This window comes from Homarus americanus, unplaced genomic scaffold (genome assembly GCF_018991925.1).
Source record: "Homarus americanus isolate GMGI-L3 unplaced genomic scaffold, GMGI_Hamer_2.0 scaffold37032, whole genome shotgun sequence".
Lineage (NCBI taxonomy): Eukaryota > Metazoa > Arthropoda > Malacostraca > Decapoda > Nephropidae > Homarus > Homarus americanus.
Window position 1 is genome coordinate 9,639,587 of NW_024731852.1, and position 72,089 is coordinate 9,711,675.

The 72,089-nt window shown below is 39.5% G+C and overlaps 1 protein-coding gene across 1 annotated transcript; it reads left to right on the forward strand.

Annotated features, from left to right (window-relative positions):
* The first annotated feature begins 589 nt into the window (after positions 1-589).
* LOC121868045 (UPF0764 protein C16orf89 homolog) lies at positions 590-21,431 on the forward strand. The gene is made up of 8 exons (XM_042368306.1): positions 590-1,169; positions 5,444-5,545; positions 7,902-8,078; positions 10,443-10,597; positions 12,941-13,112; positions 17,621-17,773; positions 18,183-18,414; positions 19,869-21,431. Exons 1-8 carry the CDS (start codon positions 872-874, stop codon positions 20,206-20,208), a joined length of 1,629 nt encoding a protein of 542 aa, XP_042224240.1. The 5' UTR covers positions 590-871; the 3' UTR covers positions 20,209-21,431.
* Positions 21,432-72,089: the final 50,658 nt, after the last annotated feature.

A 72,089-nucleotide genomic window follows, 5' to 3' on the forward strand; every position in this document is an offset into this window, starting at 1 on the left:
AAGCCTCACCTAACCTAACCCCTAGCCGACCCCCGATAGGCCTAGCTTAAACTAACCTAAATTTTTCAGTAGTTAAAAACTTTGGATAGAATGGTCGTCAGCAATAAACTTAAAATAATCGTAGGAGCACAAAAGATAACATACTTCCATCACGGCCATTGTGAGACTGGTCAATGATTCAATGTCCTCAATGAAATTACCCCTTCCTTTAAAAAAAATTATTGGTCGAAAAAAATTTGCGTGATGATATCGATTCATCATTGGTCGCATGCGCCGTTAACATCTCTTCGCAGATGAAGACTGAAAACTATGTAAAATCAATTAAATTCAATGGTGTCGCTATTATCCATTTCCGCCAGGTATATATATGGTTCCAAATGCTCAGAATAGTGAGATATAAATGTTTCAATAGTTTATAAATTTCGGGCGCACTATGTCCTAAAGTAAAATAATACATTATCATAATCATATTCGTTATTTTTATTCTTATATACATTTATCAATCCCTGTGCAAAACAATAGGAATTTATGGGGAAATAAAATTTTAACAACTTATTTAGGTCATCTACGTTGAATGGACTGTTTGGCTAAATTGTCTATGTACTTACTAAACCAGTGTGAACTTTGGTGAAGATTTTACTGAATTATCATCTAATTCTCCATCAATCACTTCCAGCATCTGGTGAAACAAGGACAAATAACGCAACCTGCTTAAAGTTATGAACCCAAATTTTACGTAAAGGAAAACTCCTGCACGTCGTTACCATGAAGAACAAAGTTTTAGAAAGTTAAAGTGCTGCAAGTACCCAGGGAGTGGCTGGAGGAGGGCTCTCTTTGTGACTATGTGACTGTTATATTCATTTCGTTGAGGATGGCGCAGTTTACATTTATTTTTCAAGCAACACTAAGTATGATATTGTTGCCAGGATGGGATAAAACGGGTGTCATTGGAGGACAAATTCGTCAAGACGGGGCTGAGAAGAGTGCCAGTGAACCGAGACTCTCTGCACCAAGACCAAATGGCAGTGGCAGGCTACAACAACAGACGAGCTCAGATACCCAGCTGGTGACACAAGTGTTAGCAGCCCTTGACAACACCATTGGATATTATGAAAAGAATTACCCCCTTCTTAATTTTGATGGCATATTTGGTGCTAAAGTTGTAGAAGGTCAGTAAAATTTACAGTCGAATTCAAGGAAAATTAATATCTAATAGAATAACCATTTTAAACATTTGAAGTGTATTCTAGGCGGTTTTTAACGTACTTTGAATGATTTTGATCTTAGCTAACCTAAACTAATCTAACCTAGCCTAGCATAGTATTTCATTTTGCATTTTGTTAAAATAACTAAACGGTACTGGTCAAATTTGACATGGCTATCTCGGTCCGACTTATTACCCAAATGTAGCCGCAATGAAGTCAAATAATGGTCCTACATGAATAAATCGGACTGCCAATCACTTCTCGACTAGTACTTGATGTCACAAAGTAAAAAAAAATTGGAAAACTTAATTTAAACTGAGTTAATAGATCGCGTGCTTGTACCGAGGGAGCGAGTAATTACCCAAATGAACCTAAATGTACCCAAATGTAGTCGCAATGAAGTCAAATGATGGTCCTACAAGCGTAAATCGGGCTGTGAATCACTTCTCGATTATTATTTGGTGTCATAAAGTCACAAAAATTTGGTAAACTTAATTTAATGTGAGTTGTGTTAGGTTAGGTACATGCACTCGATCTATTAACTCGATTAAATTAAGTTTACCAATTTTTTGTGACTTCGTGACACCAAATACTAGTCGAGAAGTGATTGGCAGTCCGATTTATTCTTGTAGGACCATCATTTGACTTCATTGCGGCTACATTTGGGTAGATTTGGGTCATTAGTCGGACCCTGGCTATCTTGTTTTGTTGGTATTATTGCAGTTACAACCAATATGCCTCTCGATTTGATCAATGTGTCACTTATTATTCAATTGCGAAAGTAAAAGTAGAATCTAGAGGACAGCTCTCAATGAGATCTATTAATTTTTTAAGTCAGAAACCTTTGGCTGCATATCGGTTGAAAAGGTGAATTTGTAGTTTTGACCAACCACGGAATTTTTATTACAAATTTGCTTTTTTCTTGATAGTTCAGACAATTCTAAGACATTTTTCTTCTAAGAAGTTTCCCTCGCAAATGACCTAAAAATTACCTAACCTAACCTCCAGAACCTAGCCTAACCTTAGAATTATCTAAACTATCGGAAAAACACATTTCTAATAAAAATTCAGGGGTTGGTTGAAACTACAAATTGACCATTCATTCTAGGTTTGGTTAAGTTGATTTTTGAGTTGAGCAATGTGTTTTTCCGATGGTTTTCTATGCATTTAAAAAAAATTATGTTGATTTTTGTTGGAAATCACCTTTTTGGTAATGGGGTGATATCTCAAAAATGAGTGATTTCCGACAAAAAATAATATAAAAATCGAATAAAACACATCAAATCCATCAGAAAAACACATTGCTCAACTCGAGCAAATGCAAATTTACCGTTTTGTCATTACTGTTATAACAAAGTGCGTTAATGCTTGACGAGAGTGGTCTTACCTTTCAAGGTACCTTACAAAATTTTTAAATGGAGAATTAAAACGTTCTTACCAAGAGAAACATACAAAACTGAAGAAGGAATGTGTTTTACATTACTTCACTTTTAAGATACTGTACTGTACAGTATTTGACACTTTTCCGTGTGTGGAAGGAGAGGAACTACCGGTATGAACCTTACATTTGCCAGCTATGTTTATACTTATCTTTTTTTCTGATTGGTCAATGGTTCCTTGCAGCCATATTGATCTTCCTGAAGATTTATTTTTAATTTACTAATAATGGTGATCAAATAACACCTCAGTAGTTATTGAGGACACACCTGTCACCGAATTTTCATGTAAAATGAATTTAAAACACCACAATTTCACTGTGTTTTACAGTTAACACTGTCATATTTGGGCAAATTTGTTAAAATGGGACTATTTCTAAATTAAACCTAATGTAACCTTACTCGATAAGAACACACAAGCAACCAAAGTGCTGTTACCAGATGGCACCAACCTAACCAAAGAAACCTACCTAACTTTCTAGCTGGGGAGCTTTGCCCCCCAGATCCCCAGGCATATTAACCCTTTGGCTGCGGGAGGTTACCCTAAGCCAAATAAAATCGTTTGGCAATAGCCAGAATAAAATGGCAGGTGCGGCGAACGCAGCAAAAGTGTTAATCGAGATAGGTTTTAACCCTACAGTAGCTGCAGGAGTTACCCTAAGCTGAATAATATCATCTGGCGGTAGCCAGAATAAAATGGTTAGTGCGGGAAATGTAGCGAAAGGGTTAAATAGAAAGAGCATAGTTTGATATAGTGTAAGTTTAAATTTTTTTGTGGACGTGAGAGTATGCTCGGGCTGAGTTGCTCGGTTGTTGCACTGAAACAAACAAAGAGTGGACGACAACATTGAGCATGGTTCAAGCCGCCATACTGTTTCACCGCCTGAAAGATGAAGTAGTGTGGGCCTAGGGGCCTAATTAGCTATCAAACCAAGCATTTGCCCAAGAAATGAATATCGTATCGAAACTCAGCCATGAAAATTTAGTATGAAAAGATCCATCAAGATGAATTACGCTGGGGTGGGTATGTACAAAACATTTAGCCAGCTACTTTTTTTCCTTAATTTTATCATCCAACACAGTCACTCAAACAGCATAATCAGATTACAGTACTGGGTAATGGTGGAATAGATGGTTAGCTCAAGAAGGACTTTATGGAAATGCAAAAAAATTTCAGGGAGTGTTGTTTTGATGATACAATATTTCAGTCATTGAATACTGTACATTAAAAACATCTTACTGGTAATTTCCATCCTCTAAAGTTTATGCTTCACTTCATGGCTTTAGTCATTAAAATAGAAGGCCTCATTTTCTTAGATTTTGGGGGCTATTTTGAGAAAGATTTTGATACAGTGCCCTCTGGACCTCTCTTTCTGAAATGCCTAGATCCACCCTTGCACCCTCACAACTTAATGGACAAGAGGTGCCCCTTTGGTTACCAGCGACCCTTGAGACAGGAAGTGAGTGCTGTATCTATTTGATGTGATGTCACACTCAGTGATCTTGATAATAGCCATGAATGTTCCATCATTTGTTCTGAGTGTTTTAAAGGCCCCACACAATAGGAGGAAGAATTTGATAATGAAGGCGATACACCCGATAATCTTGATTGTGAGATTTGTGAACATGGATATGCCGCACACCAATTACTGTGAGTGTTTTTTTATTGAGCCAACACAACAGGAGGAGGAATCTGACATTTATGTCACATTGTACTGTACTTTATAAATGTTGTTATGATAAATACATACCGTATCCTTAGAAGTATGTACAGTACAGGTATTGTTTCCCACAAAAAAATTGCTTTAAAATGTATATTTTTTACCAACAATTTATTTACAAGAGGTTTTTCATGAATGTATCCCTGTTGTAAATCAAAGGACGCCTGTATTTTTATTGAGTAATAGAAGTGAACAGCATACTGTAGTAGAAAATAATTCTTGGTTGAATTGGTTAGAGACGATGATTGAGGGATCAAAATTATGAGTTGCTTTATGCCTGAAAATGGTGGATTTATTGTACTGTACTGTACAGTATTGTACTACAAGGAAACGATTTCAGCAAGGAATATCGTGAACTTGCCATTTACAAATATTATTTGTAAAAACTCAGAGTACTGTACTGTATAATGCCACAAAATATTTGTGTGATGAAAATTACACCATCCTCATTTCCCCCCTTCTCCCTTCCACACATACACACTCCCCACCCTCATTTTCAGTTTTAACTCAAATAAATCACTTCCCTAATACAATACTGTCTTCCATGCATTGCTCCAAAGAATTTTGTACACATATGAGTACAGCTACTGTATGTCATATTTTGATTCTTTACCCTGTCAGTACTCTTAATTCACATGGGTGTTAATATTTTCTAATGCCTTCATATTTTTTTTATCCATATTTGAAAGATAATAATGTCTTCTAAAAATGTTGGAACAATTCTTCCTTCATGTAGCTAGGTACAATCCATACCTCATTCTTTTTAGAGAGCCGGGCATGTCTAATCATTATCCTGGTGTATAGGTTCCCCTCTCAGCTGAATAAAATCATCTGGCATTAGCCAAATAAAGTATTAAAAGTATCATCCCCTTAGTGAAAGGTATTAAATTTTTTCTTAAACCCTAATTTTCTATTGCTAACTTTGTAATACTGTACCAGTGCAGTATACTACACTATACAGTACAGTACTGTACTGTATGTAGATTCATCCATCAGTGTGATATAAATGGAACTAAATTTCCATATGAATTTGATCAATATTAGTAGATACATTCTGCCTACAGTACTATTCTTTTAACAGGTCAGCTGAATCTTGTGGTTGCTGAGTACAATAAAGGTTTCCTTACTGGCATTATGGACGACATTATGAAGAATGACATCTCACGAATGGCAGCTAAGGCAGGTATGAAGGATCAATTGCTTTGATGTAATTTGTGATGTAATAGAAGTACAGGTATACCTTGCAATCAAATGGGTTAGGTTCCAATTCGTTAGGTGAATTTACGGATCACAAATTGACAAACATATGGGAAAAATAGGGTTCGGTTTCCCAATGACTAAAATACAGCATGCCCTTAAAATTCACAGGGTTGGAGTCTCAAAATGGCCGTGAATCGCCAAATCTGCGAATATCATTTGCTGACCACGGGAGGGAGGGGTTACATTTTTAACTGTGTGTGTGCATGCGTGCGCAAAACATACAAATAGATAATAATGGGGAAATCCTCTCACAAATAATCAGAAACAAGAAGAACAAAATGTATCGAAATGTAGATAAAATGCGAGAGTCTACCCTCAAGTCAACTCTGTACAGTACTTTGTTATTAAAGTTGAGTTGGATGGGTTGCCATATGGCAATTTTTTTCTTGTAAAAATTTCTGTCTAGAATGAATGGCTCCCTGTCCCGTCCGCGAAATTCCGGCAAGTTTAAAACTACCCGCAAACATTCTTGGGTACATCCAGCATGTTATCCGTGAATCATCGAGGACCGGAAATTGTCAGGGCATGCTGTATCCCAATATCTTAACCCAAAACACAAAATCGATTTACAAAAAAGAACAAAATCTACCCAACTAAAGATATACAGTATAGTACACAACTTCTCAAATTTACTACAAAACACATGAAATTACTACCTAACACATTAAAAAAATTAATAAAATACTATTTAACTTTGGCATATTACCCTATGGGAGGGCATAACACATGTGATCTACGCAGAATGCGTGGGAGGTTCTGACCATCCTTGGTGATTGCCAGGCTCAGCAGTTAAACGTGTCATATCGCCCAGAGGATGATGGAAGAACATGTTCTTTGTCCATAAAATAATTTATACTCTTACCAGCAAATTTGAGAAATAAATAAAAATACTGTAATAATATAAATAAAAGAAAAGAAAAAATGCCATTGACAATCTTGTTACTGTGCACAAGACAGCAGAGCCGTGAGGGTGAGGAAATGCTGCTCACTCCCTCCCTCACTCTGTGCTTGCTCCCACACATGTAATAAATGTTTAATCCCTTTATGTTTTTTGACCTTTTGATAATTATATGAAGATTATGTGTGCGTGTGCATGTAACAGAATGAAAAAAAAAATTGAAAGAAAATTACAAAAAGATTATCTACTCTAAAATGCTAATTGAAAAATAACAATAATGCAACCCACAGGGGAGGAGGATATTACTGACACCACACTCCCCACCACCCCCTCCTGGCTGCCTCACACAATCTGTACACATTTTTCACGGTTAAAAACATGAAGAAAATTACATATGTTTACCCCGTTCTGTGATAGTCCTATGTACGTAAAAAATTTTTATTTCCTTCATGTTTTTGACCTTATGATATTTATTTTCAGATACTTATGTTTACATTCTGTATGTAGGATTCTGTGTGCATATAAATGAATGAAAAAAAAATTAAAGAAGAAGAAAGCTATGTGTACAGTATGGCCATTCCAGCTGAGTCTCAGGGCATGCCGTTTGAGTTTTTTCTCGGACCGAAATTCATTTAAGCGAGGTAAGCTTTCATTTCTTAAAATAGTGGTGTCAATTTAGGAAATTCGTTTAAGCAAATTTTTGTATCATGAACGTTCATATCTCGAGGTGTACCTGCACTGTACAGTACAGTGTTTTACATCTTAGTCAGTACAGTAATTTGAGGCTCTTCACTGTAAAACCAATACTATGCCTATTTTTGGCTTAAGTAATACAGTATCACAAGTCCTTTGAAACACATCACTGCCAAACACTTGGTTGCTCCATGCACATGCCTCTTGAGTAAGTGACTGCATGTTTACTTCATAATCAGAAGGGGTAACTGGGCTCCATCCTAATTTTTTAACCTTAACATGTGGTATAATGATGTACTCCTGGTTATTATGGTTACAATGCTCATAAATGTTTATCCAGTTTTTTAAGAGATTTCTCTTTCTGTTTTCATACCAGTATTTATGCCTTAAAGAGAACTCATGGATCTCTATACTGTACTCTACTTGGAGAGACTTTTCTTGTCATATCAATAAGATAATGGAAATCAGAGTCCATTTAGGAGGTGTGTTGTTTGACAACATCCATGTCCCAGAGAACACAGCTCTATTTCTTTGTGTTGTGTCAATTACTAATACTGTACTCGTACTGCATTGCAGAAGAGTTTTTATACGGAATACAGTATTAACATCTTTATGTATGGTTGGAATATTGTACATTTATTGCTTTCTAAGTAAAATTTTATTAAAAACTTATTTGTTAACATTACAGGACGTGTTGTGAAACTGGCTACTCCACATCTACATGAAAAAGATCCAGAATACATGAAACGGTTGTGGAAGATGTTTCAGCTGTCATGGGATATTGGACATTCTCATCGCACTGTTGACATGTCTCTACTTTGGTCAAGCAATGTACGACATCTTGGCCAAACTGAAACATTTAATGGTAAGTTATAATATCAGTGTTACAGTTGTAAGTTGGTTTATAAAAATTTTATCCAATGTGCCAGATAAAAGTAACAAACTTTATACTTGCAACACCATGTAGCTATGATAAATTATCATTACAACTGTATGAAGTAATGTGTGTCAAGGGCACTGTTCAACAAATCTATTTCAATTACAGGTACCCGCTATTTATAATAGAGTATTCCTACCTTTTTTTTTTACGGGTATTAGCCTACCCATGAACAGGTCACTGACCCACACCGGGGCTTGGGAGGCAAAAATACAATAATAATAATAATAATAAATAAAAATTATACTGTACTAAAAATAAAATAATAATAATAATAATACAGGTTGTACCTCTCTAGTCCGGCATTCTGTGGTCTGGAAACTCCCGTGGTCCGGAACGATTTCAGTTTGTCCAATAGGTAGATAGGCAGCTTTTTTTTTTTTTTTTTTTTTTTTTTTTTTTTTTTTTTTTTTTTTTACTTATCTGAATTATTATTATTATTACAGGAGTATTAAATTTTTGCCCCTCAGGCCCCAATGTGGGTCAGTGACCTATGCCCGGGTGGGCTAATCCCCGTAAAAAAAAAACAAAGCCGCGGGAAATTAAGGTTTGTTTACATCCGGCAGTTCGGCTGCTCTCTCTCTCTCTCTCTGCTTGTCTATACAGAGTACAACATTTAACCCTTCAATATATATGAGCAGTAAATAAGTGTTGCTTTCATATTCTTATGTAGAGTAATGACGATATGTTTTCACATGTGCGCACTTACATACGCGCAGTCTCACTTTTTTTTTTTACCATTAATGGTTAGCTACTTATATTGTTCCATTTATTAACATTAAATAACATTACAGGTACTTCAAACAACCATATTAATTTTTTTACATTAATTTTACTACAGCTACAATCAGGGTCTTATTTTCTTCAGTTTTATATGTAGAACCAATCAGTCACTGGTTTTGTAAGCTTTAACATAAACAATGCCGGCAGCCGTCTCGTCTCCTCGTAATATTCCACGTATTATTAATAAATTGTATTGTTAATTTTGCACACAAACATTAATTCAATAAAAACAAATTCAGAAACATTAATTAAAATATATATGAACAGTAAATAAGTGTTGCTTTCATATTCTTATGTAAAGTAATGACGATATGTTTTCACGTGTTGCGCACTTACATACGCGATCTCTCTTTTTTCTTTACCATTATCGTTAGCTACTTCTATTGTTCCATTTATTAACATTAAATAACATTACTTAAAACAACCATATTAATTTTACTACAGCTACAACCAAGGTCTTATTTTCTTCAGTTTTATATGTAGAACCAGTCAATCACTGGTTTTGTAATCAACGAAAACAATGCTGTGTCATTTCCTCGTGTGTTTTAATATTCTACGTATTATTAATGAATTGTATTGCTCATTTTGCACACAAACATTAATTCAATAAAAAGACATTCAGTAATAAACAATAATGAATCTTTTGTACATAAGAGAAATGACGCTGTTTACACGATTATGCACGTCGTCTGCACGTTGGCGGGCTGTTCAAACCCGTCGAAATTCAAGTTTCCGCCTTCAAAATTTTTATTTTTATTTTTTTGTGTGTGTTCCAATAAAATACGTTGAATTAAAAACTCGCGAAATTTGAAAAGCTACTATACGAAATTTAACCCTTCAATATGTCTTCAAAGAGACCATGATGCAGAGAAAGTGGTGCTAGTGCTTCCAAGCATAAGCACAAGTCCCTATCTATCCAGGAAAAGGGTGAATTTCCATGGTCCGGCACCGGTCAGGTCCCGAGGTTGCCGGACTAGAGAGGTACAACCTGTAATAGAGAACCATAAATAAAAAAAGAAAAGAAAAAAGATTAAGAGTGAGAAGTGACAAACAGAATGTATGTTGTGTTTCAGTAGTAAGAGAAACAATTGAGACCTCCAATTGTGTGTAAATGAGGCAGAAAGTCAGATCAGCAACCTGGGACTTGGTCACAATATTTGTGATGCCATATGGCAGCAGGGTCTACATAACATAAATAATATAGGCATGTGAAAAGTATATTCAATGTGCAGTCTGTGAAGAAAATTATACATACAATATTTTTCAATACCTTTATACTGTATTAATGGTAGTATTTATAAAGTTTGCTCAGTTGAGCTTCTTTTGAATTAAATTACCCATTTAACATATGTAAAGGGTTTTATCTTTGTAAGTTTGTTTTACAGTATAAAGTGCATTCTTCCATGTAGAAAGTAAGTTGACAAGCAATTATTTTTTAACGAGTGGTATTATTCCTTGTTATTCTCTTAACTGTATTCTGAAACTAAGATTTTTTTTAATGTTTATTAGAACTGGAGAGTGATCATTGCATGGCTGAACTATTAGAACCAGCTAATGGGGTGATGTGCTGGATGACAGAGAGTTGCCAAAGAATGATGACCAAACCTGGGAGACAGAAATATACCTTAAACCATCAAATACTTTACACAATGGTTGCAGAAATGGTAATTATGAAATCAGTTATTTGCATGTAGATAATTTTTTCTTCAAAAAACATGAATGATTAATTTTTAAGTTGTACCTGTACTGTATTCATTATGTAGGAGTATGGAAGTTTAAATTTGTATTCATTTATTTTGTATTATTATTTGTTTATTTAATTATACAGTACAGTACTTCATAAAAGGTCACAAATTCTTGTACTGTTCTTGATAGTATCAGTGTCTTGTACTGCATTAGATAAGGTAATGACAGTTTCAAAATTTTTTACTTAATACTGTACAGTACAGTCCTAATGTGCTAGCTGTACTCTACTGTATAGTGCAGTATTGTAAAATTGCAGACAGACAATACCACTCAAAGGATTACGTAGAAAAACTTATACAATAAGTGTTAATTTTCCCCCCTGGCTCATCAGTGAATGACTTGAGTCATTGTAACATACAATATGTTTGTGAGTATATTGGTAATGTTTATTTATATGTCCAGCTCTCGTTCTACATTACTTCAATGGACTACAATCACCAAACTTCATGTGATTGATTATCTAATGTCACCTCAGTCAATAATAGGTAACTACTGTACGGTATGTCTTTGATAAATTGAAGTCAATTACCATACCTCATGTGCATGATCATCAAGTGACATTAATTCCCCTTTCAAAAATAGATTATTGTGAACGAGTTTTGGGGAAACATGGGTCACAACAAGCCATAATCACCAGATATCATGTGTGCATGATTATCTGAAGATGTTTTGCTATCTCTCAAAAACAATGTCACAGCCACCTACTTTTTTAGGAAGTGTAGGTCATGTTAATGTTTTACCTCCAACTATGGTTATACAGTAATGTAACTTACCTGGTACAGTACTACAATTACCTGATTTCATGTGAATGATCAGCCAGTAACATGTGGTCACCTCCTTGAAAGATGACACATTATGAAACAAATGCACCTGGTGGTGAGCTTCATTGTCTTGAGATAGCTCTTGTTCATTTATAATTACCCACTACTTAAGGATATCTTATCGTAATTTGCAGTATTATCAATCCTTCTTAGATTAACTGTTCTTAAACTCGTGCTCTTTTATACATTTTTTAAGACTACGTGTACAATACGGTATATTGAATGAAGGGCTGGATGCTATGGATCATAAATCTTACACTAGACTCTGTGGTACAACAAATTACAGTTAAAAAAATCAAAATGAAAACTTCATAACTAGGGTGCTTTTACTAAGCCATTTGAGGCAAAAATTCCTCCATCTCTTTCTTAGCTGGTTTGGAATTTTGAATCTTGTAGGTCACTGTTTGAATGACATACTGGTAACACTATAAGGATTGAAATAGGATATCCCATTTTACTGATGAAAGCATGAAACAAGTAACCAGGAATCCCTCCCTATATGTTTCTTTATTTGCAGGAAAAATTAAGGATTGATGTGTGTAACTCACTAACTCTTGAAGCAACAACTGGTTTAGGGCAAGAGTTTGCTTCAAGATCCTTTTAATTTGACTGAACAAGTGGCTGTTTAAACCATTTGCACTTTTAGTATTTTAGTGGACAATGTCTTTGCTTCAGAATGTATAAAACTCTCAGGACAAGATAGGCTCTGCCAGGGGTGTTTACTTGAGTGATCTTGCAGTTCGCATGTCTTTTATCCTCAATCATGAAATTAAATATCATGCCACAATCCTTTGTTTAAGCTTCATTGAAAATGAATCAGTGGTGTAACAAAGTAAAATGAAGATAACAGCAACCCCTTGAGTGTTAGTTTGTTTGAAGAAATGAAATTGAAAGGATGTAAAGTTGCAGCATCAGTAAGTCATTATTATTTTTGGTTAAAATGAAAGAACGTGTAAGGAGGATGTATATTGTACAGCAGCATCTGTTTTATTAATCAGGATGAATTTTTTCATTAATCTTTTGTAAGAATATTTGCAGTATACTAAAATACAGCTAGTCTAAAGATTTGAAATTCTCTTCACAAGGATGGATGTTACCCTTTTGCTTGAGGGATTTAGGACAATGAATAATAGTCTGCCACCTTTAATAGGTAGTTCTGAATTCATGGATAATTGTTGATACAGTTGCATACCTGGTACTGTACTCTCATTGTTTTCCAGCAGTCAGTTACGAGCAGTCAGTTAACCTAAATATTATGACCTCTCAAGAGTCAGTAGGATCACATGAAGAACCATGTATATCTGTATAAGGATGTGGAATACATAACTGCACAGTAGCATACCTTTACTAGTTTTATCTTCCACCAAAGAAAAATGTGAACCTTTCATTTGGATTTTAGGTGCATTCCAATTAAGTGGGATATCCTTTGACTATTTTTAGAGTGGATGTGGAAGTCGTTTAGAGCAGTGGTTGGTAAAACACAAACGAAGTGAAAGTGTGGAACAACTCCAAGGAGAACTGTGCTCCAATCTCTACTCTGAGGCTCATTCACTAGCTGCTGCCATGTTAAATGACAATAATCTTAAGTTCAGGGACCTTTTGCTGGAAATGGGTGAGTGTCATTTGTTTTATTCTATGCTGATATCTTAACCATGCATAAATAGGCCTTAATAATTTTCAAATACTTTATTGATATAACTCAGTTTCTTACTCCAACATTACTAACTTTGGAAAGTGGAAAAAGATAGAAAAACTCAGTGGAAAAAAGATGAAGATGCTTGTTGTATTGTATGCATACTAATTAGAATTATTTGTAGAAGAGTAGAGTGATATAGATAACAAAAGAGAGCTCAATCATTTTAGCAACATTAACAACATGGTGCACTCTAGTGACCAGTTTTAATTTGTGCTCAGGCTTGTATTGTTTGGAAAAGGTAAAGACACTCGACTTTAATGACATTCAAACAGAGTACAGTAATCTTCCTGTTAGCCAGAATCTTTTATCCCCAGAACTTTCCATTAGTTGGGGAAAAAATTGAGTACGTACAGTATTCTGAGAAATTATGAGAAAAATCTCTCCGTTCTGGGCATTCAAATGAATTTCCGAGGGATTTCATTATGCATCGACACATGCCAAGTGCATTGGTGGGTAACATTTATAATCTAATAAATAACTGAGCTCTCACTGGTTCATAACAAACACACATGAAATACACTAAGTGGACATGGTTATTTCCATGGTTTAGCTGTCATCCAACAGATGGCCATTAAAAAGATGCTAGGCACTTCTTAGTGATTAATTAGAAGTAATTAATATAAATATTACAGAATATTCAGTGTATTCCTGTGGTTCTCCAATATTCACAGGTCACATAACTACACTTCAAATACACAGCAAAGACAGGGTAATGTGCAACAGATGCAAAACACTTACTGTAGGTCTTATTTCACTGGCTCACAGTTTTGCTCACTTTACACACTAGTTACAGATAATTAAAGTTTTCAACATACAGGTATACTCAAACAATTTTGAAGGCCCCAGTTATCTCTTGGTATAATTATCTTATTGCTACACATACAGGTTTATGAATATTTTATATCTTAAGGCTAACATATACTTTGACGTCATCTAACTTTGTTTTCTCATATATGAGTATGGGAGAAAACCTTAGCACGGATGACTCGTAAAAATATGAAGTTTTATGTATGATTAACCGTGTAGGCATTAATAGAATACTGTATAGGTACTACTGCGACCATGACAGTGGCATGAACTAAGTCACAACAGTACTCAATTTCCCTCCACACATTTTTTAACATCTTGGCAGGTTATGGAGGTCACCGCTGCTGTGATGCACTATTTCAGTTGAATAATGTCCTGCACCTTTGTGGAGTACACTATAGACTTCACGTAATCCCAAAGAAAATAATCGAACATGGTAAGGTCAGGTGATCTCGGTGGCCAAGAAACGGGTCTGTGTGCACACGAATTTATGCACAGTTGAATGTGGAATTTGCAGTTAAGTACTGGCACAGCAGATGGATTTCCTTGGGATTCTGTGGAAGGCAGCATGTAAACATTCAACATCCTCCTTAAATAGAAAGGGATACTTGTGTATACATACGAGGTCTGTCCGGAAAGTATGCAGCCATTTACTATTAAAAAAAATATTGCTTACCTAGGACAATGGCGCCTTAGTCCCCTTCAAAGTACTCCCCTTGGGACCTCACACACTTCTCCCAGCGTCCCTTCCACTTTTCAAAACAGTCTGCAAAGTCCTCTTTCTGGATCTTCATCAGCTGCCTCGTTGCATTCTCCTTAATCTCGTCCACGGTCTGAAATCTCCTCCCTTTCAACAGCGATTTTAGCTTTAAGAAAAGCCAAAAGTCGCAGGGAGCCAAATCTGGGCTGTAGGGGGGCTGAGAGACCTGGGTGATGCATTGTTTTGCCAAAAAACCCTGCACAAGACATGAAGAATGGGCAGGCGCATTTTCATGATGAAGCTGCCAGTCACCACTTGCCCACAGCTGCGGTCGTTTTCTTCTTACTGCATCCCTCAGCCGGCGAAGAACTTCGATATAGTACTCCTTCGTTATTGTTTGGTCATTGTAAATGCGATGATCACACAGTACCCACGCTCACTCAACGGCGTCTGCCGGTCAACTGAGTTGTCCCACGGGAGTGTGGCTGTTCATGCATGCGCAGTATGATCCTCTCTGAGTGGCCGCGCGACCAGTTCTCACAATATTCACAATGGCTGGATACTTTCCGGACAGACCTCGTATATGCATGTACTAACTGTATTTTACATACAATATATGAGGTGGCTTGAGATGTGTTTATTACACCATTATGCTTATTACATATTTCAGTATTGCTAAACTTCAGTTCCATTTTTTAAAAAGATAATATAATATTGTAGGGTAATTCAGTCTACTGAGAGACCCAAAGATTTGTATTAGTGAGGGTTCAGTATATTTTTAATGCAAACCCACCAGATATTACTTAAATGTTTAGGTATAAGAAAATCCATATACCATACTACATTGGTTATTGGAATGTGTTGTTCATTTTAGACACATAGTTACAGCCACACCAAATGTATGTAAGTTACACACACAATTATTTCCTCTAAGCACATTTTATTAAAAAACAAACATTAATATATTTCGTAAATTTCTACAGTGCAGTAGACCCTTGCCATTTGCGAGTTTGCGATTCGCGATTTCAACGATTCGCGGTAAGCACATGGTGGCTATGGTGGTTAGCTTGCAAGCCTTTTCCCGCAGCACAACGAGTCACCCCACGCAGCATCTCGTGTTGTACTATCAAAACTTTAGTGTTTCTGTGTGAAATGGCCCCTAAAAGACTGCTTTGTGTCAGTGCTAGTGGAGTGAAATGTAAAAGGTAGAAGTCAGTGATGACCCTGACAAAGAAAGTTTATATTTAGATAAGTTAAAAGAGGGGATGAGTGCTGTCATGGCTGGTCAGTTGTTTGGTATAGGTATACAGGAGTGCACTAAGGTAGTATAAGTTGCTATTTGCGGTTTTGCCAATTCGCGCCATTTCTTAGAACCTATCCCTCGCAAATGGCAAGGGTCGACTACTGTATTTCCAAAACAAACACAATTGATAATGAGATATTCAAATGCAAATCTATACACTACATACAGTATTGGTAACTGGCAGTATCATTATGGAACGGGTCCAATGAATTTAAAAATGAACATAGCAATTCCTGTTGTCTCAATATGGTTGTCAAAATTCTTCATCTATTGTCATAATGTCTCACAAAATAGTAAAGCTACTCTTTGGAGTGAGTATATATGTATTTGTTCATTTTAGATATGCAGCTGCACTGGGCTTACCCAAAGTAACACACACTGATAGTCCCTGTATTTACAAAAAAGGAAAAATAAAATGCCTAAAATGACTCTCCTTCTCCACCCTTATAAAAATATTTTTTATGACAGAAGATTCACCATTTTTTTTGGAGGATGAGTGTCATTAATGATGAATAGAAACATAACCCCCCTTCTTCTTCCGTTAATTCTTAAGGTGAATATTCCCCATGATAAATCAATGGGACCCACTGTAATTGGTTTAGTTCCACTTTACCGAAGATAAAGTTGTTATATGTAATAGTGATGTAGTACAGTGACCCCTCGTTTAACGAACGCCTCGGTTAACGAAATTTCGGTTAACGAACTGCCTTCCATAAGGATCTTCAATTCGGTTAACGAACAAAAATTCGGTTAACGAATTTCTTACGAACCGACCTCAACATGTTTTCGCTTGCACTGACCGGGCAACCAGCTTTAGTATCAGTCCGCCGATACATTAATCGGTTCTAGGGCTTAAATTCCTTACTATTTTAGTAAATATCAAGAAGTTTTACTATTCAATAATTTTAAAAGTTTAAAATTAACTTTTTTAGTCATTTTAACAATTATTGAACATAATTGAAGGTAAAGAAACTAGTTTCTGGCGTGCCATCAAGCCTGTTAACACACCAGACAGGCGTTAGTCTCTCTCTGTTTTCAGTGGAGGTAACATCTTGCTTGAGACTCTCTTCAACTAAACACTTTTTTTCTGTGTTTCCAAGCAAATTATTGGTCATTTTGAAATATATTTTACATATTGACAATATATAATGCAGTGCAGTGTTGATTTAAAGAAAATAATCTTGAAATACACCAAGAGAACTAAAATTTTATGGATGAAATGGTGCCATGGGGTGACTTCTCTTCCACCCCAATGCCTTTTCTTCTTCCTTCTCCTCCACCCCCATTCTAATTCCCATCATCATCATCATCATCCAGGAGCCTTCTACATACACACCTCAAAGTAAGTGAACTTTTCTACCATTTTTGTTGAATTTAGGAAATTTTCGGTGAGCTGGAACCAATTACCCAAAAACCCATTGAAACAATGGTTTCGGTTAACGAACTTTTCGGTTAACGAACGACCTTCTGGAATGGATTGAGTTCGTTAACCGAGGGGTCACTGTAGATTAAATTCTTTGTATTTTATATATAATATCCAATACTGTACATTTTTTTTCAGATTCCTTTGACATTATTTCATACTGGTAACTGAATTTTTAAAAAAAATTTCAGAATTTGTTTGTGGCATGTTGGGCTATGTGGAATTTTTAAAACGAGACTGGCTAATGGCTATATTTGAGTGGCAAAGTGAATCTGGTTGCTTCACTGCCACGAAACCTCATCTTACTGTCGGCCGAAAGTTGCTGATAGAGGAAATGCTCTCAGGTAATTTTTTCTTTGTCATTCATATTTTTCCTCTCTCTCATGCTTCAGAATTTACCCAAAGATTTATAAATATCTGTTATTAGGGTAGTTTGAATACAGTACCAAGAATATTGTGCCAAAATTTATAAGTTGTAAGATGATAGACACAATTTGTTCAAGTGAACTTAAATTTTTTTTAAATATTTCTATACCTGTACTATGGGGTATAATGAAAATTAAGTTTTTTACCCAATATCTCCTTAATTTTTCTTTTCTGTTTGATAATTTATGAAAAAATCCACTGCACACAAAAGTGGGAGAAGAGTAAAGATACTGTTTTAGATAAATAAGTATAGTATATCAAGTAAAATATTTAATACAGTACTGTACTGCTTATTGATAGTACTGTACTACACATGTTCTTCCACAGATGGATGTCTCTCACATCTGACAGCAGTTGCAGCAGCAGCGTTGTCGGTTCATCTACATTATTTGCTGTATCCTGGACAGGGGACAGCAAAAATCAAGGCAGTTGGTGCAAACATTTCTCCACCCTCCTTGGTGATGCAGCCTCCAGTTGGGTCTTTCCCACTGGATACTGGGCCTGGTGTCTTCCTGAATCAGGTTTTATATAGGGAAGATGTTCCTGTAGGATTAAATAGGTAAGATATTACAGTATTATGTGATCATTCCTTCACCTTAATAAAGATATAATGGAGCTATTGAAATTCAAAAATTTAATTGATTAAATTTTTTGCACACTGTGTGACTTCCAGAGCTTCGTGTTCTTGCCTTTGTCTTATTCCAACTGCCTAATACTGTATAGGTTTTCAGGGGGCACCCTGTTCTTCAACCCTTCCTCACATATGTATAGTATACAGTACAGTGGAGTCGCAATAATGCTTGGGTTACATGGCAGAAGATGTCATGAATTATCAAATTGCAAACTACTGTATAGTTTAATTGATTTGAATGGAAATAATTAGTTAGGTTCCGGAGGCCAAAAAATATGCATAAACTGTTCCAAAACTGCTTTAATAAACATGAAGTATCATACATAATACAGTACCTCAAAAAATACCATACATAGAGTAATATTGTACAAAAATATTGCACTAAAGGTAGTTCTATATTACATAAACATCTCTTTCCCTTCTCATAATCATCCTCTGGGTTACATTAATACGTCAACATCAAGACAGCCATGGGCACGGGCTGGCTGGCTGGTCAGCTATTAGTGCTACATAAATAAATCACCAGGAATTTAACATGACACATAACCCATTTGGGATTTAGTGTAATTTTGGGGAGGGGAAAATTTATTATTTTATGATAATGTTTTATTAACCCCGCACAAAATGAACCAGAATACGTAATACAGTATGTAAATTATGCTGAAATTGCAAACTGTCTTTTTAACAAGGTCACAGGGGTAATGGAGCCTTCTGGAGCAGAGTAAGGAATTTTCCACTCAGTCCAGTTAACCCACCCACCTTACCTCCCATCTCTCCTATACAGAATTCAATTCCCATGCTTAATTTTTCTTATTTTATAATACTGTATTATATTATATTTTCTTTATTTCTAAGCCACTTTGAGCATTGAAATGATATTCTGTTATTCCATTTCCACAAGTTTTATGGTTCCTTCTGAAATAAACACGCTTGGCTGCAAATTGTGAATATTTGAGCTCCAAATTTAAAAATAAGTTAGTAATAGTGGTGCCCACGAATTTGAGAACGTAAATTTGTAATTTGCAAATTATCGCAACTTCACTGTATATAAACATGTACAGAACTATAATTATACCCTCTTATGTACTTTTGTAATGTACAGTATATTGCTCACTGTACCTGTAACTGAATTTGTAGGTTTTACCGAGAAAAAAATTAGCACTGAAGCTCTTCAGGAAATGCATAAATAATATTGAGATGAAAATTCAAAGATTAAATTTTCCTCAAGAAAGTACAGTATACCTGTAGTACAGTACTGTATAATATTGCATTTATTATCTAACCATTCTCATCTTTTTTCTTTTTCTTTTTTCTTTTTTTTTTTACAGTACAGTATAGTTTTTTGTATAATTTTGTCACTGAATATGATTATGAATCTTTAGGGTGGCTGAACAAGACAAGTCATTGGAAGATAAAGCTGATGTTGTCTTAAAACATTTAGAAACCGTGAAGAAGAAAGAGTCCGTAACACAATCTGTGATAACACAACTGTCCAGCAGACCAGGAGATGTAACCAGGCACAGTAAGTTGGCCATTCCTGAGCAAGCTGTTCCACTGGCTCAACACTTATCATCTACTGCATCAGGAACAACTGTCCATTCCTCAATGGGTCCATTCTATTTTGTGATAGCGAGTATAGCAATGGTTATGCTAGTAATGCTTAGATATGTTCATGCCAAAAGAAGAGCTCATTCCATGTTTAGAAACAGATTCAGACTTTAAATATTAGAAAGTTTTTTAGCGGATTTGATAAAGAATGTTATTTTGTAACAGACAATTTTGATACTTTTGCACAAATATTTACTTTATTAGATTTCTGAATATTTAAAACAGAGTAACAGTTTTGAAAGGGAAATATTATTTGCAGGGTATCTGTAATTACTTAATAACAGTTACTCGTTTTTGACCCAACCAATAGCTAACACATTGATTCCTCAAAGGTCTTCCAATCATAACATGTGTTCCTTACCAATATTAAGGTCTCAGAAGACAACCTTCCCCAGCCATATAACTTATTTTGATTTATGTCCCCAAAAATGTATTTATTTATTTAATTTTTTTGTCTTCTTGTGGTAATTTTAAAGGTACAGGGGGTTCCCTGGTTATGAACGGTTTCAATTCCTGAGGATGTTCTTACCGGTAAGTCGAAAATGTACCTAAATCGAAACACATGCTATGTGCATACTGTAATTACAGAACAATGTTTAAAATCCAACTACAGTATATCATAGCCAAAGTCCTTATACTATACATCTAAGATCACTTATTTTAAGAGAAAAGAAGAAATAAAATTACAAAATACAGGTACAGTAAATGAAAGAAAAATATAAGTCATCAGGTAAATATACTGGAAATTTAAAGTTTAACTCATCGCTCAATCTAGTAACATACCTTCTCCCTTGCTTTATGTTAATTTCTCCAGTTTCTCTTTTCTTTGAATAATTTTTACAATTAGTTATTGAATAATTGTTCGTAAGTCAGACGTTTGTTAGTCGGGGACACAAACACATCCCGACACAAACACACCATGGTATACTAACAGATACTCATGGTCATTGACACTTGTTTAACTATTGCAAGGTTTTCAATGAAAATGCAGCATCTACTAAGTGATAATGCATTCATATTCCAGAAATTGTTAGAAAAGGGCTTTATCTTTTTTCCTTTGTCGGTGATAGTAGAGCAGGGTTTAGTAGACTGTAGCTGTGATTTATTTATTTTTTTAAGTAACCCTTCTTACATTTTCCTGTCAGTTCAGCTTTCCTTATTATGGTCAATGACAGATGACCGTCCACTATTGTTTACCTCAGTGCCTGACTCATCGCTCAATCTAGTAACATACCTTCTCCCTTGCTTTATATTAATTTCTCCAGTTTCTCATTTCTTTGAATAATTTTTACAATTATTTATTGAGTAATTGTTTATACCTGCATATATATATATATATATATATATATATATATATATATATATATATATATATATATATATATATATATATATATATATATATATATATATATATATATATATATATATATATATACATACATACATACATACATACACAGTGGTCCCTTGGTTAACGAGCGCAATCCGTTCCAGCAGGTTGCTCGTTAACCGAAAATCTCGTTAACCGAAACCATTGTTTCAATGGGTGTTTGGGTAATTGGTTCCAGCTCACCGAAAATTGCCTAAATTCAACAAAAAAGGTATAAAATTACACTTACTTTGAGGTGTGTATGTAGAAGGCTCCTGGATGATAATGCTGATGTGAATTTGAAGTGGGAGGTGGAGGAGGAGAAGGGAGAAGAGAAGGAAGTGGAGGTGGAGGAGAAGCATTTTACTGCTTCTTGGAAGGTGAGTCACCTTCCATGAAAATGTCAGAAACCTCTGGACTGACAGATTCTCCACCATAAACATCCTCTCTCCTTCTTGAAGTGGAAGGCTGAGGGCTAGCATCATCCTCTCTCCTTGAAGTGGAAGGCTGAGGGCTAGCATCATCCTCTCCTTCTTGAAGTGGAAGGCTGAGGGCTAGCATCATCCTCTCTCCTTCTTGAAGTGGAAGGCTGATGGATAGCATCTTGTTCCCTCTGCCTTTTACTGAAGAAAGTGTCAATTGTGGTCTGTGGGGCATCTCTCCTCATCATTAACTTATGTTTAAAGAAGGAGACCATTGTGTCCTCAACATGACACAAAGTTAGTTCAGATTTTTCCATGTCTGGGTGCTTTGAAGCCAGTTCCCTGAACTTCTCCCAGTGGTAAATCACATTTTTCAACTCTGAAGTTGACATATGGTCATCATTTTCCATTTCCTCCTCACTATTGTCAGCCTCTAACATCTCATCCAGTTGCTTCAAGTCATCAGGAGTAAGTTCCTCCTCATGAGACATCACAAGCTCTTTGACATCATCCTCTTCCACTTCAAGGCCCAATGACTGACCAATGGACACAATCTTCTGGTCCAACTCTGTGTCATCCTGAAATCCCTCAAAATCATGGACTACTGATGGCCACAGTGCTTTCCATGAAGAATTGAGGGATCTAGTTTTTGCCATGATGACACAATCAATTTTACAGCCTCCAGGATGTTGAATTGTGTTTTCCAGAACTGTTTCAGTGTTAGTTCAGGATCATTGGAAGTTGCCTGATGACACCTCCTAAACATTTTCTTCATGTACAACTTCTTGAAGTTGCTGATCACATTCTGTTCCATTGGCTGTATGATTGATGTAGTGTTGGGAGGCAAAAACAACACTTTCACAAAGTCAAATTGATACTCCAAAGTTCTGGCAAGTTCAGGGTCATGACCAGGAGCATTATCCATGAGGAGAAGGGCCTTTAAAGGGAGTTTATTGGTGGTTAGGTAGCTCTTGATAGAAGGGCAAAACACCTCAACAACCCATTCATTAAAGAGCTGTCTTGTCACCTATGCCTTACGGTTGGACTTCCAATAAACTCCAAGCTTTGCTTTTACCACTTTCTGTTGCTTGAACACCCTGGGGTTTTCAGAGTGGTAGACAAGCATAGGCTTCAGTCGGAAATCCCCTGAAGCATTGGCACCAAGCAATAGAGTGAGACGGTCTTTCATGGGTTTATGCCCAGGTAAAGAGGCTTCATCTCTGGTGATGAACGTTCTTTTGGGCATCTTTTTCCAGAACAGCCCAGTTTCGTCCACATTGAACACTTGCTGTGGAAGATAATTTTCTTCTTCCATCAGTTCTTTAAATTCCACTAAAAACTTTGCTGCCCCTTCCTTATCAGCACTAGCAGCCTCACCATGCCTAACAACACTGAAAATGTCACTTCTTTTCTTAAATTTTTCGAACCAGCCCTTGCTGGCCCGAAAATCTTCAAATTCTGTGCCTGAAGAACCAGGTTGATCTGCCTTTAAATGTTCATAAATCTCCCTGGGTCTTTCACAAATGAAATCACCAGAAACTGAATCACCTTTCATCTGTTTTTCCCTAATCCAGATGATAAGTAACCTCTCAGTTTCTGCAATTTGGGATCTACTTTTAAACACTCTTGTAGATTTGTCTCTCACTTTCACTTCTTTAAATTTGTCTTTCTGTGCAAGAATTGTCGATACAGTTGATGTCGAAATGCCATATTCTTTGCATAGCGCATTTGTTCTACTGCTGTAAGAAGAGGGGGAGATGGGCTATTTATAGTCCGTCTTTGTGTCTAAAGTGACCAGTACCCTAATGCACCATAAATAATTCATTTAACATTTATTTTTTGTACATATATTTTGTTGTATATATATATATATATATATATATATATATATATATATATATATATATATATATACAGTGACCCCTCGTTTAACGAACACCTCGGTTAACGTAATTTCGATTAACGAACTGCCTTCCATAAGGATCTTCAATTCGGTTAACGAAAAAAAATATTATATATACAGTATTTATAAATATATATGATATATATATATATATATATATATATATATATATATATATATATATATATATATATATATATATATATATATATAATTGATACTCTATCTGGTACACACCTAGTTAATACATATTGCAGTATCAGTAAATCCAGTTATGTAAATCCAATACAGTACTCATTTATGCATTTACAGACACTTCTGAAATTCAGGAGGAACAACATAAGATAGTCATAGTACTGTATACTGGACATTGAATAGTGAACTTATATAACATTCATTATTTGTGTCTTGCAAGTTATACTGTAATCACTGTGACACTGGTAATAATGTTGGTTTCACTCTGTAGATTATATATTCATACCTGCCCTTATTTTTATTTTGATGTTTTAAATTTAATGCTTAAAAAAAATACTATATGCCGTATCTTTAGATTATAATCATGTGAAAAGAATTGTGAATGTTCACTAACAAGAATTTAACCCTCTGAGTACTGTACAGTACTATGAACAACTTTAAGAATTTTGTTCCGGCATATGCCATATGATTTTACTCAGCTGAGGAGAACCCTTAGTAATCACTGGGTTAAGTCTATTTGATAAAGCAGTGCCCCAGGAAGATGAGGGGTTTTCACTCAGATATGTGGATTATGTTACTTTTTAGTCAACCTATAAAATGTATTGTAGTTAACTTCTTTCAACACTATCATCATTTTCAAAATACTAATACACCTGCATGGTATATCTTACTGTGTATCTATTCCACTCACAGCCATGTGTGCTAGTTTCTCAGAAGTGGCAGGTACTGTATACTGATGCATTACTTCTTGAATAAAATATAAAAATGGTCTGAAACTAAGGCTCACATCACTGTTATTGGTCATTATATATTTTATGTTTTTATATATAGTAAGCATAATTATATAACACATATATAAACATTTAACTAGAATAATAAATTATTATATGAATCTCTTTCTCATAAATTATATTTATAAGGATCAGGTGTTGGGTGCTGTGTGACAAATTGGGTAATGATATTTACTTAATACAGTACTGTGCACACAGTACTAGATTTATGGTAATTTGGAATTCTTTATAGTATTTGTACAAACATGTTTAGATTTTTTAATATGAAAAACTATTAAGTGCTATACATTGAAATAATATTATGTAGTGTTTGCTGCATGTTCCCATCTATTTGTTAATACATACTGTATCTTGCCTTTTTTCCTTATGTGAAAAATTATCTTTATTCCATGCCACTCCTACAAAGGAAGATATAGATATGGCTAGCAATGTGAACAGAATTTCGCAGTGAAATTTAACCAAATTTGGCATGTAAACTTAACAACAAAATCTCCAAAAATTTTATATGCAGTACCTTTCATCATTATTATCAGTAGTTCTGGCCCATCAGACCTGCTGCAATGATGGCAGGGGATTTAGCCACCTTAGAAAAAAATAGTCTCATTGTTATCCAGTCTGTTAAGTTTGTTACTGGAAACTGTTAATACTGTAGCAATGTAAGTTTGGAAAATGTTCCACATATTTTTATTGAAATTAATTATTTTTAATAGGGTGAGATTATCATAAATCTGTCTCTGACTGATTGTGATAAACCTTGATAGGATGATAATAAGACTGCACAAATTGTTTTTAAGATAGTATAGATTCCTAAATGCTTAATGAACTTACTGCAGATTGAATGATTTAGGCCAATAACACTTTAGTTTTTCTCCCAGAAGCAATGATACATATATTGAAAGAATTATGACCCATCTCATTTATTAACTTTGAAAACCGATGCAAACATCCTAATAAATGAGTCACCACTTTATAGAAAATTATTTCAGAGCACTATCCTGACTAGTGGGAATGGAAACTTGAAGGTGGATTCTTTGTTGTGTTTGACTTTTTTCTAGTAGGTTGTGTAGAGGGGAAGTCTGGGATGAATATATATACAGGGAGTCCCCGGGGTACGAACGGATTCCGTTCCTGAGGACGTTCATAAGTCAGAACACATGCTATATGCATACCGCACTTACAAAACAATGTTTAAAATCCCACTACAGTATATCATAGCCTAAGTCCTTATATACATCTAAAATCACTTAATTCAAGACAAAAAAAGATATAGAATGACAAAATACAGTAAAAAAAAAGTAAAAATTAAGTCGTCAGGTAAATAAAATATACAGGTACTGTAAATTTCAAATTTAACCTTGTTTGTATCAGCGGGCATTCGTAAGTCGGATGTTCGTAAGTTGGGGACCTCTTGTATAAATAATGGTTGCCTCTGGTGTAATGAGGATGGCCGGCCCAAGGGCCACCTTGGTGTGAATTTGTCGCCAACACAACAACCACTCCCTGAGTTAACGAGCTGCATGACCCAGTGTCAGGGAATAGTCCGAGAAGACCGGACAACTCCACAACTGCACTGGCTAACCATTACCTCGGAATACTATCCGCAAATCGATTAACATCCAGGTTCCCAATTACTGCTGGGTAGACAGAGGCAAATGGCGTAAAGAAACTTACCCCTAGTTTCACCATGCCCGGGGGATGAACCCGGGTCCGCTCGCTTGCGAGGTGAGCGTGCTGACCATTACACCAAGGTCACCATGCCTCCTGTATAGTACATTACTGTATATACAGGTATCCCATGATATATAAATGGGTAGGTTAAAAAAAATTAAGTGAATTTTCATATCTTGAATAACAGAACAAATGGGGAAAAATAGGGTTCAGTTCCTCAATGACAAAATACCCCAATGTCATACCCACAACACAAAATCGGTTTACAAACATGAAAAACCTACCTGACTAATGATAACACATGAATAAAATACTGTCCAGATGAAAATATTCGGCTAAAGCTATTAAGGAAAAGCTACATCAAAGTTTAACAAAGCCATCAATGGTGCCATTTGCATAGGTGCTGGCTGCTTCACACATGGCCTTCCTCAAGCGTCACTATAGCAATGCAGCTTGGCCGTCTCTGTCGACCCTTAGCAACACTCCCCTCGGCGCTCTTATACAAAGAAATGTTTATTCCCTTCATGTTTTTGACCTGATAGTTTTTTCTTTTACCTTTTTTACAAAATAATGTATGTAGATTTGTGTGTGCATGTAACTGGATGAAAAAGAACATGGAAGATATGTTTATGTACCCAAAATTTTGAGTTGAAAAATAACTATAACATAACTCCTACATCAGCCTGGAAGGGAGAGCGCTAAGGGGATATGGCTGCCCCTACCGAGTCCTGGGGGCGTGCGATTTGAGTTTTTGCTGGACCCAAATTCGTTTAAGCAGGGGAAGCCTTTATAACAAGAAAAAGAGGTTGTAATTCATGGCAAGAACTACTGATTCCTTAGTTTGAGTTCTTTACTGAAGAGAAAATTTAATCCTGTCTTTAAGGACCTCTCTGGGAGGAATTGAGTGCTTCCGAGCTGCAGTGTTTGTTTGGTAAATTACATGTACCTTTATTAGGCTAAGTTGGAAGCATAATTATTTCATGATACTGTATAGTCCTAGCCAACCTGTGTTGAGATTCACTCAGGCCTCAACCCTTACATTTGATGAGTATAACACTTGTGTTAAATTGCTTTAGGATCAATCCTTTATATTTTGCTGTATTTCTTATGAGGCTGAATGAACCTGCTCCTCCTCATGGAGTCAAAATTTGAATATCCTCACTAAATTAAAAATAGCAATGACAGGTTTGGATATTGTAGCTTAAGAGAAGTTTTCTATTCACCTCGTAGTTATAAGTAAGGTGATGTTAATATGAAAGAGATTGATGGCCCACTTAACTTGGGTAATTTTTTGTTACCTTGTTAAGTAAGAATTCTTGTAAACTATTTAAGCCTTTGTTTAACAGTTAATAATAGGAATTGGTTTGAGATTAAAGTCAATATACATGTGTGATATATAATTAAAATTGATTATAACTTAATAGCATAATTAATTAGAATTTCCTGATGTGTGGCTTTAAAGGAAGATACTGTACTTAGAGTACACTGTATAGTGTTACAAGTCATTTTTATTTCATTATGAGTTGCATGCAAAGCTGGTCAGTAATACCAGGCTCAAAATTAAATCTTCTCCCATTGCAAGGGTTTGACATTGCTTGCTATGAGAGTATTGTGTCAAAGCTTAATAATCTGCTACAGATGAGAATTGGGCCCAGTCAATTTTACTGTACAGCACTGTATACAGTACAGTACTGTACGTATTTATAACGGTAGTGTATATGAAAAAACTTGTCTTAAAAAGCAAGGAATTACATGCCCAGTATTGTACTGTAATTAATGTATTATACCAGTCTGTGTATTGTTGAGATTATATATTTCTGTTGTTCGTATGAAATGTTCCATCCTTTATAGTGACAATTTTTTTTTTCTTACTGTAAGTTTTATATAATCATCACACAGCTTAAATATTACATTCAGGGCATTTTATTTATTATATATTTGTTTTATTTTGAGTCACAAAATGTTATATGTTTGTTATGTCTTATCAATGATGTCACTCAAAATTACCATGAACACCAAATGGCATACTGTATGTTACATTGTGTGAAGGAGCAAGTTCTGCATTATCACCTGAAATTAGATATGTGTATATTTCTACTTGTTGCAGCCTTTAGTCTTGCACCTCTCACCCCTTTTGGGGGTTCTGTTCCCCTTGACTCACGCAACACAGGTAAGAAAGGAGTAAAGAAAATATTTACCTAGTAGATAAATGATTAATCATTACTCATCATATTAGTTTTATTTGGAAATCTAGTTAACATGAGAAATATTGATAACAATTATTATTTTATATAAACTAAATATCATATTTAGAAATAACTAAATATTAGTATTTGATTTTATCAATGATGCTTTACTTTAAACCTTTGCCTTATTATTAGCACCATTGTCCAGCATTTGCCAGGTAGACTCCTTTTGCCACATTACAGTCTGTCATTCATTCAGTTACTTTTACCTGTTGATATGTAATCTAAAGAAACAAAACCATTTACTGAGCCAGGCATACAGTGTACTATACATGTACTGAACTTTTAATATGTAACATACTTTTCTTATCTATTCTGTATACCTGGAGAGATAGAGTGATTAATTATTAATTAGTGTAATGATAGTCCTTTCACTATGTTTCTGGTGGTTCATTAGTATGTCACTATATTTATTATATTTTATTTTTTAATCTCTAGTTTTATTGAGTACTATACAGTACAGTCTACAGGGGATCCCTGGGTTATGAATGGGTTCCGTTCCTGAGGACGTTCGTATGTCGGATTTGTACGTAAGTCGGAACGCATGTTATATGCTTACCGTACGTACAGAACAATGTTTAAAATCCCACTATATCATAGCCTAAGTCCTTATATACATCTAAAATCACTTAATTTAAGACAAAAGAAGAAATAGAATGACAAAATACATTAAATAAAAGTAAAAAATTAAGTCATCAGGTAAATAAAATACAGTACAGTACTGTAAATTTTAAGTTTAACCTCATTCGTATCAGCGGGGGTTCGTAAGTCGGGAACCTCCTGTAGTACTTAGGTAGTATTACAGTGAATCAGTTGTGATTAATTTGAAGCAGAGTATATTAGTGTATTATGAGTTATTTGACAAAGCTTTTTATTAACCTTGTCCTGCTTTTAGGCATCATGATACAGTATAGAATACCTGTGTACATAATTTTGTTTTTTAATTTTCAGTATACCTATGCAATAAACTGTAGTTATCTACAGTATATACACTATACTGTACTTTATATATACAGTATATATATATATATATATATATATATATATATATATATATATATATATATATATATATATATATATATATATATATATATGAATAATTGTTATGAATATAAAACTGTACAGTGTATGTATATATATATATATATATATATATATATATATATATATATATATATATATATATATATATATATATATATATATATATATATATGAATAATTGTTGTACCCCACTTAACGCGGTCAATTGAACCCAGAGGGTCCCGCGTTAAGTGAAATCCGCGTTAAAAGAACAACAGAACATATGGGATTAATTCCAATAGAAACCAGCCCGACCCCCAAACTCCACTTTTTGACGACACATAACTATGTTGTAGTAAAAATTCTATCTTAACTTTATGATGGTATGAAAAAACAAGTAATATAGAAGAGGTTAGGTTAGGAAAGATAAAGGTTAACATAGGAAAAATGAAGGTTAAGTTAGAGAAACTAAAAGTTAGATGTAACACTTACGGTTGTAGAAGAGATGGGTCGGCATACGGGGATGGAGGCTGGTTCCGAGGCAGAGGGCAGATTACTGGCCCTCAGGTGAATCACCATTACTAGGTGAATCACCATCACTGTCACTTACAGTTGTCAGGGCTTCCCTGACAAATCCCTCAAAGTCAACTTCACTTTCACTATCACTGGCTTGGGCTGGCTGTGGTGGGTTGCGGGCGAAGAACTCGGTTATGCTTTGCTGGTGGCTGGCGTTGATGTTGTCATGATACACCGTGATGTACGGCTCCATAGCCTGCACCAGTCGGGTATGGAAGACTTCATAGCGTTCATCGTCATTGTCGCGGGAAAGGACGGACTTAATTTTTTCTGCAAACTCTATGGCACACTTAATATCACTATGACTTAAACTAGGTTCTTCGGAGAATGACGCACCTTCTTCCTCCTCTTCACTGGCGTGTTCTTCCAACATCTCGTCGGCAGTCACTTCAGGATCTTTGATCACCTCCAGGATGTCTTCGTTGGTGGTCTCGGAGAAGCCTTCAGCTGTAATATTGAGCGCAGCTTCTCTGGCAAGGTCCACTGCTACTGCAACAGTCTGAACCTGACCAGTCACAGGTTCACTCCTCCTCTCACCTGGTATGCCATGCAACACATGTCTCCATGCGTGACGAATCGTAGCAATAGTCAGCAGATCCCATGCCTCCACCAAGAAGTCTACAGCTTGTTTAACGTTAAACTTCTTCCAAAATTGTTTGACGAGAAGTTCTTGAGTCACCGCCTCTTGTTCCTTGTCCTCGTCGCTTTTGCTCTCGCTGTCGGTGTCACCCAGCTTACGCAACTCATCCTTGGTGTTGGTAGAGTCGTTCAGGAGCTTGAACTTCTTTGCAGAGTACGCAGCTTTCACATTGCAGATCAACTCCTGGTCCATGGGCTGGATTAATGACGTAGTGTTGGGAGGAAGGAAGACCACTTTTACGTTGGGGTGACGATCCATAAGTAGGGGCGAGTGTCCAGGTGCGTTGTCAAGGAGCAACAAAATATTGAATGGAACATTCTGTTGCTCGCAGAATTTCTTCACGTCAGGAACAAAACAGTTGTCAAACCAGAAGAGGGACAGAGAAGAGGACATCCACGCCTTACGTGCGGTTAGCCAGTGGACATTAAGCTTGTTCATGTCCATATTCTTGTAGGCGTGCGGCTTGCGGGCTGTGTGAATCACCGATAACTTTGGTTTACAGGTACCGGAGGCATTGGTGGTAAACAGGACGGTGATGCGTTCCTTCTGCAACTTCCGACCCCTTACCTTGCTGGCAGACTGGACAAAGAAGGTCTTGGAAGGTAACTTTTTCCAGAAAAGACCAGATTCGTCCATGTTAAACACCTGGTCGTCACTGTACTGTCCTTCCTCCATAATCTCACCTAAGAACGGAGGAAAATCTCTAGCCGCCACACGGTCAGCACTCGCTTCCTCACCACCAATGTTGATGTTGGTGATCTTGTTCCTCTTCTTAAACCTATGCAGCCAACCAGAGGAAGCATTGAAGGGTTTGGGCTCTGCAATTCCCAGCTTACGTGACACTGCTGCGTATAGCTCACGTGCGTACTCCTGCACTGAGCGCGTGTCCACCGCCATGTTGCGTCGCGCCTGACGAACCAAATAACTCGCCAGCAAATTTTCCACTTTTGCCAGCACCCTGTTCTGGCAATACCTGATAGATGAAGCACCTGCAGACTTTGTGATTTTCATGTGCTCTTTGATCTTGGCTGCATCCTTCTTGATCGTGCGAATCGTAGATTCGTTGACGCCATGCTGGCGCGCGAGATCAACTTGCCGTCTTCCTTTCTCCAAATCTTGAACAATTTGGTACTTCACCTCGTAGCTTAATGAACGTCGTGTCTTCTTTGGCTTAGTGCCGCTGGGTCCAGGTAAGGAAAGGTCTCTCTCTGGGGGCGGTGGTGGTCCGGCGGAAGCCATTTTACGGAACAATGGATGCGCGTTTACACGGGGTGGCCTTGAGGGATGAAACTGCCGCGGCTAGGTCAAGCATCGTCTCTCCTCCCTCCCTCCCTCCCTCCCCGGGGTGGTCACGTCATAATACTTTAAGCCAATTACAGCTAGCAGCAGAGGGGGTAGGGATGCATGGCCAATCACAGTCCGATACGTCATATGACGTCAGTGATAACGCAACAAAGACACACACTGCGCAACCTTACCGCGCGGCTTGCCCAAGCGGAGGGAGGAGGAGGGAGAGGCAGGCAGGCGGGCAGGCGGGTGGCGCGTGGGCAAAATCTAAAAATAGCATCTCGAGCCGGACACTCACCGCGTATATGTGGAAAAAATCCGTGTTAAGTGAAAGTTCAGCTCTGGCAAGGCACCGCGTATATGCAAAACGCGTTAAGTGAAACCGCGTTAGGCGGGGTAATACTGTATATATATATATATATATATATATATATATATATATATATATATATATATATATATATATATATATATATATATATATATATATATATATATATATATATATATATATACTGTACAGTTTTGTATTCCGGAACAATTATTCATCTGAAAATATCATGATAATATTTATACAGAAGAATTGTGAATAAAAGAGTATAGATATTAAATGATGTGTCATTGTGATAATTTGTGATCATTAGCATTATTGAAAATGCAAATAAATACCATTAGATTGTTTTCATGTCAATAATAAGTTATACTGGTTCTGTTATTGTACAGTACTTCATGTGGTTTGATGTGATAATGAATAAAGGCTGTGCTTTTTCATCCCCCCTTTTTTCTCAATCATCCTCATTTATTGAAAACTGTACATTTGTTTACAAAGGGGCCATTTTTTCTTAACAATGTATCCAGCTTTCACTATAAATAATTTACTGTTATGCAGTGAGCACACAAATAATCACAGCGGCTGGGGACATAATCTCTGCATAATCAATTTTTGTGGATAATCAATCTCATGCAGCGACCAACAAAAAGTCTTGAGATCAAACTGCAATATGTAAATTATAATTTACACATTATATCTTAAAGAGCTCATCAACCTTCACTCGAAAGTAGTTATGAAACCACTCGTATAAAATTTGTTGCTTTATCCAGGGCGTCTTACTTGTTTTGTTGTTCATAGGAAGTACTTTTATGTTTTTTAATTACACAGAAACAAAGATGAAGCAAAAGATACAGCAGCATTCATGCAAGACCTTAGTTCTTTTCTATTCCCCATGCTGATGACTGTCTCCAGCTTCCATCCAAGTTAGCAAGTTGTGCCAATAGAGAGCAGTTTCAGTAGCATTATACACATGCTTAGGGGAAATTTTTGGTATTTTTCTGACCTCTGGATGTCCTTGAGGTAAACAACTTGTGCTATTTCATTGACAGATGCTTTCTTTCCTGGCAATGCATACCTGCATTGTCTATAAATACCGGTACTGTGTCATTGAAAATCTGTAAAACGATTTTACCGAGTGTATAGCTGTTTACTTAGTCGACAAGAACTAAAAAATCTCTAACACATGACATTGACTGGAATTCCATGCCCTTAGTCTGGTGAGAGGACCCATGAGAAACTAAAAAAAAAAAAATAGTAATCCAAACTAATCCTTTTCCTTTTATCCCCTTCACCACTGATCAGCTCGTTAACTGCCTGGGCAATCTGTCACGTCTTTTACTTATTGTTTTCTTTTATCCTCTTCACCAAATGCTCTGCTCGTTAGCCGCTTGGGCAATCGGTCACGTCTCTGTTACGCACTGTTGGTAAGTACTGGGCATGCACCGGCTCCTGAATGTACCTGAACCTGCTCCAGTGTTGGTCAAGTCTGGTCTTGAAAGAGCTCACACTCGGTGTCGTCACAACACTTTCTGGCAGATTGTTCCAAGAATTCACAACTCTCACTCCGAAAAAGTTTGCCCTCACAGTGATAGAATCATATCTGATGACAATTTATAGTTGCACCAATCATTTTATTGAATACCAATACTGTACAGTACTCATAAACTGACATTTTAGATTAGTCCACGTTGACGCAAGTTATGACGTTTATCTGTGATTAGGCTTCCATTACCGTATAAATGTACGACAGTTTCTATTCTCAACGTGATGCTCGTCTACAGAATCCCAAAAGGATCAGAACAGGTTCTACAGCAGCTAGGGACTCTGAAGAAGTGTGTTGAAGAAATGAAAATTAACGGACCTATTGTTAGGGGAGAGGAGGAACAATGTAATAGTTTTTGGAGTCCCCGAGAGCCAGGCGGAGGGAACTGAGAGTAAGGTAACACACAATAAGATGCAGTTTGAGCATATTTGTGCAGAGGTTATGAAGATGCCATCAACACCACAGGATGTGAGGAGGCTGGGACAAAAGCAAGGGGATAAGCCTCGCCCCCTCAGGATCACACTAGTGAGTGAGGAGGAGAAATGGTAGGTTATTCGGCAGGCAAAAAATTTAGCAAGGAGTTAGGCATCTCGGAGTGTATTCATTCACCCAGATAGCACGGTAATGCAGAGGGAACAGCACAAGAAGCTCCTGCAGGACTTGAAGCAGAAGAGGGAGGAGTCAAGGAGGAACGGGGACCGGTGTACATGGGTTATATTCAGGGGGAGGGTAGTAGAAGCAAGTGTGCCAACACAGGGCCAGGGGGCAGCAGCGCACCCTCCACCCGCTCTACCCCCAACCCGGGAGGTGGCACCAGCTCCGCCTACCAGACTGGAGGAGGCGAGTGCCATGTAAACAATGACATTTCTAACCACACCCTGCAAAATACAGTGTACTTAACTAATGCTGCAGCTTCTGAGAATGGGGGGGTGGGTTACTACTAAGAGCAGAGACGTTACCGAGAACAAATTCTGGCTTGAATGTCATGTATACTAATTCTGACACGTTCCTTGATAAGAGAGAGGAGTTTGAAACACTACTGAGAGTACACCAACTAGATATTGTAGGAGTTGTAGAACTGCTGTACAAGAACAGGAAAATCGACCCAGAGGAATGTGAGTTCAGTATTGCTGGATATGACTCATTTACGAACCTTTCTCAAGAAACTTGCAAGAGGGGTGTGGTTATCTATGCTAGGCAAGACCTTAGAGCCAGCCAGGCAGTGTACCTCAGTGTACCCTGAACAGGTGAGGGTACGGGGAGAGCATGTTTTTGAAGAGTCCAAGTGGTGTAAAATTGAATTAAAGGGAGGGGACTTATCTATCGTCGGGTGTGTCTACAGATCCCCAAACTGTGGCCCACTAAATCAAAGGAACTTAAGAGCCTTAATAGACAACACGGCGATGCTCAACTCTAGCCACCACCTTATCATGGGGGACTTTAACTATGGCGACATCGACTGGAGAAACGATTTCACCCCAAATGATTTGAATAACCCTACTACTCTTTTTGTAGAAACTCTGAGAGATAATTTTCTGTTTCAACATGTTAGAGACCCGACACATTACAGAGGGGAGCAAACACCCAAGCCACTAGACCTCATCATAACAAACGAGAAGGATATGTTGTCATTCAGATTTACCTGTTACCTAGTTCAAGATAAGGCCAGGCCAAGGTGCAAATATTACAAGGGAAATTACAACGGGATGAGGGAAGAGATGATGGGTATCAACTGGCCTGATTCATTAGGGCACAAGAACGCAGACACTATGCTGAATATCATAACTAGTAAAGTGACCCATTTGATCGATAAATATATACCCAAGACCAAACCCAGTGCCTCTAGGAATACGAGGGGATCCCTACACAATGAACCATACAGCGGTCGACAAAGTTAAGAAGAAAACCCAGAAATTCAAGACGTGGGTAGGGTCAAACGATGAGCAGGACAGGAGGATGCATGCAAGAGCCAGAAACCAAGCAAAGATAGAGTGTAGAAGGGCTGAAAAGGAGTTCCAGAGGCTGGTTGCAAGCGAGGTCAAGTCTAAACCAAAGGCGTTTTACCGCTATGCAAAGTCGAAATTAAAAACACGAGTAGGAGTATCAGGCTTGAAAATGGTAGTTACGCAGATTCTGACCAGGATAAAGCTGAGGCATTGAACAGCTTCTTTTCCTCGGTGTTCACAAGAGAGGATGCAATTAACCTTCCTGCGTTTGAGGACAGACGGTTCGATACAACACTGACCCACATTGTGTTCACAGACGAGGGTATTAGAAATAAACTGTCAAAGCTAAAGGTCCATAAGAGTCCCGGCCCGGACATGGTGAATCCCAGAGTGCTAAGAGAGTTGTGCAACGAGCTTGCCGAGCCCCTGCAGATCCTGTTTTGCAAATGCCTGGATGAACAGAAGGTCCCCAGTGAATGGAAAGTGGCTTATGTGAGTCCTATCTTCAAGAAGGGCGATAGTCACTCCACGAACAACTATAGACCGGTGAGCCTGACCAGCATAATATGTAAAGTGCTTGAGAGTATTATCAGAGATGCTGCGATGGAACATCTACTACGAAACAGCCTTGTCATGGATTGCTAACACGGTTTTACAGTATGCCGAGGCGCTCCCGCTTAAGACAATTGCTCACGGTATTGGATAATTGGACCCATATTCTGGAACAGGGTGGTAATATCGACAATATATACTTATATTTTGCCAAGGCTTTCGACAGTGTGCCCCACGAAAGGCTGAAAATCAAACTGGAAGGGTACGAAATTCGGGGGAAATGTCCTAGCGTGGATAGAAGACTTTCTACATGATCGCAAGCAGTGTGTGGTGATTAATGGCACGAAATCATCGTCCGTACCTGTCACAAGCGGGGTACCACAGGGCAGTGTATTGGGCCCGCTGTTGTTTGTTTGTTTCATAAATGACATGCCTGACGTTGTACACTCCTCCATACAAATGTTTGCCTATGACGCCAAGTTTCGGGAAATGAAGAACCATGCGGACTGTGAAGAGCTGCAGAAGGATCTCTGTGAACTCTAAGAATGGTCGAAGAAATGGCTGCTGAGATTCAATGTCACGAAGTGTAAGAGGATGCAACTGGGCGTATCAACGGTAAGGAGGCGTATCATATATCCCAACGGGATAAAGAAACTGCACTATTTGAGACTGAATGTGAGAAGGACCTAGGTGTGTATGTTGACAATGAGCTGAAGTTCTATGGCCATTGCGAGAAGAAGGTAAATCAGGCAAATAAATTATTGGATCTTATAAGAAGATCGTTCAGATATCTAGACGGTCAGTCCCTCGTAACGATTTTCAAGAGTGAAGTGCTTCCCCATCTGGAGTACTGTCACCCCGTCTGGTCCCCAAGATATGCTAGGGACTGTCAGTTGGTTGAAAATATTCAAAGGAGGGCCACCAGACTGGCGCCTGCACTTCGGCACCTCAGCTACCCTGAGAGATTGGAGCGCCTGAACTTGCCTAGCTTATACTGCACACGGGCAAGGGGCGACCTAATTGAGGTGTATAAGCATCCCAAGAGGCATTACTCAGTCGAGTGTCCTTACTTGGAGCTGGCGGACGGTCGCCCTACACGGGGTCACAGCTCAAGATCGAAGAAGCCGCAAGTCCAGAAAACTGTGAGGGCAAACTTTTCGGAGTGAGAGTTGTGAACTCTTGGAACAATCTACCAGAAAGTGTTGTGACGGCACCGAGTGTGAGCTCTTTCAAGACCAGACTTGACCAACACTGGAGCAGGTTCAGATACATTCAGGAGCCGGTGCATGCCCAGTACTTGCCAACAGTGCGTGACAGAGACGTGACCGATCGCCCAAGCGGCTAACGAGCCGATCAGTGGTGAAGAGGATAAAAGTAAAAAGTAAAAAGTTACGTCACGTCAAAACTACTACTGATGAGTACTGCAGTTTAAAAAATGTTTAGTGGTCAATATTTTTGTATTTACGAGAGAGGAAAAACTGACGTATTGATATTGAAAGTGATAAAATAATTAATAATTTGAGGTTGATATAATAGTACGGTTATTTAAGTAATTCATAAATACTGACTGAATTGCAGCAAATATCCCTGCATGACACAACAAGATATTGAACAGCCTGCAACAACAGTGTTGACTTCCTGTTTTTTTTCAAATAGAGAATTATTTTCATAATAATAAATGAATTTTGAGCTATGCTGTAAATATTTAACAAAGTGCATTTTAATATAAAAATGACGAGTAAACTGATATACAAGAGCACTAGAAATTCGCAGGTGTGATAAGCGTTGGGAGGGTTGGCAGCCATGTCGAGTCACGTGACAAAACACTACCAACGTCACAGTTCAAAATGGTGAGAGTGTGTGAGGTGTGCGGATGACGAGCTCCCACTGAAATTTGATATTGTAGGTAATCTAGGAATTACCAACTTCTACAAATGATCTCATCACTACTATCGAGAGTAGTTATGTAAGTATTTATATTTTAGTTGAATTTTAATAGTGTTTACGTACATTATCCCGTCTAGAATATTGGATGCTTCTGTGTTGATCCGTTGACGCCGATCAGCTGATGACTCGGGGGAGAGCAGTCCTAGAATCCTGCCATTGTCTTGAGGCACTGAACTTGGTAATCATGTTATCAGTTGTATAAGATTAACCATTTTTATGAAGACCATCTTCGAAAGTGCATAACAGTAACCCCCGTAGTGTGATAAGTACAATTAACATGGATACGTATCAGTATTTAAAATTGCCGCGCGCGCACATGTGGTCTGCTCCTCGCGCTTGTGCAGGCGCAGGACAAATTCAATGATTATTCTACATACCGTAATGAAATATATTTAACTTGAACGAAAGTACGCAGTATCAAGCTACCGTGTACTGTAAGGTCGACATTTTATTTAGTGTCAAGATATTTTTTACCACGTAAGATTTCAACTAAAAATGGCCAGTTTTATCGGTATAGGCTGTGATGGGCTGCATGATTTTCATGTTTTCAACCAAAGAATGTGTCGGGAATAACATTCGGGACAAAACGACTATCATATTGCTCGGTATATTTAACAATTGTAAGCTGTCTGAACGAGTTACTTCTTACTGAGAAACTGGTAACAATCTCACTGCTCATGTGACGTTGTTGGAAAATTGGTAAATTTTATTTCCGTTGTTAGGGTCAAACTCCCCCGTGTTCAATTAATAACATGAAAAATTTTATGGCCAATTACGGATTCCCAACAAAGTATTGACCTCCGCTTGTAATATTTTTTATTTTTATTTAATATTTTTGTGTTAAATAGTTCGTGGGCATTTGCTCCAATGTTGGCTTTTGGTAAAAACCCAGGTGTAAAAAATCCCAATGCTGTGAGTTGTAATTAATGAAGCCCTGTCCTAAATTTACTATCAACAACCACATTAACTCCAAGTCAGACTGTACACCACACGGCATGTACAGTAGATAAAACTAAATTAGTGATCTGCTTCTGCATAAAATGAGATCTAGAAGTTTCAAGGAAATGTGTTACTATAAAAGCATTTTGAGATGGCGTCAGACTATATATATATATATATATATATATATATATATATATATATATATATATATATATATATATATATATATATATATATATATATATATATATATATAAATATATATATAGTCTGACGCCATCTCAAAATGCAATTTGTGACAATATACAGTATCAGATCTACTGATGTTTGTCTCTTGGTAATCCTCTACTGTCAGTTTTAGGTTTTCATTGTGGCTCGTATTGTTATCACATCCAGTACGGAAAACAGCAATTTGGGACTAAACTTACGAGATGCTAATACTGAATTTAGAAGCCTTGTCAGCTAACAATATCAAATATCAGCTCGGTGTACTTGACGGAGATCCAGCGCGTGGGTAAGTTACTGGAGCCTATCGTTTGAATTGTAAAATGTTTTAGGCAACTACTTAAATATTTAAATCGGAAGCGTAATGTTGTTAGGTTTAGAGTCATTCAGTTGATCGCTTTCTACAGTAGGTTTAAGGTCATGTCACTGGCGTTGCGTCACTTGTAATACGAATTTTTCATTGAAGAAATTATATTATCAACAAATGTTAAAACAAATAATTTTCTCTCAAAGTTAATAGCTAGGGAAAGAAATTTGTACTAGGAGTGACTAATCCAAAGATTATGGGCGTGATTACCGAACGCTGATGTGAAGGCAAGTCCGTAATAACAGCTACGGAATATAACGTACAATAGCTAAAACAACTACCTGTGCATACTTTGTGGGAAACAATATGAGACCACGGACGAAAAAATTTGGTATATGAGGGCTGTCACTAGTCACGTAAAATTTCGGAGCATATCGACCCACCCCTGCACAGATAGTTGTTTTAGCTACTGTACATTAACTCTTCAATTTCAACTTCCAAATCACTGTTAAAACCTAACCCAACCTTACGTTACCTAGACCAAGGGAAGAAATATATTCTTATTTTTTTTTAATAATCCTAGAATAACCAAAATACGAAATTCTTGCCACAGCCATTAAACAAATATTAACCAACTTTTCTCTAACTCGTTATTGACTAAATACATGTACAGAACTTGTAACCCGTAGTTCGCAGTGAAACTTAAAAAAAAAATCACTTAGCATTCCATGGTTCTCAAATACTGTATACTGTATATAATATACCCGTTACTGTGTGTGCACTGTATATAAAGTATATACTGTACTGTAAGTATTTGCTATTAGGATCAGCTTCAGGAACGATATTGATTTGGAGAATAACCCGAATTCGCTTTGAGCTAAATTTGAATGTTTTTAATGAATAATACCAAAGTTATTACATACCCGGTATGTATTACTTGGGGCGTCTCTTCTTCAAACCATTAAGGCCAATATTCTTGATATTTAGATGAGTGTAATCAATTCCAAAGCCATGTAGCTTGGTGCGCAGTCTACACGTTTCATTTCACTACATTTAGGCCAAAGATGGATTAGGTGGCATTGTTATTATGACTGAATTTTCTGTTCCAATGATATGTTGAAATTGTTTTTTAACTAAACGAAATAACAATGATTAAATCCACGTCTGACTTCTTGCAGCTCACGCTAAGATTTGTTAGCAATATTTGTTAAAGAGAAAATTAGCAATTTAAAGCGCAATACAATATAAGTTATTAAGTTTCTTTCAGGATGGGTTATTCAACTGAGAATTACGCCTTTCTCCGGGTAGGCCTGCTCGAAATAGTACTCAGTCAATCATAATCTGGTGAAGACAACGAGGAGTGATTCTTGATGAGCTTTGGATTTTCGCCGTGATCGTAGGAGCTTGGTATTGATTTAGAATGACATAAAATCAGGTACATACAAAAACATTAGTGTAATATAATTAATTGGGATCCGTTTCGTTGGTACTGACCATTTGGGGGTGGGACAAATCCATAATATAAGGTCATGTGAAATAAGATTACGCGGAGCTAATTTTAATTTGAACTAGTGATTAAAGGTGCCTTCAAGGCGATCTTGAGGTAATGGCTAGAATTTTTTTCTTCTATTCGTAAAAATAAATAAATAAGATTAAAAATCATTTAACCAGATGTGCTCACTTTGTTCTTGTTTACACCTCCATACATTCTTTTCGAAAATTGAGTTTATCTAGCTCACAAAACAGGCGTCTTAATAGCGCGCGTGTACCCACTTGTGTTGCTAGTACCTCTGGCTATTGATCGGATGAGGCGTGGCAGAGCGCCTACGCTACTCTGGGTCACGGTGTCCCTCCATCCTGATTATGGGATTGTTGATGAAGAAAACTTGCTGTGCGGGGCTGCTATTGGCGACTTGTGGTGTCTTTTTTTTTCCATGGTTCTTATGCAACAGGTAGTCATACCACTCTGTGTGTACAGCCCCAGCTGGATGGTGTGTTTTCAGTTTGTACCTCATTTATTATTCAAGAGGTGGCAAGTAGGTAGCTGGGGTTGACTGACAGCTCGACCACTCATCTGCACGAGAGCTGTAAAGGCGAGGGTCGTGATACACCCCACCACTATTGATGGTAATTAGCGACACAAATCTTCCTGTGCTGAGGGAGTTGTGGGTGACTCCCTGCCGCCTCATGGTCATGTACCGGTACAGTACATACAAGGCTAGGAGGAAACATACTTGATAACAGTTTAACTTGGCGAGAATCTACAGGGAACGAGGAATACTGTATTACAATTAAGGTATGACTCAAGATTTAATATGGTCAGGGGTATAGCTATGTTAAAGAAGGTGCATTTAAAATGTCAATTAATGTAGATAAATGTAAAGTTCTAAGGCCAGGGAATAGAAATAATGGAACCAGCTGTTAGTTGAACAACGTAGATAAAGATAAATACCATTGTGAGAGTTTTAGAGTTGTTGACAAGTAGAGACTTTAAAACCTAGACAGCAATGTGTTTATATTATGAAATACGGTAACTTGGGTCAACAAAGTACCACCAGGGTTCATATCTAGGAGCGTTAGTGACGGGAACAGCAGTGTTACAACTGTTGTCTAGCATTAGTGGCACCTTATTTTTATTATACTGTATACAGTATGTGGTTCAGTTTTAGTCAACTATAAAATAGGCATAGATTCCTAAGAAAACTATCACAGAAGGAGGGCAACGTTAATCCCGGGCATTAGGAACATTGTGTATTCTATAGAGACATTAAGAAAACTGATATTGCATTCTCTTTAGTGACGTTGAGTGAGGGGTGATGTGATCGAAGTGTATTAATGGGAGATAAAGTTAAGGTACTGAAACTAATCAAGTTGGGAGTGAATACGTAGCAACGGTTTTAAATTCGAGAATTTTAGATTTACGAAAGAATTGAGTAAACATTGGCTCGGATGTTCTATAGAGTTGTGGATAATGGAACGAGTTATCAAATACCATCACCTCGAACGCGTAGCGAAGTTTCAAGTATAAGTGATAGTTAGTGGTCTAAAGAGCAGGAAGTGTTATTGGAGGGCAGGAGAAGTATACGAAGACAGAATGAAGTCGAAAAATGTGGTTGAAAAGGAGCTGATAAAAGGGTTGAAGGTGACAAGCGACGAAGGACGTGGAAGAGGAAAGAAGTGAATAGCCGACCTCACATTAAATATAAATCATTGGAAAGCACTGACGAAAAGTAGAATTAGAAGAGTATCTCACAGCTTTTAAAAGTTTCGTCAAATGTAAACTTTAAACATAAAGACCAAGGCTGCTGAAACGCTTGGATGTATAATATAAGATGACGTGGAACACCAGCAGGTCTCAGTAACTAGCTCTCTCTGTTAAATTGTCTAGCAGCACTTGGAACTTTTTTGGAGGCCTAATTATCATTGGGCTTCAGTGCAGCAGAACAATTTCTGTTTGCTTACTTCGGTGCATAAAGACACTCAATGTAGGCATATTTATCGTGGGACTTCACCGTTGTAAAGAGACTTTACTTTCGTGTTGCAGGTGTTGGAAATAGTTAAATATAACTGGGAGATTTGACCACCATAAAGCAGTGTAAAGATACACTGAATGTAGCTCCAGTATTCTTTAGCTGGTAGCAGATACCGTACATGTGTGTATCATAAACCAGATAGATTTCTTTTTCCTGCATCAATTGTGTCGGTGTATTTGTATACATTATATGAGGGTAGGAGTGACTAAGTCCCCGTGTGACTCACAAGGGACCCCCCCAAGGACTGGGTGAGTAGCTGGCACCTGTGTGTCTGGTTGGGAACGCCGCACCGCCTGCCTGCAGGCAGGGCCAGCCACCCTGGCCACTGCCGATAACTGTTACAGGAGTAAACCTGCTTTGATCGTGTTTGGAAGAAAGAACGTCGTTTCGAGCAGTCAACAGCACCTGGAACTGTTTCTCTCCTATCCGCAGTGACTAGTTTAGGCTAGTGATGGAAGTAATGTCAACTGAACGTTCCTCCACCTTTTACTTGCCAGTAACGCTCTTCAGAACTGCCTTGTTTTCTTTGATGTGACAGTTATATGCACGTATTTTAACTTGATTCTCAAATCCCAGTTTATCGGTACATTGTGTAGACTTGATTGCACTATACCTTAACAAGATGTGAGCGGTAAAGAACCTTGAATTCGGCGAAGTGGACGAGTGTGCCATGGTCCACACAAGGTACATGGTGAACAGGTGTGCTCGGTAATGAATAACATGAGTATTGGGGGTTGCGGTAACACACTACAGAATTTAACTCATTCTCAAATAATCTGACTGGCTCCAGATTTAAGATACGACTCAAACTTGGTGGCCATAATGGTGGCGAAGTTACATGTAAGTTGCCGTAACCAGACACGGTTTCGTTGCCAATTACTGTAAAAAGAAAATAGCTTGTGAACCTATGAAGGTCGGGCTCATGGCCAGAAACCTGTATCGCTGCCCAGTACTCTCGTTCTCACTGCCTTATACAGCACATCCCGCTCCTCTCTTCCCATGCACCTGACCACCACATTAACTCACCTCTTGTGTTTTAATTGTTCTGTGAACTTAGGTAAAATTATGTAGTACCTTTTAGAATGTTAAGAATTCACACTCCTGTTGCTACTTTTTGTATGGTGTTATAATGGTCATCAAACATTATAAATAATTCCTGTGTATCCTTAGCTTTTAACAGTGTCATATAACCTACGACTCCAAATGTATTGTATTCCTTAAAAAAGAACAATATCAGCTTATGGACAGTTTGGCAGATTTATAGTTGTACGAGTCTGTCTCTGTCCTAGTACAGTATATAGAATTGTCGTAAACTCACTTTTCATATCCAAGTCGACACACTTAGGTCCACACAAGGAAGGAAAACCACACTTTTATAAAAGAAAAAAATCACTAATGGGTTTTAGAGCTTGATCCACTAGTAGTTTCAAGAATAATTTTTGTGGGAAGGATCATTTAGTTTTACCTTGTGTGAAAGGACATTATTTTCTAGGACGTGTGTGTGTGTGTGAAGGCTCATGGAATTGGATGATATATTCTAAAATGGATTAGGGCGTGGTTGCAGGACAGGAAATAAAAAGTAAGCAATAACCGCACTAAATCCGATTGGGGTAGCGTCACTAGTGGAGTACCCCAAGGCTCAGTACTTGGACCATTATTATTTATTATATACATAAACGACATAGGTATAGACGTAGACAGCAACATAATAAATTTGCTAATGACACTAAAATTGGGCGTGTAATTAAATCTGACGGACTCCGCAAAACTACAGGAAGGTCTAAAAACATTTTACGCATGGTTTGAAATATGGCAGATGAAATTTAATGTGGACAAATGTAAAGTATTTAGTCTAGAAGATGTTAACATAAATCAGATATCAGATGAACAAAAATGTTATAGGCTATAGAGAAATCCGACTGTGAGAAAGATTTAGGAGTAATGATAAGTAGGAATCTTAAACCAAGTCAACAATGTGTATTTGTTCGAAACAAGGCCAACAAAGTATTTGGGTTCATACAAAGGAGTGTTGGTTATAAGACTAGCGAGGTTATCGTAAAACTATATCTTGTGCTTGTGAGACCTCACTTGGATTACGCAGTTCAGTTCTGGTCACCATACTACATAATGGATATAGAACCCCAAGAAAGAATTTAGAGGGGAATGGCAAGACTAATTCCGGGCATCAGGAACCTTGAGTACAGAGACAGGTTAAAGCATCTTAATCTGCACTCCCTCGAGAGATGTAGAGTGAGGGGCGATATGATCAAGGAGTATAAATGGAAGTCAGGGCCAAACAAAGGTGATATAACAAAGGTACTCAAACTATCCAACCGGGAGCGAACTCGTAGCACTGGCTTTAAATTAGACAAATTTATAAAAAGGCGCAAGATAGGTAAACATTGATTTGGAAATAGAGGAGTGGATTAGTGGAACGAGTAACCAAACATCATCATTAACTCGAATACGCTGGATAGCTTCAAAAAATAGGTTGGATGAATATAGCGATAGGGGGTTGGATGTAAACGGGACTGTCCAGTATGGGCCAATAGGCCCGCTGCAGTTTCCTCCATTCTTTTATTCTTGTGTGTGTGTGTGTGTGTGTATAACACTAGCAAGGCTGAAGATAGCGGATTCGTCGAAGAGAGTAAACAAACAGCATGGCGCTGGTGAAGGAAAACTTGAATATTGACTTCCTGCGTGAACGTTTACAGTACTGGATTGTAGAGGCCCGACCATGTTTTCGTGGTGGCCTACTAGACGTGTTAAATGGCTAGCAAATCAAGTTCAGAAGTGTGTCACATATATTGGTTAGGTTCAGGAAACCCCTTACAAATCAAATTTTAATGGACCCATTAGTCGTTTAGGTGTAGTTTCACAGGAACCCAGCCCCTTGGTTGACAGCTCAAGTTTCACACGAACGGGTACCCCATCCGCTTGTGTTCACTGGTTCAGCGAGTTTAGTGTTCCCACATTAGAAAGGTAGTATCCCTGGGACGGACCTTATATATTTAATAGGAAATGTCATTGAAAATGTCTGTCTTTAGTAAATCTTTCACTTATTTACCTTCAAGTTCTAATGGCGGACGAAGACCAACATATACAGTATGTCTATTAGAAACTATGTTGTCTCACTTTCTCCCTTTGCCTCTATTTATGGAGAGTTTGCGCTTTATGGATATACTAACCGCAGATAAAATTGTTGTGGTAATGAGTGAGGTTCACAGTGCACGCAACATGTGATGAACCTACAGTAGTTAAACTGAGGAAGCTCCCAGCCCGTGATGGGTGGATGGTGGTCCTGCCCGCCATTTTCAGCACCCAACAGTAATTTGTCTTATTTCGAAGAGTGTGTGTGTGTGTACATGGCGATATATTTTTAAGTCAATCAGTAGAAAGATATGGAAATAAGGATTACGTGTGTAAGTTACTTTAAAACTGAAGGAAAAGTCAGTGCTAGTGATGTTCGAAAGTACTGAAAGGAGTTTATTGTATATTAGGAAGTTAGAAAGAAATGAATTGTGAGTAACCAATAATTACTTTATGTTGTAAGAGGATGAACTTTAGTCCTCAAAAAATCTTAGTTTATGCAGAACAGGTTATTGTAGGTGGCATTAGTGAGTTTAGTGGAGTGGGCAGGTGCGTCACGCTGGTGTGAACTCAATATCAGGAAGCTCACTTTTGGGAGTTGCAACCTCGCTCTCAAACACTATAAATGTTTCCGAAAACGTTTAAGCATCTTTTGAGTCTGGACGACAAATGTTTTATGAGTAAGTTGTAATCATGTATTTTAACTCAGGGAAGCATGTCACGTAATGTCGCGGCGGCCAAGTAAGCTGGAGGACACGACGCTGATAGTGAACCTGAGTGTGTCACCGTTGTAAGGGATCGCGAGACGTGTGTGGGTACTAGTAGATGACACGCGTGATTTTCAGGTGTTCTATGGGTTCTCTTCGTTCTATTCTGCGAACATTGCAAGTGGTGACCTACAATTGGCATTGTGTGATCATTGTTTTTGTTTTATAGATAATTCTTTTATATAGTTTATAAATAAAAGTTTTTTTTGTGAAGTCCTATGATTGGACTTATGTATAGTGGGGGAGGGGGGCATCAGCTGTGGCGGGTGTGGGTCGTGGGAGTGGTTGCTAGGAGACGGGTCAGGAGGGCTGGAGGTGGAGTGGTCCCGCCAGGTCCTGCTCCTGGAGACCACCAGTCTTGCAGTGCAGCGCGGCAGCGAGGCACCCCGCTCGCCTCCCTGTGTCTATATAGTAGTGCCTGCTGCTCCTGCCCTCCACTCCATGTTTGCACTACCTCTCGCTACACCTTCTCTACGAGTGTGTTTGTCAAGTATACAATACCGGAAAAGTTTACCAGCTGTGTTATGAGGATTTAAGTGGCGTACAAGGCAGGACAGGGGAGCGTGACGTCAACAACACTATTGACATAAGGGCACGTGTTAGCTGGCACCTCGGCATGTTTACTCTGCACACAGGCACACGTTGACCGGACAGTAACCCTTAGTGTACAGTACACTCCATTGATTACCTCTGTAACGTGATAGGGTACATTAGTGTACAGTAGGTGAAGACGCGTTGAGTCCATTGTGCGCATGGCCGTCCTCTCTTGGATATTAAAGCTCCAGTAATAAATGGGTGAACACAGTCCTGGTGTCGGGATATTGATGACGTAACTTGTGTGTCCTAGTGCGGGACGTCCCTGCACCAAAACCTATTCCAGCACTGTTTCACTTGGCAAGGCTGTCTCATGTAATCTGATGGAAGCGATAAACCTACGTATCGGGTATTATTTTTCAGTGAGTTGGTTGTTTTTCCAAACCCGGTTGTGAATTAAACATTGTGTATTTATTTGGTATTAGAGATCTGTTGCAAGGGAAACATATCCTGCGTTGTTAGATTTCCACCCAACTTTGTTTATATCCAAGAAGGCTTTAGTAGAACTGATTACTGTGTTTTAACACAAGTGAGTAATAATATTTACATATCGATTTTGTTAAGAGTGAGGCTTTGATGATTAATACCGAACACATCCGTTGCCGCACTGGTCGTCTGTCAACCGTGATGTAGGTTTGATACACTGAGTCATGTATACCGTACGTGAAGGCGCGTGCTCCGTCTGTGTGGGAATGCCAAGGACGGCGTGTGTACGTGGCTGTGTGTGCACCGTGCTTGTGTTACGCGTGTGACAGTAACACACCAACAGTTTCACGCTTCTCCGTTTCTTTTTCTGTGTTGACGGGGTGTATTGAGTCGAGTCAATGATCTGGCTGTGTGTGATATGTGTACATATGTACATATTATGTTTAATGTCTTATTTTACTCTGGATTAAAAACAGAAACAGTGCATATTAATTGCCGCATTGAAAGTTACGGCCCCACAGAAATCTGAAATCGGTTACTTTAATTTTTTTAGATGCAAGGTGAAAACAGTGAACCGTGAGTCAGTTAAATACGTGAAGGTTGGGGCAGTGGATGGGTGTTGGTGTGGCCGGGTGAGCGAGCATGCGGCCGTATGTTCCTGAAGGGTGGACGTGTCAACCTGTCATGTGTTCTCGCTATTAGAACAACGCGTGTGTGTCTCCGGCCTCCCTGTGTACAAACACCGTGCACATACATGTGTTTACCGTGCCTCTAGTCCTTCTGGCAGTCAACCCTGGAGTGGACGTGTATAACCGTGTATACAAACCGTGTGGGCCTTACTTGGATACCTGCAATAGGCTCATGTGGGCCTCTCGAAGACCACACCTTCCTGGCAATCTTCCCTCTAGTCTGTGAGCCTACACGTACACCGCCTACTGCTGTCTGCGAGCCAACAACTTCACTGCCACATTGACACACAGTACCTGCTGGTGTCTATAAGCCTACAACTACCCCGACAGTGCCTGCTAGTGTAGGCGGCTTTAATGCCAGCGGACACCCAGATGCGAGCTGTTCCCGGCCCACTCTCTCCACATGCTCTTTGAATGTAATTTATAACCCATGAATGGAGAGTATAGGATAAGAATTATTTGGTATTTGTTATGCAAATTCAATTGGAAATTAAACGTAGCAAAAGCTTATTCATAAGGAAGATATCTTAGTTCGTCAGTGTTTGAACTTTGTGAGGAGGAGCAGCAGACGGCCTCAATATATCATCAGCGCTGCAGGACAGGCAAGAGCACGAGGCAGGCACTAGGTCACTGGAAGAGTCTTAAGAACTTTTAGAGGCCAGCATTAAAGCACAAAAAGAGTTGTGTGAATAGTCAGACCACGGGAGCATTAGGAGGCTCACATGAGCTTCTAGACTGAAAAGGGCGCATAGTGGCAGTTCAGAAGCAGGGACGGCAGCGCCAGGAGGCATCCATTAGACGCCCAGAGAGGGCGAGAATTGTTAAGTGACCGGCAGGAGGCAGCCACCGTAGCCATGTTTCCAAGAATCCATCTAATCGACCTGACGACGGTGGCCCCCTTGCTCATCCCTTTCGTCTATCTCGCAGGTGGCAGCTTCTATCAGGTGTTCAGGTGAGTGTTGTTGTGTTCACTCAGGAGACGTGCAGATTGGCTTGGCTTGTCCTTGTCCTAACATCTGCCGTTGTTTATAGTATTGGCTAACCCGCCTATGTAACCTCCCTCTCGTTTAAGAAAACCAAATGATACACATTTTGCTAAAAGATGTCACAAACCTACACAAGTAGTAGTTGTAGTAGCTATAGACGTTACAACATATAACATTAGGGAAGGATAAAAGATGAACATTGGTGTACAAGTTTAGAGTACGTGTCTCATTCTAAAAGTTCCGTCGTTATTGATTACAACATTTTTGAGATAGCTGGACGGAGGCTAAGCCTTGAAACCTCTCACCAAACGGCCTAAAATCAGGTAAGGAGCTCGCCAGTTCACCTTGCGGTTCTGTGGTCCTATCATCTATTTTAATTCACTAACACTAATAAACACATAGTGAAAGTATGCAGAGCCTTTTAGAGCCACAGACTTAAACCAGGACACTTTAAGACGGTGTGTGAGAGACTTGAGACAATGGTCATAGGGAGTGTGTATCTGGGATGTCTTAATAAGAAAATTATTGACCGACGAACAGCGAAAGTGGTTTACTGGTTTACCTCGGGCGTGGGCTGGTGCACCTGCCAGATATACTGTAGTCACCTGACCGTCGCCGAGCACACTAAAGTCCCGCCACACAATTTGTTATGGAGAGAATGGTTATAATTTATAGTTCTTGTTGTTAATACATTAGAATATTACGCCCAAACTGTTTTTCTGACATCGCCTAACGGCATCTTTGTGTGGAATAAATGATATATTGGTTATTTGGAAATATTAATATCAGTTAAGAAACCATCTCCACTAATAATTATTCTTGTATTAAAAAGGATTGTTGGTTAGTTTCGATGTCTATTTTCATTAAAGATATCATGCTGTGAAGTTGGTCAACACACCCACGAATAGTTGTGTTGTTGATAAATGTGCTGGGGAGATCACTGTAATAAAAACTCACTAAGAGAATACATTTAGTGATTAATAAAAAAAGTAGAACCCTGTTTTATGTAAAAATGCATGTTAGGATTAAGAAATAAAAGTTGGTTTGTATGGAGAAATAGATAAGGTATGATAAAGAAATACTAGAAGACACTGTCACCATATTTAGTGACTTCTTTTATTGTTGGAGTTGTAAACGTTTGTCGAAGAAAAACCAAAACATAATTTCACTGGGTACTGTACAGCCTGATGGGGTTTTGTCCAGTAATATTTTTGTGGCAGTGGATCTCCAACTTCTAGATGACCCTAGGCCTTCCCTAGCTGGTAAAGAACCCCTAGGGCCCTGCCTCCTAATATCTCTCTCTCTCTCTCTCTCTCTCTCTCTCTCTCTCTCTCTCTCTCTCTCTCTCTCCCTCCTACTTCGAGGTAAACATTAGGCTTGGTACAAAACACACACACACACACACACACACACACTCACTTTCACAGCATGACGCGGGCCTACATTCAGGTTCGGGTGAAGGTTGTGGTCGTAGGTATGGGGGGCGGGGAGGGCCCAACTGACCCGTGGTCTTGAGGCTTCCTTATACGGTACCCACGTCTTCTACAGGGAGGTCACCGCCAGAGGGTTTATCTGGGGAAGGAGAGCAAGTGGGGAACTGGATGCTAAGGTTGGAAAGTGGTGGACTGATTGGAGTTTCTGGTTGGTGTGGAGGATGTGGTTGGTACCTGGCAAATAGATGTTATGATTTACACTTGGAAGTTCTGATTATACGTAGGAAGGAAGGGGGTTCTGGTTGACACGAGAGGCGAAGCATCTCTTAACCTTGACCTTCATCTTGACGTGCAGAGTGAACAAATTCACCTTGACGTGTGTCTGTTATTAATGTTATAGTGTATCGTATGGTGTTGAGGTCGGCTGCCTCTTGGTGTGTTCTACGTTGTTATTATTTTACACTTATCCTTCCTCTTATTTAATACGTGTGTCCTGAGAATTCAATGTTGTATTCAAAGGACAGAAACAAACGCTTTAGTGATATTTACCGTTACTTTACGTTAACATATTTTAGTATCGGAAGAATAAATATTATTGTTGAGTAATTATGAATGTAAATTAAACTTTGGCCTGAGGTAAATACATAAAGAACAGTTGTGAAGTGGTAGGCCATGAACTTCAGCTAGAATAGGCCTACTGGAGTGTGGGTGGCGGGACTCATACGGTCTCCTGCTGGTGGTTGCCCTGGCTGCCCAGCCTCGCCACACATTGACCTAAGGCTTGGAACACTGGCGCTCCCGTCATAATGGCACAGTTGTTGTGTAAACTTATTCTTTAGTCGGACTTAGTGCGTCTTTAATATTTAGTTGTGTATGTATGAACTCTTAGTTGATAAATCTTTTGTTTTCAGCTAAATTTTTATGTTGTAATGCCAAGGTAGTGGTGGTGATGAAGAAGGTAAGTCAAGGGGAAAATGATGGAGATTGACACGTGGTGGAGGTGGGCGCCTTGGGGTGACGCCCGTGTTAGGCTGTCTCATGGTTACGCGATTGGCGTGGAGGTGTGAGGCCTTGTGACTCGGCCTTGACTGTGCTAGGATGTAGGTTCCAGTCATCAACTCACACCCTGGCTGTTTGATGACGCGTCAAATTACAGTATATTCGACTAGTCGTCTTTGACATGATGTTAGTAGTGCAGGTGAATTCTTCAACAACCCCAAAATAAAGTAATGTAATTTTTTTGTCTACATTTGCAGCTTAGTATGCGTGTGGAGACTAATGAGTAGAGAGTAAGGTAGGCTATTATGAAGAGCCTCAGTGTTGACAGCTGTGCTCGTGTCACCAATCACTGGCTGGAATACTGACACAGATACTGACAAGTCTTGTCTCAATACTTATCGTTAATTCAGTAATGAAAGTTATCATTATAACTTTAGATAAGGTCACTGACAAGAATTCCTCTCTTTTTTTAGCATTTGTGAATAAAGGTGGTAATGGTGGAGGGAGGAGTGAGAGGCTGGTGGTGGTGTTGGCCGTGCTATCCAGCTTTAACCGGCTGGCTATTGATTGTGGCACTGGAACACGCGCATATGTCCTGTGGGTAATGCATTGGGGACACCCTCATGGCTTCATCACCACATACTATATGGTTAGCGTAAATTAATGTGGCAGCAGGAAAAATATCCTCTGACTGTGTACCATCTTCATATCATATTCGAGCGTTATTTGTCACGCGTCCTGTTACACGGATGTTTATGGGTCGCGATGATGCATCCAACATGGTATAGGAGTGCTGTGATGTTTATAGTGATGTATTAGTACTCTGGGGTGCGGCGGCCGAGTGGATACAGTAGTCACCTCCTGTCCTGAGGGTTGCTGGTTTGCTCCCAAGCTATCCCAGTCTTCTCAGGTGTACTTTATAGTTAGGAAAGTGACGGCGATGAGGTGGAGTATTGGCCACTCTGCCTTTGTGTGTAGCGAAGGCTTAGTGTACAGCTTGCTGCATCAACATTTTCAGGCGCATGAGACCCACTTTCGCCATTCTACTCGTTACCGACGTTTATATTGGTGTTATGGTGGCATCTAACATGGACTGGTGACGGTTATGGTGGAGAGGCTGGAGTTTCTACTTGATGAGATGGTGTGGGTGGCAAGGAAGCTGTCATGAGCCGGAACCTAATTCCACGGATACACACACGGCCCCCACACTACTACTACACCATTACCTCACACGGTTCACCACCTCACACGGCCCCCACACTACCACTACACCATCACCTCACACGGTTCACCACCTCACACGGCCCCCACATTGTTACCACTACCCTACAGGTGCACCACCATACACATCTGAACACTGTCGTCATCTTTCACAGTGCTGGTCGATATCGGGTGCTCATAACAAAAGATGCGGAGTATTCTGCATATTTTTTTTTTTATCTTTTCAATAGTGAAAGGCTGAAGCATTGAAATGTTCGGGAAAGATGGCAGTACTCGACACAGATTTAAAATTTTATATTTATCCGAGCAGTGCAACATGGCCGAACTTTTATTGGTTTTAATTACATTTTGAGTATATTTAAGTTAATCTCTTGAGTACGATGACAACCACAGAGTACAATGTATTTTTTTTTACTCAGGGTAATAGGTTGTCGTATATAAGGGGTTTAATCATAGTACTCGGGTCACCAAGTCGTCGTACTCATGGGGTAGAGTCATGGTACTCTGGAGTATATCGCCATCGTACTGAAATAGGTTAAAACATCACCTTTATAATTTTTCTCTACATGGGAACTATTATACGGAACCTAAATTTAAGGCTGTATTGGTTCTAATATTTGTGACTAAAATATATAGGTATATGGGTGTATTAACCTCTGTGTGTGAGTGGGTGGAGGGCAGAGGTCAGTAACATTTGTGGTCTTACATTCTCGGTCATCTTCCCTCTCGTCTCTCCCCTTTTAATATAATCCATTTTATTTCATTTGGCATGCCACCTGCACTGTGTCCCTTAATTTCTCTTCTTTCACACACAAAAACGCACGCACGCACGCAAACACACATGCACATATACATCCCTTTATGTCCACGCCTCACCGATCACGTGGGAATTCGCCCTTCCACGGGTGTAAGAGGTAATGCTTGATCTAACGCCCTTGTCATGGTGCACCGTGAAACTACACCCCCCCTCCCCCTCCCCCCGGGGTGATTTCCCCGTGAAGAAAATCCCCCTCCGAAACTCTAAGCTGAAGAAAATCCCACATGTTCAAATTTCTTCAACACCTAATACTCTGTTGGATTAGTGGCAGGTGTGTGTGTGTTTTGCTGCGCTCAACATACCCAAGTGATTCCTTCGGATTTGCCAGTTCTTGTAACGTTTAGTTTTCAGGTTCAGTTAGAATTTCTGGAGGAGTTCACTAGGTTATGTGTGTCGAGGGTTGATGCTGTGGTTGACTGGATCGGACTGGAAAGGCGGGTATTTAGGGTCTGGAAAGCAACAACGACACGGGGTCACTGATCATATTGGTAGTATTTGATATCTCTCTCTCTCTCTCTCTCTCTCTAATATGTTAATTTTAAGTCTTTTCTCTGTCTAAAGTTACAAAGGGTTAGTGTCCTCACCTGCCGGAACCATAACTTGTAAACAAATTAAGATCCATTCTTTTACGGCCGTTACCGATATTAATTTTGCACTGTCAGCATCTTGTCGGAATTTACGGATAATACTTCCGCAATGAGAGCTTAAGGGATAACACTGGTTGTTTAATTCTAAATAAACGTTCACATGATTTTATTATTATTATTGTTGTTGTTGTTGTTGTTGTTGTTGTTTTATATAGCTCGGAACACCTGGAGATTAACCACCAGATTATTTCACACTGACGTTTACCACCTTAATGCTATCGTAACCATGGGTGGTGAATCATTCGGTGAAGTAAGGTTGGGTGTACTAATCTTCAGGTAATCCCAAAATTCTGTTCTGGAAAAGATTCATGTTTGTCTTTTAAAACTCTATTGTGGATTAGTCAACGTTATCACCGTTATATGGAGATTCGATTTACCGTTGTTCATTGGTGTGTGTGTGTTGACGAGGGACAACCCGTTATAATTTCTGTAGCACCTGTTGTGTAGCGGGGGATAATAACAGGAAATAGTCTTTCTCTTTTACATAACGACACTCGCCTTGCCGTAACTCCTCATCCCTCGTCTCCGCGACACCTGCCATGTTTCTTTTACTTGAAGGATATAATGGATAGTGTACCCCATTATATTCTCTGGATGAAATACCTTCTTTACCTGTTTTCAAGGCAGACGTGTTTATTATTATTATCATCAGTATTAGTAGTATTTATTATTATTATTATTATAATTATTATTATAATTATTATTATAATTATTATTATCTTCATCATGTTAACTTAGTTAACCTGGGAAGTGTATAAATTCATGTGTTCCATTTACTCGGGTAACCGTAGAGTGTAATTTTGAGCTGATATGACCGACTGTCATCTTACATTTAAATGGCCACTGGTTTAAGCGATTTGTCGTATCAGGGTGTGCATTAAACCGCCGTCTGATCGCCAGCGCCGCAGTGAAGTGGCGTTAATCGGTCGTATCCTGTTACTACGGCTGCACCGATAAAAAGCGAGACACATGCTAGTAGGGGGGAGGTTGTTAGAGGGGGAAGGTTGTTAGGTGGCCATTATCTACTTGTAGCGAGGCGAGGCAGCTGTTGTCTGAGGGGGAGGTAGGGAGGCTGTGTGTGTGCAGCTGAAATTTGAGTGTGTTGCGTGATGCTGGATGTTTGAGTGTTGCGTGGTGCTGGATGTTTGAGTGTGTTGTGTATACGGCTGAAGGCTTGAATGTGTCGTGTAAGGCTGAAAGGTTTGCGTGTAGCTGAAATTTGAGTGTGTTTCGTGAGTGTGTTGTGTGAAGGCTGAAAGTTTGAGCGTGTCTCGCGCTGTTGAAGTCTCGAGTGTGTTGCGTGCGGTTGAAATTTGAGTGTATTGGGTGAAGGCTTGAATATGTCATGTAAGGCTGAAAGGTTTGTGTGTGTTGCGTGTGGCTGAAGTCTTGGGTGTGTTGTGTGAGGCCTTTGAGTGTGGTGTAGTGATCAGAAGGGGGAAGAGGTGCAGTGTGTTCATCAGTCAAGGACAAGGGTGTGAGAACGTTCAACTTCCGGGGAGGGGAGGAATTACCGTGTCTTTTGTTGATGTTCGTCTTATGAGAGAAATGTCCCAGTCTGTGTTGATTTTCTTGGTTGTCAGACGCTTTTGGTTGTCAGACGCTTTTGGTTGTTGATGCTTTTGGTTGCCAGATGCTTTTGGTTGTCCTGTATCGTCATAGTTTCCAAAGTGAGCTATCGAGGCAGTTGGTGACTTGTTAAGGACCCAACACACTCAATAGTCATCCCCTATATAAACGTCATCGTGTGGGTCATTGCTAGGTATAGTGACTGTACAGCGGGCAGGTCACAGCTGGAGGGATGGTGGTGGATGTCGTGTTTTTGGTTACTACCCTGAGCACACATCCTTCAGGTTTTGTGGGTTAAAGAGTCTCCTTCAACTTGGAATTATGGGAACATTTCTTACTGCATGACGACAGTGACCAAAATATCCTCAGCATTTCTCTTGAGACGGTGAAGCAATTAAATGCACTCTTTTAATAACTTTGTTAAGGGAGTGAAGTTTGGTGCACGAGGCTTCAGAGAATCATGCTCTTGGATATTGTGATCTGTCAGTATAAACAACAAGAGTTTAGCTTTAACTGGGAAAACTTTGTAAGTGTCTATTTATCAACCTTGACGTGTGGCGGATGCAGTTCTTATTCTTGGCTGCTGGGTGTGACCTTGTAGTCGTGTCAGCAGGTGTCGTGATGACTGACTGACGATGTTCAGCTGTGTCAAAAGTAATGGTTTTTGTGTTTATTATGACGAGTGCCAACACCTACTTATTACGTGATGATTATATGACATTTGTCTGTCAGTTATATTTATTAAGCCAGTATTAGGTCTATAGCATAATAAATCATAGGTAGATTGTCGTATGAGCTGTAGTTGTAAAAGATCGAGTAAGAGGTAGAATTAGTTATATATAAAAACTTCGTAAAATCCATCTAGTTATGTAGTTCGGTGGTCTAGTTTTGGGTAATGTATCATAGCCGTGGTCCGTACCGACAGCTACTTCTCTTATTAATCAGGTTAAGTGTGAGTTCAGTGTTCCAACAAAATGAGGCAATGGAGTGAGCTGGAGAAACAGAATGGGTGAGTTGGTGTGCGTCAGTGTCGGGAATTTGTGAGGGAACGTCACCCCAGCGTCACATCCCCCCTCCCCCACTTTCTTTTGTTTACCCCTGTGTGAACTATAATGTATGTGGCAGCTGGTCGGGTGCAGCTGGCGTTGCTTTCTCTAACGTTAGGGTTATTTTTCTAGATTTATTAACTGTTCTTATTGTGCGAGTCCGTCAGTACACACACAGTACAATTGAACTTTCCTGATACTAAACGGAGAGTCATGTTCCCTTTAACTTGTGCTTTGTTGGTCTCACCATCTTATTTCGTGTTGGACTTTTGCACTTTTGGTGATTAAAACCGTCACTTGTGATTGCAGTTGTTGCACTTACTGGTACCTGTCTACCTGTACCTTAAGTCACCTGTTCGTGTACGTCATTGACTCAACTAACAATGGAATCGGTAAACCCGTGTTGTTATCTGTATATATAAAATGGTTCTATAAAATGTCAGTGTGTTTGGGTTTATATGATAATGTTATCCAATGTTTGTGTTGATGGTGGCGGGAGTTGGTGAGGGTATATGGGGTGATGGTGGGGGTGATAGGTGTGGTGTTGGTGAGGGTGTTGTGTGTTGGTAGGGGTGTTAGGTGTGGTGTTGGTGAGGGTGTTGTGTGTTGGTGGGGTGTTAGGTGTGGTGAAGGTGTTGTTTGGTGGATGAGAGTGATGGAGGAGTGTAGTAACAGTGCCAAGTATAAATGATGTCCATCTCAGTGTGTGTGGTAAGTGTGGTGGCGTCACGCGAGGTGTCGAGGCTGGGAAGTGCTCGGCGCCACTAGTCCTCCTTGGTGCACCAGCCGCCTCTCTTGTCTCTTTGTTTACCAGAGTAGTCCTAATTTAGTTCTATTTTATACTGCATTTCAGTATCTTCGTTGTATTTCATCTTACAATAAAAGTTCCATTGACTTGTATGTATTTAGAAATCAACTCCACCTTTAAAGACATTGTTCAAAGTCGGCGCTCACAACGTCGGCTCCTGAGTGTTGAGTGCATTTACTGTTACTGTTCGGTGATGGGTTAGGTTAGGTTTCCGTTATGATGCAAATAGTAAGTGTTGCTGGGGAAGGATACCGTATGTCAGTGGTGTGTAATGTGAATACTTGGATTTTTTGTTGTGGATCATAAACACGCTATTGACCAACTTAGGTAGTCATCCAGCATGTTTGGACGCGTTACATACTGCAGATACGTCTTACCGTAATGACCAGCCTTGGTAATAAAGACTAAGTTTATAATTCCTAATAACATCTTCGAGAGGGTGAAAAAAAACTTCCTTTGTCATGAGGAACTTGACACATCATGTATACAAGGTGTGAGTCGTTGGGAAGTCAGAGAAGTTTGACTCTTGACATTCTGTGTTTGTTTTGGACATAATCTTCCCGGAAATGGCTCCCCTCCTCCTCTCGTAGCTCTCCCCTACTCTACCCCTCTACGACCCTCACTCCTCCCCAGCACACAAAGGGGACAAAGATTTCATTGTAACGTTAACAAAATAACTCGGGGTAGAGTTATTTTATAGCTTGTTCACTTAACCTCTTCACTGCGGGGACGCCACTTTTAATATTTTAGTTGGCTCATACCAGGTGATTTTATTCAGCTCTGATGGGGCACCGTACACATGGGGTTAAATACAAGGTGGATAATGAGTGCAGTTAAGAAGTCTTATAAGATATTCTGGGGTAGTGAAACCTTTCCGAAATCAAGGGAAAGATCTAAAAATACTTGTTCGTATTTTTGTCTTGTCTCGAGTAACACGGTGGAAGTCTGGATCTTTGTGTTAGTTGTTTATACTAATTTTTGTAAAAAAAAATCGATTTCTTCCTAAAACAGATATACTGAATGGGGATGGATTAATTTAAACTAGGTCCAATATATAAAAAAAAACAGTACAATATGTGCATTAGATGGCATTTACCTCTGAAATAAGTAAACTACGTTCATAAATTTTTTTTGAAATATTACTACTGAATCCTTTGGCAAATTTGGCTTCATTAAAAACATGAGATTTAAGAACGGTATATGATTATACTTTATTCAGAATGATTAACATAATGATATGAGAGCTGTACCGTCCTGATGGTTAAAGTCATTGTTTACTGTACTGTATATCCTCGAGGCACCGTAGTTAGTGTTCTCTTGCCACAATAACTCTTTCGACTTTGTCCACGGAGCTGAGATAGATTACATTACTGTATTGTGCCAGCGGGGGCGTCGAAGTGTTGTTAGTGGGCTTAGCGAGATGGTGTGAACCTCGTGTCGAGTTAGGAGTTGCTTGCGTGGTAATGCATCGTGATCAACGTGGTGATGGTAGTGTGGCTCCCAGCGTGAGGATGTAAGAGGGATCACGCTATGTTCTAGAATAGACTCTGGGTAATACTGTAATTCGTGCTGGCGCTCCCTCAATCATCCCAACCACACACACAAAAAAAAAATCATTGCCTGAAACATCTTCGAGTTGCAGGCAGACTCACGAGCTCTGTCGTGTTCAGTGTAGTCATTGCTATCAAAGCGCCATGGTGACAATAAGGCATAGACGTGTTTTAAGGTATTCATAACATCTATTGGGCTAAAATAACAGTGTAAATAAAAACGTTTACAAAAGTAATCAGTGTTCTAAACCATTGTCAAGGTATACAGGTTATGCCAATACGCTCCTTTGGAATGTGAACTAACCACTACCTTGACACACTGTTAATAAGGGTGTGGTAATACCATGAGCGCAATAGTTTAAATGCCAAGATATGCTTCACAGCCCAGCGCTATTTGAGCAACAGCGTCCACCTACTGTACACCCTGATGTAATGGGCAGCCCTTCTGGCATTCGTGATTGGTATTTAGTATTTACGAATAATATGTTGATTTTACAAGTTAAGTACGATTTAGTTAATGGACAATGGACTTCGTTATTCTTATTTGTGGAGCACAAGAGATTTCCTCGTTTTTTTGTGATATTACTGGAAGAACATTACAGAGGTGCAGCTGTTGGGTATTTACTTTCCCCGTTGTGGTCAGATGGCCAACTGGAGGCTTCATCTAGCTCAGCTGGACCACAGGGAGGCCGCCGTCTTGTGGGATCCTCCTCCTGCACCTCCCGAGCCGCAGGCCTCCATTTTAAATAAAAAAAAATCGTCGGACGGCCGTGGTGGTGTTCCTCTTATAGGTTACCAAATTGCGTACCATGATTTGTTGTATCCTACGGGATACTGGATCTTGCTTACTATTTATTATGTATTTTTAATCGGTGACCTATATTAGTTGTCTGTGTATTTTGTCGTGATTGGGTTCGTGCTGTCATAAGTATGTTACCATTGGACCCAGTGTCTCCTCTTCTTTACACTTCAAATAAACTGACACATTGTGACAAGTTATTTGTGTCTGTAGTTGAGGAATACTCTATTGTACATGTTTGTATTTGTCGTCATGGACTCTGATGTATGAACGTTTTGTGTATCATTTTAACTTGTTTATGTAAGCGTCCACGGGTACATGGGAGACAGGCGAGGGCGAGTCGTGTTGTCCCCCGCTTCTGTGTGTTGGTACAGTACGGTAGGTGATGGTGTCAGCTCGTTCGTCACGGCGCTGCCCCCTGACACTCGTTACACTCAGTGCCTGCACGCTACCGCTCCCTCTCTGTTGCGATGGCACAGCTGACGTCACTAAGCGAGGCGCCTCAGTCATGGCTCGGGATTCTTAGATTATTCATTAGACTTTTTCCGTGAATTAAGAATAAGAGAAGGCATTTAGTCGTAGTAGAGGAGTTTCAAAGCATTTTCGATACCATTTAGGCTGAGCTTGAATGAGTCCGGTAGATGCATTCCAATGTCTAGTTAGTTTGGGGAATCGTTTACGGACAAATTTCAGAGAACTCGGACAATGGGCTATATACGGGAGGTGGCGTCATCAAACTTTCCAGTGGTGTTAAGTTACCACACAACACAGGATGCTCTGCCTAGCCCAGAGACGGTCATGTTGTGTTGTGAGTGGAAACTCCCACACAGCTCACTATATTCACGTTTTATGTACTGTGCAGAATGTAAATACAATGTAAATCACATGCAGTAAGAGCACAAAAGAGGTTAAAAGTAAAACCCACTGCCCCTCCGAACCCTTGCTGGTAAGATAAGAAGTCAATATTGACGTGAGCTTGGAAGAGGAGGCCACATGTCCAGTATACGTGGTCCTCCCGGTGACAGTATTCTAAATGTGGCAATAAAACTGGTCAGTGTTGGCCTGACTGGTCATCTGGCCAGCGTATTTGACACAAGTTGTCGCTGGTATTTTTCTGCTAGTGACTCTTGTTCCGTTTGAGTGATCATTGTGTATTTTCAGTCGAGAGATGTATATTTACACTGTGTGCCTTGGCGCAAGATTTTTTTAATATATTTAGAAACAATAGTTTTTTTTTTCATTTCAACCAAGAATTATCAGCCTTTCTTCTCACACCTGGAGGTCATTAATTAACACTAATGTTCTTGATCGACTCTTGACAGACTAGGTCCCTCGACTAATGATATACTGTAATTAGTAATACAAAATTTCTGATCATACGACTGAGACTTAACATTAGCCTGACTTATTTAGTAATTATTCCACAGGGGGCATTTTTGTTGCTACCAGGGATTATGCTCTCGGCTTTAGTGTTACTTTAGGTTTACCGGTGAGTTAAAAAATCAGGAAATATAAATATCAATTTACACCAACATCTGCAGCTTACGTGGACCACATGAGGGCCAGAGTGACCGTACCGGTACTGTGGTGATCGTCTCGCACAGCCGGGCCTGCAGGCGTGTTGGCCCCAGCTGGCACCCCCACACACTGCATTACCTCCACTCTCTGCCCACAACCACTACCCTAATATGAGTCGTCTGGGTGAAGCTGCACAGAATCCACTTATATTTTCATCAACACTCAGTAACAAGGACGTAACCTGAAGACCTGACCAAGGGTACAGCCAACCCTTAAGGCTCCCTCACCATGTTCCATACTCGTGCTGTATTACCTTAACGCCGTGTCCTGCTCCATTCCTGTACTGTTAGTCATGTTGGTGTATTTGGGTGAGTCCCGTTGTTACTGTCAGATTTGGTTGATATGGGAGTGAGCTGAGGAAAGGAATACAGCCTCGAAAAGACCTTCTGGATATGCACCATCACCTTATTGTGTTTCATCCGCCCTTGAGTCCCCCAACTGCCCTAATGTGAGTTTTAGTGGTGAGTGGAGGTCATTGATTATTGCCAGCGTTGGTAACTAGAGGGAGTGACCTGGAGTAAAAACTTTCAAGGTCTTGGGTTATGTGCCAGCATTAAACTGTATATCTTCATCTGTGTGTCCTGTTCTGTTGTGTTAATGTCATTCGTGGCGATTCTGTTTGTATGGAATCTTTCATTATTATTGCTACTCTCATTAGTGGAGTGTACGCTGAGGACGGTGCCACGAGTACACCCCCAGGGCCATATGGGTGTAAATGTCGTGTGAGTGGTGTGGTGGTGGCGTCGTCAACATGATGGGTTTAAGGTCCACGTACACCCCCTCCTACAGCTCAGTCATCTCTTGGAGTTAATGTCAGCGTTAACTCCACCCATCAGTATTTTGGGTGTACAGTACGTGGATTGTTTCAAAGATGTGTTGATAAACCTTTAAAAGTCTGAGTATAAATTTCTCCTGTCTTATTTTTCCCCTAAATGTGAGTAAATTAGTTACATTGATACAATCATCTGCAAACTACGAACATTCGTGGATAAACTCGGTTATTTTAATTTATCATAGATATAAATACAGTAAATGCATTTTTGTTGAGAACTCTCGTGCCGAATTTTAGATGCATGAAATTTACACATGACATTTACTGTTCATTTGGCAGAGTGAAGGTTTGAGTCCACTTACCTCGGAATGTAGAAACCTGTCCGCTTCAAGAGTATTCATGGTTCAGGAGTGTGGGTTGACTTGTGTTCCCGCGTGTGCGAAGTTTTAGTGGAAGTTTTACACAGGGCAGTTTGTTCCGCGGGGAAATCAGACATATGGTGTTGGTGGTATGTGTGGCACCGTACTTGGTTATTTTGTCATTTGTGGGCTTGGCATCAGCTGGCGGACTGGATTAACTAATTGATTAAGTTGAGTTCTGGCACGAGGATTCCAGTAACTTGCCATACTGTAGACTGGTCTCTGCAACCCACAACGTGTAAAAATCTGTGTCAAAAGAACCATTATGTCTCAGTTCCGTCACAGAGAAACAGGTATGAGTGGAATTTAAAAGACAAAGGAACACTGTACAGTACTACCGTAGATGTTGATGCTACAAGCAGAGTCATCTCACTTACCTGTGTTTGATGTTCAGGAAGGTGTTACTACCTGTCACGTTCTCACTGTCTCACCTCACCTTGCACAAACTTTTGCTGTCACCAATGTTAGATGGAGACGATACTGTAATATTCTGATTGTGTTCTGAACATTATACTGGCAGTGTAGTATTGCCGTAATACTATATACCTGAACCATGGCGGAGGAGTGAACGTAAAACTCACGGTGACAATACTAAAGACTTGCTGATACTCAGACGCCATATAGGTAGTGAGGTAACACCGGTGTCAGGTTCTCCGGTGTGATGTGTAGTGAGAGGTCAAGTGTGATGGTGCGCTTCACAGTGTCCTGCCCCGGCTGGACAGCGTGTCCCTCGGGCCCCGCCCTTATATGGCACACCCACCCTCCCCACACCACACACACAACCTGCCCTCGACACCACTTTCACTTTTTTATGCCCCTATACTTAACAGCTTTGAATGGTGCGTAATTATATCTATCTCTGTATTTAATGTGGACTTCCAGTTATCATAACCTTCCGTGTGTATTACTGTAAGTATTTGGATATTATTAATTGGGGATTTTATAATAAAAAGTTTTAATTTAAGCTGGACACTTGTGAGACGTGTGGTATAGTGTTGCAAGGAATGTGGTGGTGTACCATCACCTGTGGTAATGACCACAGTCAGGTGGGCTGAGTGTGTGGCTCCTACGTTTTCGTTCTTTGCACTAACTGACCGCAGTCGCCGCCACCACCTTCAAAACACTTGACTCCTTTGCCACTGTCACTACCACTTTTAACTCCAAATATATCAGTAACACCTTCTCCACCACCTGTCTTATCCAACACTATTACCACCCTCACTACCAACACCACCAGCTGTCATTACCACCACCTCCAGCATCAACGCCATTCTCATTATTCGGTCAGCACTTCCAACACCACACTCATTACCACCTACCCACCACTATCACTCTCATTCCCACTTCCCCCAACACCACCACCGTCACCTCACTATTATAGTCGGTGCCAGAACCATCACTACCTGATACACTCACACTGCCTCGCATATTACATTCTTAACATGTCACTGGGGTATATTACAGTATGTTGTATATTCTTATTGTTTAAGGTTAGATGAGGCACAGTTAGTCTAGGGTCATAAAGCGCCGAGAGACCCCACCCACACGTCACGACTGAGTCATCCACAGCTGGATCAAGATGTGTCATTCTGCTGTGGCTTTTCTGTTCGCCCGCCGCCTCAGAGCACAACAGTAAATTGGATTAATGTTTTTATATTTTTTTGTTTGTGCCATCTTAAACACCCCTTGGAAGTGGTAGATAATCTCGTTCAATCATCCTTTTTCGTGGTGTATACAGCTCCTTCATCGAGACTCACAATCAACTGTAGAATGCAAACTCGTTACAAAACTTCACAGAACCTCCACTGGGGTGACTGACCTCCGCTGCTGCTGCTCACACCACACCGCGAGTGACCACAAAAATGACAACAGTATAGACAGAATGGACGTCCTACTTTTTTCCTGGTTTACATTATTAGTTTCATGTATGTTTTGGTTCAAGTATTCAGTCGGCTGTATTTATGGTGCTTGGGGAGGAGGCAGGCAGAGAGCAGTACCCAGGCTATCTAAGCAACGTTTCCTATCATCTTACGGAGGTATAGTTTGCCTTAACCTATATTATCTAACCTGACACCAGCCGATCCATATAATCTGCCCTGGCCTATTATTATCCGACCTAAACTAACCTAATTTAAGGTATTTTGGTATGGTAGCTTATTTATGTTGTTCGTTAATTAGAATATATATATAAACTTCTAAAGAGCAATAAAAATCGCAATGTTTTATTTGGCATTGAATAATACGTGACAATGGCTAATTAATCATCACAGGCAATTAGTAAATTTGTTCCTAACTCGTCGATTTTAATTTTCTCAGTAAAGTTAGGACAGCAATTCGTGTTTACTGTTTCATGTGTGTTGGGGTTAAGTGTGTGTCTTGAGGACCTTGTGTGCAGCGTCCTTGTTGTTTAGCTGCCTCTCACCTGATCACCATTCGCCTCGGTAACCGTGAGACTCCACCATCCCAAACTCTCCAATTTAGAAGCAATAAGCTCAATTCCCCATCCCTGTGACCTCAACCCTGAAACCCCAACCCTGAAACCCCCAATACCCTCACTCCCCAGGCAGTAAGTAGTGTGACCTTGTGCGCCGCTCGCCACCAATACGGGAGGCAGAATAAGTGATGGATAATCTGTGTCACAAAGTGGATGATGAACGACCAACTCCTGAGGGAGGGCACCATTGTAGTGCTGCCCTGACCTCTCTCTCTCTCTCTCTCTCTCTCTCTCTCAGATGTTCATAAGGATAATATTCCTTGTAGCTTAAGACATATGAATGCACCTACTTGGTTGGATTAAGCCGAAAAACACAATGTCCGAGAATTACGTGAAATTACCCTCTTGAGACTTTACCTTAACCAGGTACGTTTACTTAACACCAGTTAGGATAACAAAAATTAAGGTAGAAAACCCCTTGGATAAGATTCTCAACCTTAATTATGTCTCTTAACTGGTGCCAAGTGAATGTTTACAGTCAAGTTAGAATCTTAGTGTAAGTTTAGGCGTTCCCTTTGTTAAGTGTAAGTCTGTGGTGCTACGAGGAACCGAATGTTTTCCTCACAAACATAGGGGAATGGATCCTGGTGTGGTGCATCTTACATCATCTGTATGGGGAGAACTTTATTATTAATATTACTCGAAAATGATGTGCTGTTAGGAACGGTAAAAGAGTTGGTTAATCCTCGGTGTGTGTGTGTGTGTGTGTGTGTGTGAGATAGGCTGAGCGACCCACCAGCTGCTGGTCAAAGGCCACGGTCGATGGTGCCGCTGCTTGTATCTTCTCTCATCCTCCTTGTTCATCATCATCCCTTATTAGCTCTTACTGCATCGTTTGTACATTTTTCCGTCTCCACCACCTCCTCATTCTCTCCATCCACCCCCCCCCCTTCCACTTTTCATTCTCACATTTGTTTTTTTTCCTTTTCTAATCCCTTATTTGTCTTTATCATTCCTCATTTCCCCTTCTCTTCCAGCCTCCCTATTGCATATCATAATATCTCACACCCTAGTATAACACCCACGCCTAATACGCTTTCCGGCCGAACGTCACCCACTTCCCGGAACCTATCTGAAGGGGGATTACCTGCCTCTACCTGCAGCAGCAACAACCAGCGCCAGAAACCACCATTTCCTGGTTAAAACTACACCATGCATACCTTGCTGGTGTGACCTGCTGTAGTAGTGAGAGTCAGGTGATTTATTAAGAGGAATCAGTGCAAGTACAGATTTATAGAGGGAAAATTCACGGAGAGTAATTTCCCTGTGGTGACAGTATCGTTGAAGTGTCCTTAAAAACACATACTAAATTATATCCGGTTCTTAATTGTCTTGAATTCAGAGTACAGTACATAGAGAGGCTACAAAAGCACATCCACAAGCTGCACTTTCCACGAGCAGTTGTGTGTGTGTGTGTTGACCTGTATTTTTCATGGTTGTTAGCAGAAATAGGTAAGCAGGTCTTTTTTAGTTGTCAGTTACCGTCTATTCAGCTGTCAGTCGTTGTTTTTGTTTGAAATTTCACCCCGATCATAATAAAAATGATGCCAGTGTGGACCATCTCCCGGGAAAACGTGTCACGTCACATCAGAATTGACCCCCTCCCCCTTCCAAGATAAAATCCCATGATGACATAAGAACCCAACGCAAGCGGGGAGTTACATTAGGTGAGGTTAGTGTTTGTGTGATTAATCTGAAGGTGAATTGACCTCTGGGGGCTAATCTTCAGGTGATACAAACAATCTGATCCAGGGCCTCTCAGAAGCCTCCAAACCCCTGGCATTTTTTTAGTCTTGTAATCTATTGCCGGCATCTCTCCCCACCACTTCAGACCCTATTGACAACCTTGTTCTGAGGTGACAAATAATCGTACGAACCTTTGTGAACCAGGTCCAGCCACCATAGGTAAAGTTAAGTTGCTGTGTCATTGAGTTTGTTGTGTGAGTGAGGGAGGGAAGGAGCTCTTACTTGTACCACATCCTGTTTCACCACCGCCATGTGTGTGTGTTGTTCGTCTTGTACTGATGTCCGTCTCATTATTATTATTATTTTTTGTTTTGTTATTTTATTATAGTTATTACCTTTGACGTTATTATGGGTTATATTATCTAGTTTAAACATTTTCTACAATTTTCTGAAGTTCTGTAATGCTTTATTCATGTGTGTGCGCGTGCCAAATTGGGCTAGATTTTTATTTATATGTTCTTAAGATGCTGTCATATGTAAATTACGTTCATTGTGAAGTCAGTCTGGGTTTAGTGTATTTAAAGGTTGAGAAGTGGCTCATGTTTATGTAGCTGTCAGGCAAATGTGGAATACAGTGTTGATGTTTGACGGTGTGTGTGTGTGTGTGTGTGTGTGTGTGTGTGTGTGTCACTGCTGGGAAAGTTCTGCCAATATCACACTTTCTAGTGACTGGTTTTTCTCAGGTGTATTTCCAATCCGTATACAGGTAGTTTTTTTTTATTGTTATTACTTTTATTGTTAATATTGTTTTCAATCGCATTTATGTTAATAGTATTGGTACCGGGTAATAATTTGATTATTATTATTATGATGTCCAGTTTTCACCGTGAATGAACGACAAACAGAGATATTTACCGGAAGTATTACTCTGGTGTGTCTGGTGAGGGAAACTATCATAATGTTCCTCAGGGATAGAAAACACTTTATAAATTATTCCCACGTGGCCAGCAGGTATCATAAACTGGCCGCCACGCCCCCCAGGTATAATAAACTGGCCGCCACGCCCCCCAGGTATTACTAGATGATCACGTATACAGTATATACACCTTGTACCACCTTTCCAGAGGCAGTGAACACCTTCAGGGGTAATGTTTGAGGTTACCCCCATTTTGCTCGTACTTCTCCAGGAACTGTACAGGAAATAAGAGTTCTTAGATGAGTCAGAAACAGTGTATTGGTGTAAAAAGTTCTGCGGCCGGAAGTGGATACTGTGATGGGGAGGTTTTCATGCTGGATTCAGATCTCATTGAGGAGGAAATATTCTTGATACCATGAGTGCTACGGAAGATTTGGAAAGGTTTAGTTGTATGTACTACAGTATTTGGGATTAAGGAAGTTTGTATAAAGTCTTCATTCGTGAAATGGACCAGTAACTGTACTTGAGCGGAGTATTATCCTTGTACTTTACATTGTTTACGGAGTTGTAAACACTGTGTTGGGTGAGGAGACTACATTACTATACCCGTCATTGCGTCCAGGAACACGGGTATTGGGTCAGGAACAGCAGGCAGAGGGGGAGAATTCCTCACCTTTACCCCCTTTGACAGCCATTATGTGTGTGTTTTGTCTACTTTCCATTGTTTTGGTTGTTGGAACAATATGTGGGAGAGCTTTACGGCCCTTAATTACTCAGCGTATCACGACGTGTAGTTCTGTGTATTCGAGAGTGGAAATGTAGCCCTTTGATGCGTTCAGGGATGTATTATTTGGGCACGTTTGAGTTAGTGGTGATTAGTGGCGTTTGTGTTGTGGTCGAGAGAGAGGGAGGAGGGGATACTCGTTCATCACTCATACCACATTTAACACCCACCTGTCGCCAACTATACAACTATAATTAATTACACGTTTGACACGGCATCCCGCTGCTGGGTGTCGACCAGAAAGTTTGTCACTGTACCAATCGAGGGTAGCGACACAGGGCCAGACGGGTGTGAGGTGTGTACAAGTGTGGTGTCTGCTTGTCTCCCCCCGAGGCTATCAGCAATGCCGTGAGAACTTACACACAATATGAGCCTCTGAGCAATGCCCCAGGCCGAAGGTGCGTGAATATCTAAAACACTTTTGGTGACTTGGAAATGTGTGGGCGAGTCAGGTGTGTAAAATAAAAACCCTGTATGCCAAGATGATCATGCTGTGTGTGTGTGTGTGACCCCTGACCTTAACCTTGACTTTCAGCCCAAGAGTGATGGGTTATATATTTAATGGTCATGGCGTCAACCATGTTGGGGCATCATCTGCGCAGAGTCGTTGGTGACGTAAAATAGAGCAGCCCGGGCGGTCATGTTGGATGGGTCATGCGGGAGGCCACTGACCGCCGCTGTCTGCTTGTTGGCCCCGGGGTAGAAAGCTGCGAGGGATTCAACGCCACCCTACAATTACCAACTTTCTGCCTCAACCTCACTGCTGCTGACCTTGTTACTTTGGATGTTTGTGTTCAAATGTAAGAATATTAGCCATGAAGAGAGTAGAGCTCGTGATGTTTAATTCACTCATAAAACAATTTGGGCGGTTAGTACAGTCTCGGTAAGTTACCTTTTATCTTCAAGGTGTTTTTTGTAACCTCCTGTTTATGTAATGTCTGTTGTATTTGTTCTTAATGGAGCATCCGTGGGCAAATGTCTTATTAAATCAAAGTCATAACAGATGTTCATGTGATATAACGTGTTTAGCTTCTTGGTGGCGTGAGATGTGTGGTCACTTATTTAGTAGTTATCAACAGGTGTGAGGCAGCTCCCTCCACTACTCTGGTAACAAGACTCGTGTGTCACTCCTCTCGTTATCTGGCCAATGAGAATCTTTGCTGCTGAACGCCATTTATTATCGACAATAATACACACTCGACCTGCTCAAGAGGATATTCTTACAGTGAAGACTAATTGCAGGGAATAACAAGACTTAAGAATATTTAATCCCGACCGACAAGATCTGTAAGTATGTAAATGGATTAACCTGTCAAGTAGGATGCAGCTTATCGACTCAGTGCATTAAAGGACGCTGTTGGTGGGCTGGTGGTTGAGTGTTGGGGGTAAAGGTCATGGTGGTGAGGGAGAGAGAAGTGGGCTGGTGGTGAGGGAAGGAGGGGAGGTGAGGCAGAATAGGTAAGACATGATTGATTTCTCTGCCCTCTGACCCTTCCTCCATTCCCCGCACGGCCATCCCCCAGTTCCCGAGGGTACACGCTTGGGTGGGAGGGGGGGGGGTTATGTGTGTAGGCTGTAGGGATCACCTGATGGTTAAATATCCTAACGCTACCTGGAGGGTAGCTTCGGGTAGTTAATCAAAAGGTGAAATAAGCTTAGGGCCAAACCTTCAGGTGATCCGGTTGCCGTTTTATTTATACAGGTTGTTATAAAGAAAGTCGACGTTTGATGAAGTAATTAAGAATGTGTCATTGTAACGTCAATGGAAAATGTGTGCATTGTGCATACAGTGGATTGTAAATAATACTGATGCCTTTGAAATTATTTACAGTACTTTAAGTCTTATGTAAATAACTCACATTTATATTATAAATATGATCAAATGCATTACTCACACATACATATTATATTTGTAAACATACAGTACATTACTGTTACTGCCACGTGGCAGTTTGGTGTCAACTGTGATTGAGTGAATATATCATTTGGGCTTCGTGGAGCATCTGTGTAGTTGTCATATGGCAGGATATGGAGCACCCTCCTGTGGCAGCGTCGAGTGACCTGATGTCTGGAGTATACAGTATGGTACTACCTAGTAGCCTTTATGTGTTTATATATATACGCGCTAGACAGTACCTGGCAGTTTTTGTCGGTATACTGTATAATCATTTCAAGCGTCGAAATTCGTCACAGTAAAGTGATTCATGCTCTAGGCACACCTTACCTTACCTATATAATAGTAGAAATTGGGTCTGGGGATGTGGTTTATGAGTCCTGCGGTAAATGGACAAATGACAGTAGTGTTCCTACCTGTCGTGGCGGAAGCGGGAGATGTTTGGTGACAAGCTGCAGGTGTGACACAGAATGGGTTAATTGTGAGGTGTATGGTGGGTAAATCCTACCCACCTCGCCCTTCATGAGACCTTACTGATCTCGGCACTACACGGGAATAA

Bases quoted from the DNA above. Each gene is read 5' to 3' on its own strand.
- LOC121868045 (XM_042368306.1), top strand. From the start codon at position 872: ATGGCGCAGTTTACATTTATTTTTCAAGCAACACTAAGTATGATATTG. The intron at 5,546-7,901 runs GTATGAAGGATC...TTAACATTACAG, and splicing joins ACGAATGGCAGCTAAGGCAG to GACGTGTTGTGAAACTGGCT. The intron at 10,598-12,940 runs GTAATTATGAAA...GACTATTTTTAG, and splicing joins ACACAATGGTTGCAGAAATG to AGTGGATGTGGAAGTCGTTT.